This window comes from Pituophis catenifer, unplaced genomic scaffold, assembly GCF_029215685.1.
Source record: "Pituophis catenifer annectens isolate HBS135680 unplaced genomic scaffold, rPitCat1.0.hap2 SCAF_5, whole genome shotgun sequence".
Taxonomy (NCBI): Eukaryota; Metazoa; Chordata; class Lepidosauria; order Squamata; family Colubridae; genus Pituophis; species Pituophis catenifer.
This window is the reverse complement of record NW_027256885.1, coordinates 95,691,973-95,764,061: the sequence shown is the minus strand read 5'-3', so window position 1 is coordinate 95,764,061 and position 72,089 is coordinate 95,691,973. Positions and strand designations below refer to the sequence as shown.

The window sequence follows — 72,089 nt, the reverse complement described above, 5'->3', positions numbered from 1 at the left end:
AACCTGAAATGTCAATAGGAAATACCTGGTTGAACATGGTTGGCCAGATGATGTTTTTTTCAGAAATCATGAAATACTCTTCTGGAGAAGCCAATGGGTCTATCTTTCCAACTTTGGTTTTAAGGAAAGTTTGGTTTGGGAATGTGATCCAGTTGATGATATCGAATCCAGTTCCCAATTCCCCCTTTTCATTAAAGAAAACTTTTTCTCCAACACTGTTGTTAAATAAGACTGTTTTCAGGTAAGGATGGAGCTAAATGGAAGCAGATCAAACACAAATGTTTTGTGTTTGAAGTATATTGATTCTTTAGCTTTGTGTTTTAATTGTGCATCAGCAGTGGGTTTCCAATATTCTTACTACTGGTTCACCATGTGCATGCCTTCTGCTCATGCACCTGGCCCTAAAAACGTGGCTAAATAGGATGGCATTATACTGGGACAGGGCGGGGCCCACAGTCACCGCTACCGGTTCGCCAGAACCAGTCTGAACCATCTGAATACCACCTCTGTTATGCATGGTATCCAGGGTTACTTGTCTGAGATGGGCGGCTATATAAATTCAACAAATTTATTTATTTATTTTATTTCAAATTTATATACCGCACCTTCTCCCAAGGGACTCAGGGCGGTGTACAGCCAGATAAAAACATAGAATACAAACATTAAGAACAATTAAAATATATATATTAATTTGGCCCCAGTTTAAAATGACAAGCCAATTAAAAATTTAAAAATATGTTAAGTCAGCCCGGCTTGATGAAAAAAGAAAGTTTTAAGGGCACGGCGGAAGGCACCGAGGTCTTGGATTCTCCTTATCTCAGGGGGCAGCTGGTTCCATAGGGTAGGTGCCCCTACAGAGAAGGCCCTCCCCCTGGGGGTCACCAGCCTAAATTGTTTGACTGATGGCACCCCGAGGAGGCCCTCTCTTTGGGAGTGCACGGGTCGATGGGAGGTTGTCGGTAGCAGCAGGCGGTCTTGAAGATAACTAGGTCCTATGCCATGGAGCGCTTTAAAGGTGGTAACCAACACCTTGAAGTGCACCCGGAAGACCACTGGGAGCCAGTGCAGCTCGTGCAGGAGCGGTGTTATGTGGGAGCGCCATGCAGCTCCCGTAATTACCCGTGTGGCCACATTCTGGACCAGTTGGAGCCTCCGGGTGCTCTTCAAGGGAAGCCCCATGTAGAGAGCGTTGCAGTAGTCCAGGCGAGAGGTGACGAGGGCATGAGTGACTGTGTACATGGAATCCCGATCAAGAAAGGGTCGCAGCTGGCGAATCAGGTGAACCTGACAAAAGGTCCCCCTGGCTACAGCCGTCAGATGTTCCTCCAAGGACAGCTGCGTATCCAGGAGTACTCCCAGATTGCGCGCCCTCTCCAAGGGGGCCAAAGACTCGCCCCCAATAGTCAGCGATGGAGTCAGCTGACTATATCGGGATGCCGGGAACCACAGCCACTCAGTCTTGGAAGGGTTGAGCTTGAGCCTGTTCCTCCCCATCCAGATCCGCGCAGCCTCCAGGCACTGAGACATCACTTCAAGGGCATTGTTGGGGTGCCCTGGGGTGGAGATGTACAGCTGGGTGTCATCAGCGTACTGGTGGTACTTCACCCCAAAGCCACGGATGATCTCACCCAGCGGCTTCACATAAATGTTGAACAAAAGGGGCGAGAGGACCAACCCCTGAGGCACTCCACAAATGAGAGTCCTCGAGGTCAACCTCTGCCCCCCTGCCAACACAAACTGCGACCGGTCAGAGAGAAAGGAGGAGAACCACCGTAACACGGTGCCCCCCATCCCCAACTCTTCCAACCGGTGCAGCATGATACCATGGTCGATGGTATCAAAAGCCGCTGAGAGATCTAACAGGGCCAGAACAGAGGAGCAACCCCTGTCCCGGGCCCTCCAGAGATCATCTACCAACACGACCAATGCCATTTCCGTGCTGTGCCCAGGCCTGAAACCCGACTGGAATGGATCTAGATAAGATGTTTCCTCCAGGAATTGTGGAAACTGTCGCGCGACCACACTCTCAACAACCTTCGCCACGAAGCGAAGGTTGGAGACAGGACGGTAGTTGGCCAATACTGCCGGGTCCAGGGAGGGCTTCTTGAGGAGAGGCCTCACCACCGCCTCTTTCAAGGCTGTGGGGAAGTAACCATCACTCAACGAAGCATTAATAATTCCCTGGAGCCAGCCTCATGTAACCTCCCGGGAAGCCAGTACTAACCAGGAGGGACACGGATCCAGTAAACATGTGGCCGCACTAAGTCTCCCCAAGATCCTGTCCACGTCATCAGGGGTCACAGAGTCAAACTCTTCCCAGATAACATTCTCAAGACTATTCCTCGCCACCCTGCCCGAATCTACCCAGTCAGAGTCCAAATCCCCCCGGATCTGAGCGATTTTGTCATACAGATATTGTCCGAAATCCTCAGCCCTGCCTTCCAGGGGGTCCTCCCACGCTCCCAGTTGAAGCAGGGAGTGGGTCACCCTGAACAGGGTGGCCGGACGATTCTCTGATGACACAATAAGAGCAGAAAAGTAATTAAACTTTGCCGCTTTTATCGCCACTAAGTAGGTCTTAATATGTGACCTTACCAGTGTTCGGTCAGATTCAGCGAGACTGGCCCTCCAACCACTCTCCAGGCATCTTTTCTGGCACTTCATCTCCCTCAGCTCCTCGGTAAACCAAGGATCCACGAGGGATCGGCACCAGGTCAGAGGCCGCAGAGGCACGACTCGATCCAAGGCCCCACCAGCCGCCCGATCCCAGGCAGCCACCAGGTCCTCGGCTGAGTCATGTGCCAGGAGGTGGCCCAAGCTCCATCTGGAACCTCTCAGGATCCATCAGGCGCCTGGGGCGGACCCATCTTATTGGCTCCGCCTCCCTGCGGTGGGGTGTAGTGGTTCGAAGGTCCAGGCGAAGGAGCGAGTGATCTGACCATGACAAGGGTTCCATGTCTATATCCCCTATAACAAGACCACTCAACCACTGGCCAGAGACAAAAATCAAGTCCAGAGTGTGTCCCCCCCCCTGTGTGTGGGGCCATGAACTAGCTGGGTCAGGTCCATGGCCGTCATGGAAGCCATGAACTCCCGAGCCATCTCGGACGTTTCACCAATGGACGGCAAGTTGAAATCACCCATGACCATAAGCCTGGGTGTATCAACTGCCACCATGGCTATCACATCGAGGAGCTCGGGCAGGGCCGTTGCCACGCTGCAGGGAGCCAGGTACGCAAGCAACAAGCCCATCTGAACCCCATGACCCCATTTCACAAAGAGGGATCACATCCGGCAATCTGTGGCACAGTGGTCTCCCTCGGACCCAGATCCTCATTAATAATAACCGCCACCCCCCCCGCCCTTCCCCTGGGCCCTCGGCTGATGGAATGCTCTGAAGCCTGGTGGGCACATCTCAACCAGGGGGAACCCTCCCTCCGGGCCCAACCAGGTCTCCGTAATACCCAAGTCCGCTCCCCCCTCCTGTATAAGATCGTGGATGAGGGGAGCCTTATTTACCACAGACCTGGCGTTGCACAGCATCAGCCGAAGGCCCAGATCCTGAGTATCTGAGCCACCTAGTATCCGAGGGGAGCCTTGGAGACCGGGGCGCGCAATAGCTCTCAAACAGCGAGTGCGCTCCCCGACACGTGATATGGTCTCCTGCTCCCGCCATATCTGCCCCTCCCATCCACCGTGCTAATGGTCCATCCCTCATTGGTATAGCCCTCCATCCCCTCCCCAATCCCTCGTCCAGCACCCTCCAAACCGTTGCCCCGTGCCAGGCTCGGCTCCGACCTTAGTGGATTTCCGCCCCCATCCCCTTTGGTCGTTCTCTCAGTTCCCCTTAAAAGATTGTTAAAAACCCCCCTCCCTGAACCCTTTAAAATCTTATTTAAAAACTTCCCCAAAAAACCCCACAAGCCCTTCCTCGTGCCATGCCATCTCTCAGCATTCCAAAATCCGTCATCGAGATAGGCCCTCGATAAAGTGGAGGGCCAAACCTGCGAGAGGGGGGAATCTCGCAGGGCAAGGAGTTCAGACACTGAATACATCAAATCGTTAGGGGTGAGAAAAGTCCATGGTCAGGAGACCACCATGATGTTATAGTACAGGGGAAAGAGTTCCAGTCCATGGCACAAGCAACCGGGCTCCATTGCCCTCTCACAGCAGTGGAGGGGGTGATATATGCCATCCGATCCCCGGAAGTTTCTTGGCCAACCGTCCTCTCACAAAGGCCAACCAATAAAACTTTGATGGACACCGGGAGTGAAGGCAGCCATACACCGACTCCCACCGGCCTCGAGTCCATAGATCCAGTTCCCCATATGGGTTAGGCGAAGTCAGAAAGCCCAATCCTCCAGCTCATGAGCAGGATTTAGTTCGAAATTTAGTTCAGGAGAAATCTTGCAAAGGCAGGAGATTCAGAGATGGCTTGATGGAAATGGGGGAAAGTAGGAACAGCTCAGCAGGCCAGGATAGGTTGGGTAGTTATAACCATAATAAGGCCAAAAAGGTCTCAACTCGGTAGAAAAAGGAGGGAGGGGAGGGGGGAAGTATAGGCAGCAAGTGCCAATAGCCATTTTCCAGCCCCCTCAATCTCTCACAACTTCCAATTGATGAAACATAGCGCTCCCCAGTTTTGCCCCCTCCAGCTCACCATGGAGGTCTCCGGGTCTGCATGGGGGGGCCCTGCCCCCAAGGGCCAAACACCCTCCAGCCACCAGGGAAATCCAATTTTACGGCTGCTGCCAAGAGTCCCACGCCATCTCAGTTGGTCTGCAGTGTTGGTGAGGACTTGGCGGCTCATCATGAATGGTCCAGATTAGAGAATACACAAACGCAGGTGCTTCTCGGGATGATGGCGCAGCGAACAAAAGCCTGCCATCTCTTTTATTAGTTATCAAAATACAGCGTCATCAGAAGGCGTTATTATGGCTACACATCTCATATTACATACAAGAGATAGAAAAACATCCATAAGTTTCACATTCTTACCTATTACAGTAAATCACGTGATTTCTAGGAAAGCGATACTTAAGGTGTGAAAAACAAAACTTAACTCTGGTTATATGGTACCAGTTACTACCAGGCGAGAGGCCCATCTCCTGCTATCTGATTACCTCACTTTTTCAGGAATGTTCCGCCAAGAGATGTCTCGTATCTTTTCAAATACAGTCTATGTTCTTAACAAAGAGAGAACAAAATAGGGCCCTTCAGAGAGTATCCATATGAACCCGCTTTTCATAGTCAGATTATTTCGGTGCTAAGCTCCATACAAGTGTCCAACCAGTTAAACTGGTCTATACATGTACTATGGCCACTGCATTCCCACATTTCCTCTGTTTTTTTTTTTTTTTTTGCAACAGGGTTCAGCTGTGTTGTTATTATGATGTTCTCTTTATGCCTGGGAAACATACCTATCATCATAGCAAACAAAGCAGGAATATATTGAATACTACAACATACAGAAATAAGCAAAGCAATGATCATGAGTACAGTAGACAATATGTTCTTCAGCCATCTGGTTTCTGCAAATGTTTTTAGCTCACCCATCCTTTTATTATGGTGAACAAAGTTAGTGGAAAAGTGGCCAGGAGATGTCAAGCGAGTAGGCCATCAAGTTTCTGAGTTGTACATTTCCACAAATCACTCACACAAATTGTAAATCCATCCGAATCCAGACACCCAAGAAAACCACATGTCAGGAGTTTGTAACCTCTGAGTTATCTTGGAAGCCCTATCTTGCAAGTCCCGAGCACCTTCTCTGACCACACCTGATTTGTTCCTCCAGTTCCAGAAGGGCTTTGGTTTCACTTATCAGGACGTCCTTCCTATTGGAGGGAATAAAACCTTTGCACATTTGCAGAAGGGAGGGGAGACATTGGATACAGCAACAAAGCAAAACAAGCAGTACAATTATAGATACAATAGTTGGCATAATTGATTTCAACCAAGAACCATCCGGGAGCCATGACCAAAGAGCAGCCCAGATGTCAATGGCGTCAGATCCATTGGATGATAAGGGATTGTTTTTTGATCAAGTTTTCCATATGTTCTATGGTGTGAGTGATGTTATACTGATAATCAGATACATAGGTACAACAATGTGAATGTATAAGGGCACAATTGCCTCCTTTAGCTAAGGCATATCGGTTTTGTAAGACTACCTCTCTGATTTCAGCCAGTTCTTTATTCATCAGCTTCAGCACCTTGATAGTCTCGTTGAACATATGTACTGTCCAGTTATTTAATAAATGAAGATCCCGATAGTTCATTGCCACCCGAGATTGGGCAAGATGCCTCTGGATATCTGAGTTTTTAATGAGCCACCCAGTGTCAGTGGTGGGTGTGGTTTGAAAAATAGGAGTAGTGGAGTTTGTCTGATTAGCAGCTATTTGAATGTCTTTTATTACTGTCCCATCATGATTGAATGTAGAGGCTGCTGACATGAAGGATCATGAGATGTAGGGGCAATAGATGCAAGATCGTGACTTAATTCCAGAATCCATGATATATAGTCTCCTCTATGTAATTGTTACAGAGGCTCATTGTTCTTATTCACTCCCCCCTCAGCTGGAAATGTCAATATGGGAACCTTAGGTGTTGGAGTAGACTTAGGTAGAAAGTAAGGACCTTGTGCATAGACAATGCATTTGTGGTGGGAGCGTACTTACATGGTCACTTGAGAGTCCCAAAGCCAACAATGTCCAAGGCCATAAACAAATCATAGTCACTTATACGTGTGAAACAAAATTACTAGCAAAATTAGAAAAACAATTCTACTAACATTAGTATGTGTAAGAAAGTGTTAAAATGTATATGTACAATGTGAAGGTAGTTTCCTCCTGATGAATCTTCCGCTGTGCGCAGGGGACTAGCTTCCGGTGTAGTCCTGCAAAGCTGATGGTCACCACCTTGCGTTAAGAGTCTGTTGCCAGGAGGACTCAGCAAGATGTTTTTTCTCTTAAATCTCAGCACCAGGGGTTTCTCCTTCTTTTTGTTGTAAATGAAATGGTCTTACGTGTCTTTTGGGGATCCAAATGATGCAATCGTTATCCTGGACAGCAGCATATCCATGGCCCCAGGTAATAAGGTCAGCAGGCCCTCTCCATGCAGGATCAGGTAGTTGGTGGAAATAGACCTTCGGTTTTAGGGCAGCTGATGGATAAGCAGAAAAATGACGGGTCGCAGCCGATGTGGGAGGCTGTCCAGTCAGGTTAAGAAAGTTCAAAGTATATAAACAAAGATTGAGTTTGTTTTGCATGGCTGGGAGGCCGAGGCATTTTTCCTCTTTCAATTTTATAAGCCAAATTTATGTGTGATGGACCACTTGTTACAAATGTCTGCAAAGGCAGTACTGGTGCATGCAGGTCCATTGTCAGTTTTAAGTTCAATTGGGCGTCCCATCGATGCAAAAGTCCGAATACAATGATTTATTACATGTTTGGTTGCTTCTCCCCTTTTTGGGAATGCCAATAATAAGTCCTGAATAAGTATCGAAGGAAACATGCAAATATTTCCATGGGGCAAAGGATGGATACTGAGTTACATCCATTTGCCAAATTTCACAAGCTTTGAGACCTCCAGGGTTTTACACCCATAGGGATAGAATGAGCTTGTTGACTACAGGTAGGACATTGTTGTATGATGGCAGTCACTTCATCTGCCATGAGACCAAATTGTTTCGCTAATGCTTTTTATTTTGATGAAAATAGGCATGACTGTCCCATGGTGTGATGGAAGATATAACCATGAGCGCAGTTGCAGCTTTGTCATTTCCCTCTTCCAATCTCTGTCTCCGCTACCCACAATATCTATAACCTTCCAATAAACAAATCTCCTTATAACACTAAACATTCAAGTCCTTCTCCCATTGCCATTCTGACTTCCAAGCCAGCCCAAGTCTGCGCAAACCAACTTTCTCTTAAACAATTCAACTCCTTCTCTGTACCAATATCTGATCGTCCTTCTAAATCTCCTTGTAGACAAGCATACAGGTGAAACTCGAAAAATTAGAATATCGTGCAAAAGTTCATTTATTTCAGTAATGCAACTTAAAAGGTGAAACTAATATATGAGATAGACTCATTACATGCAAAGCGAGATAGTTCAAGCCTTGATTTGTCATACTTTTGATGATTATGGTTTACAGCTCATGAAAACCCCAAATTCACAATCTCAGAAAATTAGAATATTACATGAAATCAATAAAACAAGGATTGTACATAGAACAATATCTGACCTCTGAAAAGTATAAGCATGCATATGTACTCAGTACTTGGTTTGGGCCCCTTTTGCATCAATTACTGCCTCAATGCGGCGTGGCATGGATGCTATCAGCCTGTGGCACTGCTGAGGTGTTATGGAAGACCAGGATGCTTCAATAGCGGCCTTCAGCTCTTCTGCATTGTTCGGTCTCATGTCTCTCATCTTTCTCTTGGCAATGCCCCATAGCTTCTCTATGGGGTTCAGGTCAGGTGAGTTTGCTGGCCAATCAAGCACAGTAATCCCATGGTCATTGAACCAGGTTTTGGTACTTTTGGCAGTGTGGGCAGGTGCCAAGTCCTGCTGGAAAATGAAGTCAGCATCCACATAAAGCTCGTCTGCGGAAGGAAGCATGAAGTGCTCCAAAATCTCCTGGTAGACGGCTGCGTTGACCCTGGACTTAATGAAGCACAGTGGACCAACACCAGCAGATGACATGGCTCCCCAAATCAACACAGACTGTGGAAACTTCACACTGGACTTCAAGCATCTTGCAGTGTGTGCCTCTCCATTCTTCCTCCAGACGCTGGGTCCTTGGTTTCCAAATGAGATGTAAAAGTTGCTCTCATCAGAAAAGAGGACTTTGGACCACTGAGCAACAGACCAGTTCTTTTTTTCTTTAGCCCAGGTAAGATGCTTCTGACGTTGTTTGTTGTTCAGGAGCAGCTTGACGAAGAATACGACATTTGAAGCCCATGTCCAGGATCCGTCTGTGTGTGGTGGCTCTTGATGCACTGACTCCAGCCTCTGTCCACTCCTTGTGAAAGTCCCCAACACTTTTGAATGGCCTTTTCCTGACACTCCTCTCCAGGCTGCGGTCATCCCTGCTGCTTGTGCACCTTTTTCTTCCACACTTTTCCCTTCCACATAACTTTCTATTAATGTGCTTTGATACAGCACTTTGGGAACATCCAACTTCTTTTGCAATTACCTTTTGCGGCTTTCCCTCCTTATGGAGGGTGTCAATGATGGTTTTCTGCACAACTGTCAGGTCAGCAGTCTTTCCCATGATTGTGATTCCTACTGAACCAGACTGAGAGACCATTTAAAGGCTCAGGAACCCTTTGCAGGTGTTATGGCTTAATTAGCTGATTAGAGTGGGACACTTTGAGCCTAGAATATGGAACCGTTTCACAATATTCTAATTTTCTGAGATTGTGAATTTGGGGTTTTCATGAGCTGTAAGCCATAATCATCAAAAGTATGACAAATCAAGGCTTGAACTATCTCGCTTTGCATGTAATGAGTCTATCTCATATATTAGTTTCACCTTTTAAGTTGCATTACTGAAATAAATGAACTTTTGCACGATATTCTAATTTTTCGAGTTTCACCTGTACTTCCAAAAGTCAACTTTCCGCTTTCCTTCATTAACTCTCTCTTACATTCCCTGTAACACTGGATTCTTTGCATACCAGTCTTTATTCAAAATAGCACAATTATCTATTCACAGCCTACAATATCCAGTCAATCCTAAAAATTTCCTCAACTCTTCAGGTGTTATTTTCTTTCATTAATTAAATGTCCTATGTATTTTATCTCTCTTTCTACATATTGTAACTTCTAACTCATCTCTGTGATAATTCCAAACAAACAAACAAATAGACAAACAACAGACAAACAAAGAACAAACATGCCATCTGTTAAGTATGCAAAATGCACGTAGACATAAAAACATTAAGGAGTATTTTGAGTCAATGCTCTGAAATAGAATTGGGTATGAAAGTATTTGAAACGTCAAAAATTTCCAGAAGGAAAAAGAAGGTATTTCATTCTGAGCCAAGACAGTGCTTTGCAAAGGCAGGTATCAGATATCACCCTTCACCCCCGCCTTTCTCTGGCTCGTTCTCTGAGAGAAAAAAAAAATGGTTAAAAGTACAAAGAAACAGTAGCCCCCCCCCCCCCTTTCGTGCCTCTCATCTCCCAGGGAAAAAAAGGAGGGGGTGAGGGAAAGGAAAATTTTTTTAAAACAGACCAAGCCTCCCTTCTCCTCGGAGGGCAGGGAGAGAAAAGAAAAAAAAGTGCTTATACACAAAATTACATTTCATGCAATCCAATACACACCCATCCACATCTGTACTGCAATCAGACCTTTTGTATAATACATCCTTCATGCGAATCAGTCATTCAAATTATTTCAATGAACTAGTTTATTCCCAAAACAGTGAAAAAATTCAGGCAACAGTCATAATCACAAAAAGTGATATGGGCCCATAACCATTGCCCGGTTTTCCACAGCTTCAAGTTCAAACCCAGTCAATTTTTGCTGGCCAGCCAAGCATATCAATTCCACACACTATCATTATAGATGTACATCAACAAAATATTTTTAAACAGAAATCACTTCAAGTTGATTAGTTCAAATTATCTGAGTCTTCCCATTTAGACAGGCTCTAATTTTATTTCCTGCTAAACCCCAGGTGGGAAGAACAATAAACAATTTATTTATTTATTTATTTATTTATTTATTTTTTCAGCCTAAGAAACATACTGAGAGTCAGAGATCAAATTAAAAGCTTGTTGAGAAAAAGTGTGAAAGCTAAGATAGTCGCAGACAATTAGTGTAAGATTCTTTCCAGATGTCGTCATGAGTATCCTTGTAAGAAATGGCTCCTCTGGAGAAAATCATTAAGCAAGTAAACCTAGGATCTTTAGGCAAATGATATGAAATACAGTTTACATAGTCAGTTAGAGCACACTGAAGAGATGAATTATTCTGAAGATAAAGGTGAAAGTCAGATTTTGAGATAGAAAGAATAATATTTATTAGATCAGTTCCATTTCTTCGACAGTCTGGCGTACGCCCCAAGGTTATAATTTCAACAATAGCTTAAATAAAGGGTAAAACATTTTTAGATGGTAATGAGACAAATAAAGCAATGTACCTTTTGCTGTTCTAAAACAGAATTAAATCTCCTGGCTTTTTTCTTTTAGTCAATAACTCAAATAATGGGCTAAGTAAATGCATGGGTAAAGAGAAATATGAGCAGTCCCAATTAATAGTATCCAGTAATTGTTGCAAATTTTACTTTGGGTAACTTTAAAAGCCGGAGCAGAAAGAGATTGCACATAGTTTATGCCCTATACAGATAAGAAGCGTACAGCTGTATTTTTTCTGGGGCAATGTGCAATTCATTTACACATAAATCATTTTGTATTTTCAAAAAGCCAATTAGGTTGTATTTTTTGTGCTCCAATTAAAATGTCATCTATACGATGATAACCAGGGTTTTGAGGGCTAGATGTTACAGACATGCCCCCACTTTTTGGATTTTTACACTTTTCCTTGAGGTTTGCTGCCTGGTGATGAAGCAGTCTTTCAACAAAGTCTGAAAAGGAACCATTAACAGTGTCCTGAAGGTTTTTTCTTTTTCTTTTTTTGCATCATTAAACACTCTATAACTAATCTCCAGAGTGCAAAAAATTTTTCAGGGCTGGGGAGGTTTGTGGAGGCATGTTCCCATCTGCTTCCACATATTCACTTTTAAAGAGCCCTTTTATTGCCAAAAGTATTTTAGAAGGTAGATCAAATTCTTTTTTTATCACGGGCAGGACTTTCCCGTTATCTTTTTAAAAACAATAATTGAGGACTTGGCCAATTCTCTAAGTTCGGGGAGGTACGTAACCTGAGGCTTAGAGAATTATGCCCCCATACTCACGATTTATGGGAGGGTGCTTCGTTCGCAGACGACCTGCCCTGGTTTGCAGAGGCTTTTTTTTTCCAGCCGAATGAGTATGAGGGTGCCAAGAGACGTGCTCGATCCATGAATCACGTCGGGGTCACCATATGTTGGTGAGGACTTGGCGGCTCATCATGAATGGTCCAGATTAGAGAATACACAAACGCAGGTGCTTCTCGGGATGATGGCGCAGCGAACAAAAGCCTGCCATCTCTTTTATTAGTTATCAAAATACAGCGTCATCAGAAGGTGTTATTATGGCTACACATCTCATATTACATACAAGAGATAGAAAAACATCCATAAGTTTCACATTCTTACCTATTACAGTAAATCACGTGATTTCTAGGAAAGCGATATTTAAGGTGTGAAAAACAAAACTTAACTCTGGTTATATGGTACCAGTTACTACCAGGCGAGAGGCCCATCTCCTGCTATCTGATTACCTCACTTTTTCAGGAATGTTCCGCCAAGAGATGTCTCGTATCTTTTCAAATACAGTCTATGTTCTTAACAAAGAGAGAACAAAATAGGGCCCTTCAGAGAGTATCCATATGAACCCGCTTTTCATAGTCAGATTATTTCGGTGCTAAGCTCCATACAAGTGTCCAACCAGTTAAACTGGTCTATACATGTACTATGGCCACTGCATTCCCACATTGCAGGCCTTTAGGAAGCCGCCCTGGCACCAGCCACCATCCTCGCCGACCGCCGTTGCAGACGCCATTGCCGCCGCCGACACCGTCACCATTGGCCCTCCCGCGGCCACCCCCAACCGCCCCTAGCCTCCACAGATCTTTCTCGAGGCATCTGGGGGCATGGGAAGGCTCCGCAGGGGGCCTCAGCGTCGCCATCGTCGGATGTCGCTGCCACCGCCCCGCCAACTGCCAGGTAGCCGCTGGGACAGCCACAGCCGCCCCACAAGGCCGCGCCCATCATCTCGCGCTGTCTCCCACTGTTTTCCCTGAACGCCATCCTTCTCAGCGCTGGGATGACCCGGAGAGCTAGCGAAGCTCTCAAAATGCTCTGTAGACCCTCCTTTACCCAGGCGGGGGGTTATAGATGATCAAACTGACCCCCCCCGAAGCCCCCTTAAACCAGGACATTGCCCCCGAGGATCGGAGCTCTAGCGTCGAACCACCATCTTGGACATGCGCAGAAGATACTTCTCAGAAGTATCATCAGAAATAAATAAATAAATGCAATTGATTTGTAAAAAATAAATATCCCTACACTAAAGGCACAGTACTACCTCTTAAAAGTTAAAAGGGGTACTATTGTGCAGGTGAATTATAGTATTAATAAATATAATTTCACCAAAGTGAAATGGCTTGCTTGACAAAGCTTCAAACTGAACAGAACAGAATAAGAGTTGGAAGGGACCTTGGAGGTCTTCTAATCCAATCCCCTACTTAGGCAGAAAACCCTACACCACTTCAGACAAATGGTAATCAGTGGTGGGTTGCCCCTGGTTCGGACCAGTTCTATTGAACCGGTAGTAAAACTAGAGGGAGGCTCAGCCCACCGACCCCGATGTCATCAGAATGCTTCTGCGCATGTGCAGAAAAGCCCATATGTGTGCATGCAAAGCAAGCATGCATGCACAGCCATGTTGCAAACCGGTAATAAAGGTAAGTAGAACCCACCCCTGATGGTAATTCAATATCTTCTTAAAAACTTCCAGTGTTGGAGCATTTACAACTTCTGGAGGCAAGTTGTTCCACTGATTAATTGTTCTAACTGTCAGGAAATTTCTCTTTAGTTCTAGGTTGTTTCTATTCTTGATTAGTTTCCACCCATTGCTTCTTGTCCTACCCTCAGGTGCTTTGGAGAATAGCTTGACTCCCTCTTCTTTGTGGCAGCCCCTGAGATATTGAAACACTGCTATCATGTTACCCCTAGTCCTTCTTTTCTTTAAACTAGACATATCCAGTTCAAGCAACCGCTCTTCATATGTTTTAGCCTCCAGACCCCTAATCATCTTTATTGCTCTTTTCTGCATTCTTTCTAGAGTCTCCACACCTTTTTTACATCGTGGTGACCAAAACTGTATGCAGTATTCCAAGTGTGGCCTTACCAAGGCATTATAAAGTTGTCTTAACATTTCACGTGATCTTGATTCTATCCCTCTGTTTATGCAGCTAAGAACTGTGTAGGCTTTTTTGCCAGCTGTTGCACACTGCTGGCTCATATTTAAATGGTTGTCTGCTAGGACTCCAAGATCCCTCTCACAGTTACTACTATTGAGTGAGGTACCACATATTTTGTACCTGTGTATTTTGTTTTTCTGGCCTAAATGTAGAACCTTACTTATTTCACTATTGAACTTCATTTTGTTAGTCAGAACTGAATTATGAAACTGTGACTTAGTCAAATGCCTTTTTCAAATTGGATCCTTCTTACATGGCTCCTCCACATTGCTGTCATAAAACATGAACCAGGGCAGAGATTTGTGTAATTTCTAAACTTTGTGGATACTGAACCTGAAATGTATAGTTTTGCGGTCAGAAAATCACCTGATCTCATCAGGAAAGCTTGATCAATGTAGCATTGTAATTTATTCTACTATTACCTGCCATGTTTCTTCCTTGAGAATTATCAGGCTTCCATGGTCCACCCTTGCGCTGTGTTTGTATTTGGATAAAAGCATGGCTTTCAAAGCATGTGCCACATCATAGATTGCATTGTAGATGCTGTAACTCTGCCCAGTCATGGTGGTCTCGAACATAGAATTAGGAAGAGTCTCCAGCTTCTCTTCTCCAGTGCACAGCACTCCAGCGCCCTCGCCTAACTTATCTTTCAAGAAAGAACATTCAAATGCCTGTTCCCAGAACAATCTTGTTATATGGTCTTCTTCTTCTGAAGTAGGGCTTCTCATCTGCAAGAATGCTTTGCACTCATTCACCTCCTTGGAAGAAACTGCAAAAGATATAGCACCATGGATAAAGTCCAAAGGCCGAATTTTTTGAAAAGGGACCGATGTGAACTCCATTTGAGCTGGCATGATCCAAACTTTGTCTTTTCTCCTTACCGGTATATACTCATATTCTGAAAGATAGGGGAATATTCTGAAAATGGCAAGGACCTGGTTTTCACAGTAGAGGATCACAACATTGGCAGTGCTGTTCATGACAACCTTGTACAAGGCGATAAAATCTTGAAATACAATGTCAAGGTCATTAGAAAAAGTTTCTTTGGACAACTCTTGCATGAAGTCAAAGCAAATACCTTTCTGGGCAAACAGTGTAAGGGCATTCCGTACAAACCTCTGTCCGCTCTCATCACATTGGGAAATCAACCCTACCCATATCCACTTTAAATGCAACAGCAGCTGGAGAATCCCCTTGGTCTGCAGCTCCTCATTTGGGAAAAACCGGTGAAAGAAAACTGTGTGTTCCCTGTTGTCTATCATTGGAGCTGATCCATATATGAGCTAAGAAAAATAGTTTAAAATAGTTGGGTTTTAGGGTCTATAAATTCAGACAGTGTTGGTCTCAAACTTCAAGAGAAATACAGTCCAGAAAGAAACTAGTTTTTTTTCCTTTAATAAGTATAAATGAATAATAAATGAATAAATATATAATATTTGAATGCCAGAGATTTGACAATCTATTGATTCAGTAATTCCTGAACTTTAACAGGATAACAAAATAACAGAAGTTTGGAAAGGACCTTGGAGGCTTTCTAATCCAACCTCTGCTCAAGCAGGAAACTCTATACAAGTTCAGACAAATGATTGTCCAATCTCTTCTTAAAATCCTCCAGTGTTGGAGCATCTACAACTTCTGAAGGCAAGTTGTTCCACTGATGAATTGTTCTAACTGTCAAGAAATTTCTCCTTCATTCTAATAATTGCTTCTCTCCTTGATTAGTTCACATCCATTGCTTCTTGTTCTGCCTTCAGGTGCTTTAGAAGATAGGTTGACATCTCCACTTCTTCATGGCAGCCCCTTAGATATTGGGACACTACTATCATGTCACCCTAGTCCTTCTTTTCATGAAACCAGACACACCCAATTCCTGTAACTGTTCTTCATATATTTTAGCCTCCAGTCCCCTAAAAGCAATATTTTTGCTGCTGTTATCTGCAATCTTTCTAGATTTATTTTAATTCACAAAATCTTCTCACCTTCCATATGATGATCTGCTGTGATATATGATAATATGACATGTGACCTATGATAGAGTGAAGACTCTAGAAAGAGTGCAGAGAAGAGCAACAAAGATGACTAAGGCCTGGAGGCTAAAACATATGAAGAACGGTTGCAGGAACTGGGTATGTCTAGTTTAATGAAAAGAAAAACTAGGGGTGACATGATAGCAGTGTTCCAATATCTCAGTGACTGCCACAAAGAAGAGGGAGTCAAGCTGTTCTCCAAAGCACCAGCGGGTCGGACAAAAAGCAATGGGTGGAAACTAATCAAGGAGAGAAGCAACTTAGAACTAAGGAGAAATTTCCTGACAGTTAGATCAATTAATCAATGGAACAACTTGCCTCCAGAAATTGTGAATGCTCCAATGCTGGAAGTTTTTAAGAAGATGTTGGATAACCATTTGTCTGAAGTGGTGTAGGGTTTCCTGCCTAAGCAGGGGGTTGGACTAGAAGACCTCCAAGGTCCCTTCCAACTCTGTAATTATATGATATTATGATATGATACAATATGATATGATATGATATGATATATTGCCTTCCATATAAGAGACAGTGGCAGAATTATTAGGAAGTTGTGTCTCCTTGCCCTATCCTTTAGAACAGGAGTGGGAAATACAAATGTTAACTTGAAGACATTGATTCCAGTTGTACAATAGTCAGGCTACTGCAATGTGCTCTATGTAGAGCTGTCTTGGAAGAAAGTTTGGAGAGTAGAAGAGTTATGAATGTGGTTGCTAGGTTACTAGTTAAGTACATTTGTCAGTGTCACACTTGCACTGTGATCACTGCCTTGATTGCCAGCACTCTTTCTGCACTCAAATGAAAATAAAGGAGGATATCTCAATAAAGGACAGTAGCTCAAGTTATTTTTTTGCAGACATTTCATTACCCAAACTAGGTAACATCATCAGTGCTAGAATATGACATATGTTCCAACTGCACAAATCCTGATGGGCCATCTGAAGGACCCAGAAGAGTCATGGATCTAGCCCACAGGTGATAAAACCTATACTGCTGAACACCTTATCCATGTCCTCAGATTCCAGAAAGTCAAATGAATCTCAAGCTGATTTCAAGATTTCACCTTGTTCATTTTGTTTCTTTCTGCCCAACTGGCACCCAAGTCAGAAAAGTTTTTTTATTAGTTTGTTTGTTATATTTAGATATTACACATCTCACTGACAGAGTAATTCTGGACAGTGTACAATTTAAAAAAAAATACTCTGAAAACTATAAGTTCATAAAGTTTGCCATTTACTTCTTTAGCCTCTTTCTATATTAATCACACACCTCCGATCCCATTGTCACCTCTCTACAAAACACTACAGTAGAACCAACATCTTCTCTCTCTAAAAGTCCTTTGAGTTTCTTCTTTTACCCACTTTACACTTTAATGTGACTCTGCAAAAATAATCATCAAATCAACCAAGCACGTAGCTAATCATACCCAATGCACTGTCATACATGGTGACAATTTTTGAAAAAAATACAAAAAAAATTCTTGGTGGCAAAGACAAAAATCACTTCTGTGGAATGGAAGGAAAAAGTTTTCTATGTATAAAGTCCAACAAGTAGGTTTTGTATAGATTAAATTGAATATCAGTACAGATATAGGGTGCGTTGTTTTAACATAGCTCAAACTATTTCACAGCCAAGGTAGTGAAGCAGTAGCAATATATAATATTGATCGAGGTCCAATATGTGGACACTGGGATGACATGTTTAGTCTTCCGAGCTTTCATCTCGTGCCAGAGCCTCAAGGAATGCCTCTCTACTAGAATGTGTATTAATCAAGTTTCAGATTTATGCACATAAAGGTAAAGATTCAGCCGCACATGCGTGCTAGTCGTTTCCAGCTCTAGGGGGCGGTGCTCATCTCCATTTCTAAGCCAAAGAGCCAGTGCTGTCCGAAGACATCTCCATGGTCATGTGGCCGGCATGACTAAATGCTGAAGGCACATGAAGCGCTGTTACCTTCCCATCAAAGGTGGTCCCTATTTTTCTACTTGCATTTTTTACATGCTTTTGAACTGCTAGATTGGCAGAAGCTGGGACAACTAATGGGAGCTCACTCCATTACGCAGTGCTAGGGATTCGAACTGCTGAACTGCGACCTTCTGATCGACAAGCTCAGCATCTTAGCCACTGAGCCACCACATCCCTTTTATGCACATATCGCATAACTAATCCCTACTCTTTAGGGGTTTCGCCTTTTTATTTTACTCAGGTGGTCAATTTGCATGCAAATCTCAAATTTTAAATAAAAGCATTAAAAACTGAATAAAATGCTACCCAACCATGGATATTAGACATTGCGGAAAAAAGATAGTTATTCGTAAGTCATTCTTACTTGCAGCATCTTGTATATATTCAGAACATTTGGCATAAATGGACAGATGTGTGCATTAGGTCCTGCAATAACAGATACTGTCTTCTCCTGGATATTACACTTATAATTAGGGATGAATTTGCCCTGTGTGGACAGCAGCTCCAGTGAAGCAAAATAGGTCCATTTTGCCATGAAATTGCTGTTAGTGATGCAAATGCCCAGGGTCATGTTAGGTAAGAGTTGAGGGTTTTCATTGATCTCCTTTACAGCGAAAATCAAAGCCAGGATGTGTTGGTAGTTTTGAAGAAAAAACCTGCAACGAGAATTATGGGTGCATAGAGTTCTAGAGTGAAAACCAATGTGATCTTCTGGCAGCATCTAGAATTGGGTTTTCTGCTTTCAAATCTATTTTAAAGCTAGTCTAAAGCATGAAATATATTTTTATATGAGAAAGAGAACAAACATCTTTCACGAAAGAATGGATGAATGACCAAATGGAATATTCATGAATTATATTACATTTTACTTATCTTATTATTTCTAATCCTGCTTTCGACATCTTCTTCCTTCACTTTTTTAAAATTCTGTAAAAGGTTAAGCTATGCAAGAGTGTCATTGTTTTAATTCTTGGCAACTCTTTAAAGAAACCATGCTGTTTGCCAGGATCACGCAGCAACTGCAGAAAGCAGATATGCAACCCTGGAGAAAAAGATAGCTTACTTTAAACAGATTCAAGATACAGTAGTGGCTAAAATCATGGAAACCTTTTGGGAAAAGTGTATTTTCTAAAACTAGCTAATAATACCACTTTTTTTTTTTTTTGGAGTAGTAGCATAAATTTATATACCAATGAAAAGATAATTTAATCAAGAATGTAATGCAATTACGTTGTATTACATTCTTGATTAAATTATCTTATGAAGGATTTGCTATTAAAATAACAGTTATAAAGAAGAAAAGTGAAACAAGATATACAAAAATTATCACCATAGAAAAAACGAGATATACAAAAATTATCACCATGTCAGTTAATACTTAATTGGGTAACCTTTAGCATGAATTACAGCCTTACAACGTCTTCCCATGGAGTGAACCAAGCCTTTTAGTTCTACAGCTGTTATAATGTGAAACCAAGATTGAATGATTGCTTCTATTAGCTGGTTTTTATTGCTGGGTCGCTTCTGACTAACACGTTTCTTTAGTCAGCTCCATAGATTTTCAGTTGGGTTAAGGTCTGGGCTATTCCCAGGCCATTCCAGCAGTGGAATACGATTATCTTGAAACTCCAAAAAAAAAAAAAGTGGTTTTATTAGCCATCAAAGCACAAAAATGCACTTTTCCCAAAAGGTTTCCACAATTTTGGCCACTACTGTATACTGTCTAAAGGACCTTCTAAGACTTGAACTCAAAATGCACATGGACCTACATTTTCCTTAATATCCATGAAAATAATTCAAATCCTAAATATTGATGTCTGATTAATTGCAAAGAGTGATCAGGTACATATTATTGGTTATTCATTCTACAGTGTAGAATGGTTCACTTAAAAAGTGAACCATAGATTTTCACCATTTCTAGAAACAAAAGGAATGACTGCACATTTTATTTAGTCATTTAATATTATAGGTTTTGTTTTATTTTACTTTTAAGGCAGGAAGTATATATGGCCATTGAAATATATACAAGAAACTTGGATCAATCAACTAGAAATACTGACTATGATTGGCATGGTTGATAATGATGATACTATGCTATAATGCAATTATTATCTGATAATTATTACTATAAAGTAGTTGGAAGGTAGGATTTCCATCAGTTCGACATTTCCTCTTTAAATATAGTTAAACACTCAAGTCATCATAGTAAAGAAAGATATTTATTTTATTATATGTTACGCTTAATAGCAATATACATGAGGTCATCAACCAGTTCTTCAGATGGATGCCTTCTAAAATTCACTACATCAGAAATCATGTAGAACTGAGAAATAATGCCAGCAATGATGAGATCTCCTCTATGATAATAATTATGCTTAAGAAGATTAGGGTTGCCCAACACACAGCTAGCAGTAGCAGGAATATGGTATACCATATCTGGCAGTAATATCATCAATGACATGAACAGTAACATATTGTGCAAGAAATCTGAATTTCCTTCTGAAAAGTAAAAGCCTCATTAAAGTGTAATCCCCTCCATATATGTTCTTTTACTCGCTTGATTGGAACTTGGAAATGTACAGTTTGAAGAAGTGGATTGTCACAGTTCTGTCTTTTGCATCTCACGCTTGAATGGACAAGAAATGTTATTTGCTCCCTTTCATCACATTTCATTGTTATGCTATGTTCCCTGAAGCTCCGTAGAGATTTCAAAAGGAATTTAATTAATACAGTGTCTTTTGGTAATTATAGGAGAGGTAACTACGACTCCTTCTAGAGACACGGAATGGAAAATAACTTATTTTTTTTCTGAAATAGCAAGAGAGTCTTATGTCTGTCATTTTCCCAGAAAAGTTTGTAAAATACTATTAAAGCTTAATCCCCAATTGATCCCAGGTTAGAAAGTGAGGAAGGAAAGATTTTGTAATAAGGGAGGCCTACTTTTTCGACACTTTTTTAAAAAGCAGAATAAAAAGAATGGCTTGTTTCCCTATATTCGTTTACTGCAGGGGTCCTCAAACTTTTTTTTTATAAAAAGTTTTTTTTTAACACACAAACAAACACACATACAATGTATTTTTTCTGAACAGAGTATTGACCAGTTCACAAATTTAAACAATTTTTCAATACAATTTATATATTCTCTTTTGCTATAGTATTTTTCTTTCTTTTCCCTTTTTTTTGAATCTGTATTGCCCATTCATCCTAACTCTAATCTTAACCAAGTTTCCTTTTTCCCTTCATCTCTATATGAAAACCCTTAAATTTAAGATATCATTTAACATAATTCCTAATATTACAATCATTCGTTTAATATCAAGATAATAAACCAAAACATTTTATACCATGCATTTTCTTAAATCTTATTCCAATTAATACACTCCAACATCTTAATAAAAATCAATTACTTATATAACAGTTTTTTCCTCTTTACATAATAATAATAAATCAAATTGCTTCCTTAGATTTCATCTCTCATTTTCAAATACTTTGTCAAAGATATATATTTCAAACTATACCTTAATCATTTCTACTTTTACCACAATCTAATTAATTCATAATACAATATCATTTCACCTTATTTTGTTTTTTAATTGAATTTCAAATAAGTAATTAAAAATATTCCAATTATTGTAATTTCCCTGATTAATCTTATTTATATTTTTGGAACTTGTCTTTTTATAGACTCCAACCATATAATTATAAATATTCCAATTGTTACAATTTCTCTAATTTTAGGTAAAACATATTTCTAAAGCTTATTTCCTTTTAATCATACATCCATATAGTTTTCCATTATTTTATAATATTTAAAGTATCATAATTACATCTTATCTCTAACATTCCTTTCATCATATTCCTCTTTTTTCTTTCTCCCTTTCTATTTTTCTTTTTTTTCTTTTTCTTTCCCCTTCTTTTTTTTAATTTTACCATTGTTAAACCCAATGTAATCATTTTGTATTTTAAGAACATAAGCTCTTCTATTTTGCCCTACATTTCCTGTTATTTCCCATCCTTTCCCTCTTTCTTGTATTTTCACTGTTAATCCCAGTGTAATCATTTAAGTTTTTTATATTCTTTCCATTCCACCCTCCTTTCCTTCTTTGTCTTTTTCCCCCTTTTCTCTTTTTTCCATTGTTAATCCCAATGTAATCTTTAAACTTGTCTTTTTTATTGTTGCTACCCACATAATCATTTAATTTTCCGTAGTCATTCTCTCTGTCTTTATCTTCTTTGTTAACAATCTCTTTTTCTTGTTTCCCATTTGTTGTTTCCTTGTCAACTTGGATGTACTCTAACTCAGTTTTTGAATCATCAGATTTCAATTTTCTCTGCAATATTGTAGTCATTTCCCTTATTTCTATTTTCAGTGAAAAGTACATCATATTCATCATTTCCTTAAATTCCTGCACCATTTTGTTCTTTCTGTTAATGTTTAATCCAATTTAAAATTACATTGTAATCCTCCTTTTTTAATCATCGAAGTCAAATCACTTACAAACAGGCAAGCCTTCCTTAGTCCTCACAGCTGTTATTCCTTGCAAAGTTCAAGGTTTCTTCTCACAGTTATTATCTCTTTCAACAAAAACAAAAAAATCAATGTTGTAGTGATCTTGTTTCTCCTGAAGATGTCTCTCTACAAGCCACAATTCCAGTCAGCAACTTGAAAAAGTATCCCTTTTGTTTGCAATCCGCTTTAACAAACTTTACTAATTTAATTTTGTTTTGTTTTGTATACACCAAATCAGTTTATAGTCCAATCCAAATTTACAAAGTCCAAATTCCAATTCTATTCAATCTAATTTAAAATCTTTAGCCGGGTTTTTCTATTATGGGCTTTTCTTCCTCCTTTAATCTTCTTTTAAAGTTCAAGAATTTATAAACAATTTATATCCTATTCTGTTCCAAAGATATTTTGGGGGGGGGGGGTTCTTTTTCTTGTAATCGATTTAGTCTCTCCAAGTTCAATATCCACAGTTAAAATTTAAGTATAAAGTTCCTTTTTGGGCTTTAATGTTTTTCACTTCCACTTTCTCTCTTCTCCATGAATTATCTCCCCTTGATGCTATTTAGCTGCTGTTTCCACACCGGGGTAATTTTAAAAATTCCAATCTTTTCCTTTTATACCTGTGAGTTAGCCAATCACTCACCCAGTACCAGTACTCCGTCCAAATCTTTGCTCCTGCACGATTCTTATTCCGGAGGCCCCAGCTTCATGGCAGTTCGCAATGACCGCCGCACCCCCGCTGCTGGATTGAAGAGTTTTCTCTGGCTTTCAGAGGAAGTTGCCTGTTACTGTTTAGCCTATGAGATGTCTCTCCTTCTTCACTATCCCTACATGACAGTTCTGGTCTGAAGACCCCCCGACAGCAATTTGTCTGGCTGGGTTTTCGCCAGGCTCATTAGAGCCTGGTATTTTCCCAACCAGTCTTGCCACTACGCTTCTGGGTTCTGGTCCTCAAACTTTTTAAACAGGGGGCGACTTCCGGTGGCACCACAGGCGCTGGCAGACGTTCCTTTCAGACCGTCAGCCCCTCAATCTCATTAAAACGCTAAGACAGTGCAAAACAGCTGTCTGGTGGTTTGGAAACCTTCCCCTCGGGAGAAGAGAGGAAGGCGAGCAGCTGGACGAAGGTAGAGCTCCCCAAAAGCCCTAGGAGTAATTATGGGGCTTGGAGGGTGAGAGCTCCCTGGCAGCCCAACTGAGCTCCGGATCCGGGACTTTTCTGCTTTAAGCAGAACAAGATGCCACGACCACCCCTGCAATCAACAAAGCTTTTTTCAAGAAGCCAACAAGCTTCAAAATAATCTCAAAGCAGGCAGAACAGAAACAGGAGTCCTAGCAACTGCAAGTACTGAACTTTAACTCTGTGTCTATATTTCTTCCTTCGAAGATTTTTAAAAAGGAAAGGAAACATGGCGCCTGAACTGTAACAGGGCATGGAAAAAGTGAAAGTTATAGTGAAAGTTATAGTGAAAGTGTTTGTTAACAGCGTTAGTGCTTTAAAGGCTGTTTAAGTGTATTGGATTCTACACTAAAGAAAGAAAGATTTAAAGTGGAAAGACTACAGTTTGGACTCTAAATAAACTATAATACTTATAAAAGACTTAAAAATAATTGGACTTACTGATTTGGTTGCTGTAAGAAGTACAAACTAAAAGTTAAAAATGGCTTCTAAGCAAATAAAATCTGGCTTTAAAAGTGCTGGAGGATCGCCAGCACAACCATCAAAGCTACAGTCTTTGTCTACTTCAAACCCACAAATATTGACTTTGGAAGCTCTACAGGAATCTTTACAGGAGGCTTTTAAGCAACAAACCTCTGTTTTAGAGGGGAAAATTAAGGGAGTGTCTGATGAGATGGCTGAAATTAAGGAAGTTATTCAAACTCGAAATAAGGAAATAAGAGAAGATATAGTACTGGCATTTCAGGGTTTGGCAAAACATATTGAATTGTTGGATGAAAGAGTAGAAGAAATTAATTAGTCTAATGTGAATTTGGAAAATAAAATGGATGAAGTCCAGACCAAGGTGGATAGGGCAGACGATGAAGTGGTGATGTTACAATATAGAGCGATGGAGTTTGCCCTGAGAGTAAGAGGTTTGAGAGAGTTTACTCCACAGTTGTTTTTGCTGGGTATAATCACAGATTGTACAGTTATAGAGACTAAATTGATCTTAAATTTAATAACTGCAGCTATACTCTTGGTGGCGCAATATTGGAAGAAGGAAGATTTGCCTACTATTGAAGAATGGACATTAAAAGTAACGAATTTAGCAGAAATGGCGAAAATTTCAGCTTATTTGAAAGATCACTCACACGAAAGATATATATCGGAATGCAGAAGATGGATCGATTATATTCAAAACAAATATCGACTAAAAAGTATCAAATAGCTTATGAATGAATAGAAAAATTAAGAGTATTTATATTTAGTTAAGTAAAAGGGGAGTTAAAGTGTCAAGGGGGGGATAGGAATCCATAGATAGTTAGACTAGTTTAGTATATGATTGTCAATTGTTATACCCTGTATTTTGTTCTGGGAAGTTCGGGGTGGGGTAGGGGGGGTAAGGAAGGGAGGGGGTGAAGGGGAAATATTTGTAATTTTTTTTTCTTTTTGTAAAACTTTTTAATAAAAAAAACTTTTTAAACAGGGGGCCAATTCACAGTCCCTCAGACTGTTTGGGGGCCGGACCAGCTGGGTGGGTGCAGCTAGGCGATCATGTGACTGGGTGGGCATAGCCAATTTAGCAGTCCAAACAATACACAGAAACTAAACTTTAATTTGCTATCCTCCTGAGGGTGGAAAGCAGGTTAGTGAAGGGATGTGTTGTTGTGGCCCCGCCCTCCGAGCCTATCTCATTGGAGGAAGAAGGCTCCGAACATGAAGAAGAGGAGTTGGCCAGGCCTCCCTCTCCAGGCCCCTCCCCTCTGGCACTGCCTCAAGTGCCGGCCGAGGAAGAGGAGATTAGCCAGGAGCCAGGTGTCTCCGATGAGAGCGAGGGAGGTGATCTGTCGTTCCTGGATCCACGCCAACGAAGGCGTGATAAATGGTTGCAGCAGTTAAGGAGGCATGCCAGGGATTATAACTGAGTCACTGGACCACACCCCAGAGACTATATAAGAGAGTGTGGTGGCCATTTAAGACTCTGTGACGAACAAAAACTAACTCTGGCTAGTCACTTGAACAACGCCTTAATCTGCCGAAGGTTCCTTGTTTTGAACTGGATTATTTGCAATTTGCATGTATTTTTCTGTTTATCTGATGAAGTAAAGCCCTTGGCAGTCGATGCTCGTATAGCTGCCAAGTTTTAGATAACAACCTGTGTGCGTGCCAAGTGCTTTCTTAACCCTTGGCTGGCTGTGTTTGTGTGTGTGTGGAGACGGGGACAGAACATGTGTCTACCTTGGTGTGTGTATGAGGGACTTCTGTTTCTCTCTCTCTCTCTCTCTCTCTCTCTCTCTCTCTCTCTCTCTCTCTCTCTCCGTGTGTGTGTGTGTGTGTGTGTGTGTGTGTGTGTGTGTGTGTGTCTCTCTCTGGAGGCCGGGGAGGCCAAAAACTGCCCCATTTTTGGCCTCCCTGGCCTCCAGAAGGTGGGTGTGGGCTGGCAGGTAGGTGGGGCAATGTGGGCAGGGTAGCCTTGTGGTCCCATGCGGGCTGGATTAATAGCTTTGGTGAGCCATATCTGGCCCGCAGGCTGTAGTTTGAGGACCCCTGATTTACTGCATATAATTATTAATTCATAATTAAAAGATGTGTGCCATAATGTAGCAGGTTTGATGAGAACACAGAGCTGCAATTGTGTCCATTTATCTCTTGATATTTTAACAGCTGCAAGATCAATCAATATTTCATTGTTTATAGGTTATCTCATTTTAATGTCCACTCTCTAAATGATCCTTTGAAGTTACGATGGTAATGAATGACAGGTTCATCTGACAGGTCATTGTAGTTCCACGCATTATCTCCATTGTCATATGATCACAATACGAGTGTTTGGAATTTAAATCACAATTACTGATTTATCAAATTTTAAAGCCACTTATTTCCCTAACTGAGGGTCTCTGGGTGGTGGGTGAATAAAATATTAAAAACTTAAAAACAATATATAGTTGCTAAGACTCTGAACTTGTTGATTGAAAGGTTGGCAGTTCAGTGGTTTGAATCCCTAGTGCCGTGTAATGGGGTTAGCTCCCATTACTTGTCCCAGCTTCAGCCAACCTAGCAGTTTGAAAGCATGTAAAAAATGCAAGTAGACAAATAGGGATCACCTTTGATGGGAAGGTAACAGTGTTCTATGTGCCTTTGTCATTTAGTCATGCCGGCCACATGACCACAGAGATGTCTTTGGACAGTGCAGTCAAAGCTTTGGCTTTGAAACAGAGATGAACACCACCTCCTAGAGTTGGGAACGACTAGCACATATGTGCGAGGGGAACCTTTACATATGTGTGTGTGTGTGAGGAGCAATATTAAAAATTAATTAAAAGGTGAGGAAAGAGCTTTCAGCGCACTATCCCATAGCTACGTGCTTCTGGATAAATCTTAAGCTAGACCACTGAACTATGTTTTCATGCCTTTCTGGAAAGTCAGGCGAGTGGAGCCCTGCCTCACTTATAGGGGGAAAGTGTTTCAGAAGGCAGAGGCAATGGCACAGAAAGCTATCTTCCTGAACCCTGCCAGTCAACATACAGAATATAACCAGGTTAGTGTAGTGGTTAGAATGCAGTATTGCAGGCTATCTCTGCCAACTGCCAGGAGTTTGATCCTGACCGGTTGAAGGTTGACTCAGCCTTCCATCCTTCCAAGGTTTTTAAAATGACGATTCAGATTATTGGGGACAATATGCTGACCTTTGTAACTCACTCAGAGAGTACTGTAAAGCACTATGGAGTGGTATACAAGTCTAAATGCTATTGTTATTTGGCTAATGAGGTTTGCAATATACCTTCACTATACCTGACCTGGTGGGACAGGCTAATGTAGTGACTGAAAGATGATTCCATAGGTAACCTGGTTGAAGGTCTGTCCCCATGCCAATTAAAACAAGCAATGCCCCACAGTTGTAACCTTCACTTCCAAAAAGCAAAATCAATAGGGAAGCCAGTAGGAGGTTGGCAATGGTGATTACATGACCACAACATGACCACTGATTCCTATGATTGCATAGGATTTATCTAACAATGGCAACTGGGACTGCTGGATCTGTTGTGATAGGACATCAAGAACTTAGCAATAAAGTCCCTCATCCCAATTACCCAATTATCCCAATTATCAGTGAGCAAGGACTACCCACATTTTCTTTCCCAAACTCATATATGAACAAATGGAAGTCAGGGAGGGGAAAAAAAATATTATGGGGCTTTTTTACAAGCTCATGAAGTTTGCAACTCTATACTTTGATGAAACAGAAGATCCCAGGTTAGAAATAATGATTACATCGAGGACCTAGGCCATCTTAATTGTCTAGGTCAACAAATTACTTGGAGAGAATCTGCCAATTCAGAAGAACAAAGGGGAAAAAATGTGAATTTTGGCTCTTCAAAATGTAATGTTGTAGGCAATCAAAATGTGTATGTTAGGATTTCTGTCAGCACAAAGATCTCAAACCAACCACGTCATTTATGAAAATCTTTATCAGCCCCTCTTAGTAGTAATTGTCCCTAAGGAAATCAGAATTAGTGTCACTTGATAGAACATGTTAGACCTTTCCTGGTTAAAGACCTGAATATTCCTCCTTGCTATATGTCAGATATATTTAATAAAAGATGGTATAGAGACAATATGTTTAGATTTATTGTACAGATTCCAGTTTCAACAAGCTCCAGCATGTAACAATACTTGAATGTTGTGCTTAAAATGAATAATGAGCAGATTAAACTCCATATTCAGAATTCTTTCTTTATTAAACATCCCTTTGTGTTTAAATCAGGTCTCAAAATAATGATGTAGCATTTGGGGGAAAATATGCAGCCCAGTAATCCAGCTGCAGAAGCCAAAATGGAGAAAATCTCCACAGCCACCATATATTTGCCCTTCGTACTCAAGTAGGTTGGAACAAATGATAACCAGACACTACAAAAGACCAACATGCTAAAGGTGATAAATTTGGCTTCATTAAAGCTGTCAGGTAACTTCCTGGCAAAAAAGGTCACTGTGAAGCTAATAGAAGCCAAGAACCCCATAAAGCCAAGAACAAGGTAAAACATGGTGGCTGAACCTTCATTACATTCTAGGACAATTTCTTCAGCCATGGAATGCAAGTCTGAATCTGGGAATGGGGGAGAAATTGCTAGCCACACTAAACAGATCAAGAGTTGAGTCAAGGAGCAAGAAAGGACAATAAAAATAGCCATCCTTCTCCCCACCCATTTCCACATTTTGGAGCCAGGCTTAGTAGCCATGAAAGCAAGAACAACTATGGTTGTTTTACCCAAAATACAAGAAAGGGCTATGGAGAAAATGATGCCGAAAGCAGTTTGTCTCATGAGACATTTCACTTGGTCAGGTTGCCCAATGAAGAGGAAAGCGCAAAGGAAGGAGAGCAGAAGGGCAATGAGAAGGGTGTAAGTGAGGTTCCTGTTGTTGGCTTTGACAATGGGGGTGTCCTGCTTTTTAATGAAGATTCCCAGCACCACAATGGTGATGACAGAAAAGAAAAGACTAACAGTGGTCAAGGTGAGTCCCAGTGGCTCATTGTAAGACAAGAAGGTTATTTCTTTTAGAATGCAAAGAGTTTGAGCCTTGTTTGGATATTGATCTTCTGGACATTGGAAGCAATCAACTGCATCTGGAAAAAGAAAAGTTGATGGCCAATTTCTCGAAACACTCTGATAGTGGGATTGAGAGTTAATTAATAGGGTTCATTTATTTATTTAGAAAATTTATATGGCTACCCATTCATTTTCAGTGATTCTGGGCAGCTTATAAACAACTTTAAAAATCCAATATAAATGAAGTATAAACAGTAACCCACATCCCCTTGGCAACAACACACATCAAACGAGCCTCTTAAAAGGCTGCATACCACTCTAGTTCCCTAGATCTGTTGGCGGAACCATGTCTTTAGGGCCTTGCAAAAGAGTGTCAATTTGGGGACAAGTCTAATCTCTGTGTGGATGATCTTTCAAAGGGCCCTTCTTCTAGGTCCCACCAGATGTACTTCCTTAGTACATGGATTCATTTATTCCTAATTAAGTAATGCCTGTTTATATTTAGTGCCTTTTTGTAAACATGCCAGATCTTCTGAAATTTATTTCTGGTTGGTTGTACGGACTCTCTTATTGTAAAATCTAATAATGAATTGAATGAACAATATTTTTATCATTAAGGTATTTCCTAAACAAAGTGAAAAAACATGTTTAGTTTTTGGAGGAGGGGAGAAATATATATTTCATGGTATTTTATTTTAGGAATTAAGCTCCTAAAATCAGCAAATGGATACCAGTTTTATCTTTTTCCACTTTTACACACAGACATCAACGGAAGATATGTCATCTTACAAAATAAGCATTAATCAGAAGTCATAATTTGGAGAAAAAATTAGAACAAATCAAATTGGATATTTATTTTTGGATGCTCTGAAATATCTTTTCACTTTTTGTATTTATGTAGCAATATCATTGACTTGGTCACCAGATTAGACAGTTACAGGAGGTTTTAAATATTAGCATTTTGTATCACAGTTAAGAAGACTGAATAACCCGAGAAGTGCGCGTTTATCTCGTTGATCCCAAAAGAAGGGCAAGACGATACAGACCCTAAAAATTATAGGCCGATTTCATTATTGAACACAGACTATAAGATTTTTGCTAAAATTTTAGCAAATAGATTAATGACAGTTATGCAGCAAATGATTAACCATGATCAAACTGGATTTATAAATGGCAGACAAATGAAGAGTAATGTAAGGCAAATTGTTAACTTATTAGAGTATCTGGGAAGGAACAACCAGGTCCCCGCAGTGCTAGTTTTTTTGGATGCTGAAAAAGCCTTTGACAGATTGAATTGGCAATTTTTATTAAAATTAATAGAAAGGATGCAATTTGGAGAACAATTTGTACAATCTATCAAGGCAATATATCAAAAACAATCAGCACAAATAATAGTTAATGGTGGCTTAACAGATTCTTTTAATATAGAGAAAGGAACAAGACAAGGTTGTCCCCTGTCTCCATTATTGTTTGTGTTGACGCTGGAAGTTTTAATAAATAAAATACGTGAGATGGATACAGTAAAGGGAATTAAAATTAGACAGCATGAGTATAAGTTACGAGCATTTGCGGATGACCTGGTTGTTACCTTAACCCAACCGGTACAATCGATAACAGCCTTGATGGACATAACCTGCCTATATGGACAAGTATCTGGTTTTAAAATAAATGCAGCAAAAACGAAAATAATAGCTAAATGCCCCAAGATGGCGACGCCCGTTTAGATCGCATCTAGGCATCTAGAGATGGGTGGCTCGTGGACTGGCAGGGGTCTTTTGGGGCTGCCATGAACATCGGCAACCCCTTTCCCAGTTGGAGGAGTCTCTCCCCAGCCTGACGAGGGCTTTTTCGCCCTCCGGAACCTCGTGGCTGGGGAGAAGTGAGCGGAAGACGGCGTGGGCGGAAGAACGCCGAGGCTGAACGCCGACAGCCCGGCCGCATCGGCTCCGCCATTTTTTCTTCCTGTTTGGCCGAGGCGGCGGCGGCCGGAGCGTTGGCGGCGGCGGCGGTGATGCCCAGCGAACTCCCCCCTGACCCTGGATGCCCCTGGGGGTTTCTTTGGATGTTCTTTGGATGTTCTTTGGATGTTCCGGGGGCGCGAGGGAACGCTGGGAGCTCGGGTGTGGCCGGCGCCGAGGACGACGCTGTGGCAATGGCGGCTGCTGCATGGCAACCAGGTCGAGGGCGGTGGTGGCTGATGATGGTGCTGGAGAGCTGTTGGCGTTGGAGGAGAGGAGAGAAACATCAAGCCTCGGCATTGAAATGGGGGAGTTGAACCCCATTGTGCTCAGGGGTTGTAGGATACATGGCTGACATTAAGGGCTTGTGTGGAAAGACCTGGGGTTGGAGAGGCTGGTGGACGGCTCAAGTATTGGGTCGCTATGGATGGCCTCCCCCCCCTCCCTTTTTCTGGCCCTGTTATCGGCCTATCGGCCAATGTGGACTTTCCTACCCCAGAGCTTGGGACCTGGCTCTGTCTTTCGTCCTGTCTCCTGGCTGTATGGAGGACAAGGCAGTTGCGGGAGGATGGATGGAGCCAGCTTCAGACTACGTTCGCTGCGGATGGGATTCATCTTTCCAGGGCCAGGAGGGCCAAACCACCGTGAGAGGGTGGCTTTGGACTTTTTCTGACTTTTTCCATCTTGCCTTGATTAGGATGGCCAACCACCGTGAGAGGGTGGTTGGATAGTTCCCTCAGCTGGACTGAACGTGAGGACTCCTACCCATTACCGTGAGAGGGTAATGGTGACTCTTCCGATTAACTTAGTCTTGCTTCCTGGACATTTGAAACCATCATTATAGACCCCTAGGCCATGTCTAGGCCAAACTTGTATTATCACTCTAGTGTTAAAACGTATTCTAGGGCAAAGCTTCTTGTGCTGCGAGATTCCCCCCTGTCGCAGGCCTGGCCCTCTATGTTATCGAGGGCCCACCTTAATGACGGATCTTGGGACCCCGAGAGGTGGCATGTTGCAAAAAGGGGATTGAGGGGTTTTTTAAAGACTTTTTAAAATAGACTTTTAAGGGGTTCTGAGGGGGGGGAGGTTATGTGGGTTTGGGGGGAAAACCCACGGGGGTTGGAGACCAGTCCGGCTGCTATTAATGGTGCCATAGGGGGTGCAGACTCTGGGGGAAAGGGGACTGTTAGAATGCCCTCTAGTGAGGGCTTCTCTATTAATACGCTGAGTGGGAGGGGCAGGTATGGCGGGAGCAGGGGGCCATATCATGTGGTGGGGGCACGTGCTCGCTATCTCCGAGCGATTGCGTGCCCCGGTCCCCTTAGCTCTTCCCGTTCCCCAGGCTGCTCAGAGTCTCAGGGCCCGAGTTTCCGGCTGATGTTGTGTAATGCCAGGTCCGTAGTAAATAAAGCCCCCCTCATTTGTGATCTTATTCAGGAGGGGGTAGCGGACCTGGCAGGTATCACGGAGACCTGGCTGGGCCATGAGGGGGGAGTTCCCCTCGTGGAGATGTGCCCATCAGGCTTCCGTGCATTTCATCAGCCGAGAGCTCAGGGCAGGGGCGGGGGGGGTGGCGGTCATTCTAAGAGAAGGTCTTGATCCGAGGGAGACCACTGTACCTCAGATAGCCGGATGTGAGTCCCTTTTCGTGAAGTGGGGTCGCGGGGTGCAGATGGGTCTGTTGATCACATACCTGGCTCCCTGCCACGTGGCAACGACCCTGCCCGAACTCCTCAATGTTATAGCCGAGGTGGCGGCTGATACCCCCAGACTTGTGGTCATGGGGGATTTCAACCTGCCATCCATCGGTGAAACATCTGAGGTAGCTCGGGAGTTCATGGCTTCCATGACGGCCATGGACCTGACCCAAGTAATTCACGGCCCTACTCATATGGGGGGACACACTCTGGACTTAGTTTTTATCTCTGGTCAGTGGTTGAGTGGCCTTGATATAGGGGATGTAGATATTGAACCCTTGTCATGGTCTGACCACTCGCTCCTTCGACTTGAATTTCTGACCGCCGTACCCCGTCGCAGGGAGGCGGAGCCGACCAGGTGGTTCCGCCCCAGGCACCTGATGGACCCCGATAGGTTCCAAATGGAGCTTGGGCCATTTCCTGAGACTCTAGCTCATGACTCGGCTGATGACCTGGTGGCCGCCTGGGATAGGGCGGCCGCCGGGGCCTTGGACCAGGTCGTGCCTTTGCGGCCTCTGACCCGGCACCGAACTCACTTAGCTCCTTGGTTCTCCGAGGAGCTGAGGGAGATGAAGCGCTGGAAAAGACGCCTAGAGAGCGGTTGGGGAGCCAGTCGTTCTGAGTCTGATTTGACACTGGTAAGGTCTCATATTAAGACCTACCTAGTGGCGATAAAAGCGGCGAAATCTAGTTATTTTGCCGCTCTTATTGCATCATCAGATAACCGCCCAGCCGCCCTGTTTAGGGTGACCCACTCCCTCCTCCATCTGGGAGCGCGGGAGGACCCCTTGCAGGGCCGAGCTGAGGATTTTGTACAGTATCTGGATGATAAAATAACTCAGATTCGGGAAGACTTGGCCGCCGACTGGGTTAGTTCAGACGAGATGACTGAGGCAGGCCTTGAGAGTGTTATCTGGGAGGAGTTTGATCCTGTGGCTCCCGAGGATGTGGACAGGATCTTGGGACGGCTGAACGCAACCACATGTTTATTGGACCCATGTCCCTCCTGGTTGGTGCTGGCTTCCCGGGAGGTTACACGAGGCTGGCTCCAGGGGATTATCAACGCTTCTTTGAGCGAGGGTGTCCTGCCGACCGCCTTGAAAGAGGTGGTGGTGAGGCCTCTCCTCAAGAAGCCATCCCTGGATCCGGCTGTTTTGGCTAACTATCGTCCAGTCTCCAACCTTCGCTTTATTGCGAAGGTTGTTGAGAGTGTGGTGGTGCGACAGCTTCCCCAGTACCTGGATGAAGCTGTCTATCTGGATCCGCTCCAGTCCGGCTTCAGACCTGGGTACAGCACGGAAACGGCATTGGTCGTGTTGGTGGATGATCTCTAGAGGGCCCGGGATAGGGGTTATTCCTCTATCCTGGTCCTATTAGACCTCTCAGTGGCTTTTGATACCATCGACCATGGTATCTTGTTGCGCCGGCTGGAGGGACTGGGAGTGGGGGGCACCGTTTTGCGGTGGTTCTCCTCCTATCTCTCCGACTGGTCGCAATCCGTGTTGACAGGGGGGCAGCGGTCGACCCTGAGGCGCCTTGTTTGTGCGGTGCCACAAGGGTCGGTCCTCTCGCCCCTCCTGTTCAACATTTATGTGAAGCTGCTGGGTGAGATCATCCGTGGTTTTGGGGTGGAGTTCCATCAGTACGCTGATGATACTCAGCTGTACATTTCCACCCCAGACCATCCCAATGATGCCTTGGAAGTGATGTCCCAGTGCCTGGAGGCCGTGCGGGTCTGGATGGGGAGAAACAGGCTTCGACTCAACCCTTCCAAGACCGAGTGGCTGTGGCTGCCAGCGTCCCGGTATAGCCAGCTGACGCCATCGCTGGTTATTGGGGGCGAATCATTGGCCCCCAAGGAGAGGGCCCGCAACTTGGGTGTCCTCCTGGATGCGCGGCTGTCTTTAGAAGGGCATATGACAGCCGTGGCCAGGGGGGCTTTTTGTCAGGTTCATCTGATACACTAGTTGCGCCCCTTTCTGGACCGGGACTCCCTATGCACGGTCACTCAAGCACTCGTCACTTCTCGTCTGGACTATTGTAACGCTCTCTACATGGGGCTCCCCTTGGGGTACACCCGGAGGCTCCAACTGGTGCAGAATGCGGCCGCGCGGGGGATTATGGGAGCGACGGAGCGCTCCCATGTGACTCCTCTCCTGCGCGAGCTGCATTGGCTTCCGGTGGACTTCCGGGTGCGCTTCAAGGTGTTGGTGATCACCTTTAAAGCGCTCCATGGCTTAGGGCCAGGGTACTTACGGGACCGCCTTCTGCCACCAATAGCCTCCCACCGGCCAGTTCGCTCCCACAGAGAGGGCCTCCTCAGGGTGCCGTCGGCCAGACAATGCCGGCTGGCGACCCCCAGGAGGAGAGCCTTCTCTGTGGTGGCACCTACCCTATGGAACAATCTACCCCCAGAGATGCGAGTGATCTCCGACCTCCGGACTTTTCGTCGGGCCCTAAAAACTTATTTTTTTCAGTTAGCCGGTCTGTCTTGATTTTAGGGTTAGTTTTAAAATTTTAATATTGATTTTAAATTGACAAGTTTTAAATTACGGGCCAAATTTATAAATTATTTTAACTTTATTTTTAACTGTGGTGTTATGTATAGATGTTTTTATTTTGGCTGTTCACCGCCCTGAGTCCGAAAGGAGAAGGGCGGTATAGAAATTTTAATAATAATAATAATAATAATAATAATAATAATAATAATAATAATAATAATAATAATAATAATAATAATAATATGGTGAGAAGCCAGAAAGAAGAGATAGAAAGGTTAACAGGATTTGAAGTAGTTAAGAAGGTTAAATACTTGGGGGTTTATATTATGACTGCAAATATTAAATTATATCAGCATAATTATGAACCATTATGGCACAAAATACAAAAAGAGATGGAAAATTGGAAAAAACTACAATTGTCCTTGCTGGGAAGGATAGCCGCTGTAAAAATGAATATTTTACCAAAATTTTTATTTCTCTTTCAAATGATACCTATATTAAAAAAAGATGAAAATTTGAAGGAATGGCAGAAGGGCATAAATAAGTTTGTGTGGGCAGGGAAGAAACCTCGAGTTAAACAAAAGATAATGCAAGATATCCGAGAAAGAGGTGGTCTTAAAATGCCCAACTTAAGACTGTACTATGAAGCCGCTGCCCTCTCAGCAATTACAGACTGGATAAATTTAACGGAGGAGAAGATAATGAATATTGAAGGATATGGTTTGGTCTACGGCTGGCATGCTTATTTAGTCTATGACAAGAAAGTGGATAAGGCTTTTAAAAGTCATATATTAAGAAATTCGCTATTGCGTGTCTGGAAAAAGTATAAATATAAATTAAGTGACAAGTTACCAATATGGACAGTACCCAGACACGCGATAGAGAATATAAAATTAGAGCAAAAGCAAGATAAGGTTACATATAAGGAACTTCTTTATAAGGAAGGAGTCAGATTACAATTAAAATCAATGGAGCAATTAAGAGAAGAAGGAATTATTAGGACATGGTTTCAGTATGGACAGCTGCAGGCCAGATGGAGAGAAGATCAAAAAATTGGTATTTTGCAGCAGGATGAGAATTTGATAAAGCAAACAAGAGATAAAGGTCAAATGCATATAAAAAGGTTGTATAATGCATTAGTGGAAATAGATTCAGAAACAGAGTTAGTCAAGGACTGTATGATAAAATGGGCACAAAACGTAGGTGAACCAATAATGATGGAAACATGGGAAAAGATATGGGTTAGAAATGTAAGATTTACACAAGCACAAAATTTAAGGGAGAATTTTTATAAAATGTTTTATAGATGGCATTTAGACCCAAAAAAATTAGCATGTATGTACCCAAACTTACAACCTAAGTGTTGGTGATGTGAGTGTAAAGATGCTACATATTTTCATATATGGTGGACATGTAAAAAAATTAAGGCTTTTTGGATAAAAATATGGTAGATTATTCAAAACATTTTAAAGAAAAAAATTAAATTTACACCACAGTTTTTTCTGCTGGGAATAGTCATGGATTGTACTGTAATAGAGACCAAGTTGGTTTTGAACTTAATAACGGCTGCCAGGTTACTGGTGGCACAGTACTGGAAGAAGGAAGATCCACCCACCATTGAGGAATGGACATTAAAAGTTGTGCATTTGGCAAAAATGGCGAAAATTTCATCATATCTTAAAGACCATTCAAATGAAAGATACATATTGGAATGGAGAAGATGGATCGATTACAGAAGAAGTATCCGAATAAGAAGATTCATATAGCATATGAATGAAGTAATCCTAAGTAATTTATGTTTGTTTTTTGAATTATAAGGAGTTAAGGATCGAGGGAGAATATGAAATGTAACAATTTGTTAGCATATTTTAGCTTTTGATTTGTGAATGCTATACCCTGTGCTTGTTCTGGGAAGTCTAGGGAGGGGGGTGGGGGGAAGGAGGGGAAGGGAGGGTGGGGAAGGGAGGGGGAGTTGAGGGGGGAAGGGTGGGGGGGTGAAAATGTTTGTACTTTCTATAAAACTTTTCAATAATAAAAAAAGAAGACTGAATAACTTAGTCTTGCACAAGACAACTCTTACCCATCTGCTTTGAAATTTTCCCTTTTGCACATGGAAGGCAATTGTAACAGCAAAATGGCTTCCCTTCTATTTTCACCTTCCTATAGCCTGGACAGCAAATGTCATTGCACAAAGAAAGAGGTTGAACCTATCAAGAAATGAAAGCAACATTTACTGTAACTTGTAATTTTTCTTTCAAAAAAATCTATTTAGGTGAGGAATTTACTTTTAAATAATTATAGTAAATGAATGGAAATATTACAGGGAAGGAGAGTTAGAATCAAAACCAAAGGCAGAAAAACTAAGAATTGGGCACAGGAAGATAGCATCATTTGACTAGGAGAAAGTCAAGATCTAGACAAACTGTTCCTCATATGCATCCATTAGCTGGAAATAGAGATGAATATTTTCCCCCTGAGTTTCAATTCCTTTCTTTTCTTTGGTCACAGCACTGGTCAGGTGTTCTATCTGAACCAGGGTTAACATGATCATTGACATGGAATTCCCCATTTCTTTTTTCCCATGCATGCCAGTCAATAAGCACTTTCTTTTGTCTTTTAAAGACTGATAGAAAAAAGAATTAAAATAGAAGCAACAGTTTTAAAATCTTCACTCTATTTTGAGCATAAAGGGGAACTTGGCAGAATCTCCATCCATCCATCCATCCATCCATCCATCCATCCATCCATCCATCCATCCACCCACCACCTATCCATCTACCCACCCACCACCTATCCATCCACTGACCCATCTATCCATCCACCAACCCACCAACCCATCTACCCCACCCACCCACCCACTTATCCATCTACCCACCCACCCACCCATCCATCTACCCACCCACCTACCTATCCATCCACCCACCCACCCACCCAACCATCCATCCACTGACCAATCCATCCATTCATCCATCCATCCATCCATCCACCCACCCATACGTCCATTGACCCATCCACCCACCCAACCATGCACTGACCCACCCACCCATCCAACCATCCATCTACCCACCCACCCACCTATCCATCCACCCACCCATCTACCTATCCACCCACTGACCAATCCATCTATTCATCCATCACCCACACAACAATCCACTGACCCACCCACCCACCCACTTATCCATCTATCCACCCACCCACCCACCCATCCATCTACCCACCCACCTACCTATCCATCCATCCAACCAACCAACCATCCATCCACTGACCAATCCACCCATTCATCCATCCATCCACCCAACATCCATTGACCCACCCACCCAACCATCCATCTACCCACTGACCCACCTATCCATCCATCCACCCACCCACCCATCTACCTATCCACCCACTGACCAATCCATCTATTCATCCATCACCTACCCAACCATCCACTGACCCATCCATCCATTCATCCATCCACCCACCCAACCATCCATGGACCCATCCACCCACCCAACCATCCACTGACCCATCCACCCACCCACCCACCTATCCATCTACCCAACCACCCATCCATCCATCGACCCACCCAACCATCCACTGACCCATCCACCCACCCACCCACCCACCCACCTACATCTACCCACCTACCCACCCACCCTCCCATCCATCCACCCACCCACCCAACAATCATCCATCCATCCATCCAGTACAGTTTTGATTTTTGTATTCAGCATTTCATTATTCCTTGATTGATTCATTTTATTTTAAAGCATCATTTCATCTTTCTACTCCTGAATCCTACCCACCCCATTGTTTCTTCATCTTTGCAGTTTTCAATCTGATAAATTGAAGGACAAGAGTGATTCAAATTTATGATATCAAAAACAAGAAGGGAAGGGAAACAATGTACAGATAGTCCTCAACTTACAATAGTTCATTTAATGACCAAAGTTACATTGGCACTGAAAAAAGAGACTTATTACCATTTTTCACAGTTACAACCTTTGTAGCATCCCATGACCATGTGATAAAAATTTAGATGCTTCACAACTGGTTTGTACTTATGACTATTGCTGTGTCTCAAGGTCATGTGATTACCTTTTAAAATCTTTTGGCAAGCAAAATCAATGGAGAAGCCAGGTTTGCTTAACAACCAGGTTAGTAACTTATCAATTGCTATGATACACTTAACAACTGTGGCAAGAAAGGTCATAAAATGGGGCAAAGCTCACTTAAAAATGTCTCACCTAACCACAGAAATTTTGGGCTCAATTATGGTCGTAAGTTGAGGACTACTTGTCCACAGGTTGACATCTGAGCAGGAAATACCTGGTTAAACATGGCAGGCCAGATGATGTCTTGTGCAGAAATGGAAAACAATTTATCTGGAGAAGCTGTTGGATCAATTTTTCCAACTTTGACTTTAGCAAAGGTCTGGTTTGGGAGTGTGACCCAGTTGATAATGTCAAATCCTGTCTCTAGATCCCCATTTTCATTGAAGGAGAGTTTCTGTCCTACTGTGTTATTAAATGAGATGGTTCTCAAATAGTGATGGAGCTAAACAGAAGCAGAGGTAGACAATTAATGAAAAAAGAAAGAAACAGAAAAAGCAAAGAAGAAAGGAAGGAAGGAAGGAAGGAAGGAAGGAAGGAAGGAAGGAAGGAAGGAAGGAAAGAAAGATAAAGGAAGAAAGAAAGAAGGAAAGAAAACAAAAAAGAAAGAGAAAAGGAAAGAGAAAAGGAGAAAGAGGGAGGAAAGAAAGAGGGGGAAGAAAAAAATGAATGAAAGAAAGAAAGAAAGGAAGGAAGGAAGGAAGGAAGGAAGGAAGGAAGAAAGAAAGAAAGAAAGAAAGAAAGAAAGAAAGAAAGAAAGAAAGAAAGAAAGAAAGAAAGAAAGAAAGAAAGAAAGAAAGATAGATTGTATTCAGTTCAGGATATTGATTTCATATGATGTGGTTCATTATTACAATTATTGTTCCTTTACCCCATCCATATTTCTTCTCTACTGCAGACATTTTGAACCTCTGCCAATCATGCTAGTGCTGCTGAATCTCAACTTTTCTTCCCTATTGTGGTAGCATTTTTATCTATTCACAACAGGGGTGAAATCTAAAATTTGTTACTATTGGTTCTGTGGGCGTGGTTTGGTGGGGGGGGTTGGTCTGGGTGGGCATGGCCAACTTTTTTTTTTTACTTTTAAAAGCATTTTTTCTACAACCTTAAGAGGTTGCAGAAAAAAATGCTTTTAGAAGCCTCTGACGATCAGGCAACTCAGCTGGGATCGCCAGAGACTTTTAGAGGCATTTTTTTTTCAACCTCTTCAGCTGAAGAGGTTGTAGAAAAAATGCTTTTAAACGCCTCTGACAATCCCAGCTGAGCCGCGCAATCATCAGAGGCTTTATTTTTTTACTTTTAAAAGCATTTTTTTGGCCGAAGAGGTTGTAAAAACAATGCTTTTAAAAGTAAAAAAACCCCAGCCTCTGATGATTGCGCAGCTCAGCTGGGCATGGGGAGGAGGGTGCAGGGATTTTTGCTACCGGTTCTCCGAACCACCCGCTGCCATCGCTACCGGATCGGGCGATCCAGTCTGAACCGGGAGCATTTCACCCCGATTCACAATCACAAACGTTTCTCTAAGTCACTAAATGATGGGGAAAATGTTTTGACAGGAGACTGAAAATTATCCCCAATGCAGTAAATGAAAGACTCCAGTGTTCTCATCAACTGCATTACATAACGGCTCATTGCATCAGACAGAAGAGCAGTGGGAGATGTTCATTTATTTATTTTTTTACCTGCCATGCTTTTTGAATCAACAATGTTTCTCTCCCAATTTCTGTCCTTGTTCTGTGTTTGGACTTGGGGGAAAGCATGGCTTGTAAAGCATGTGCCACACCATAGACTGCATTATAGATGCTGTAACTCTGCCCAGTCAGGATGGTGTCAAATACAGACCTAGGTAGATTCTCCAACTTCTCTTCTCCAGTGCACAGCATTCCAGCATCTTCTTCATCTAACTTATCTTTAGGAAAAGAACATTCAAAAGCCTGTTCCCAGAACACTCTCATTAAATGGTGTTTCACTTCTGACTTTGGGTTTCTCATCCGAAGGAATTTATTGAATCCAGAAATCTCCTTGGAAGAAATTGCAAAAGTTATAACACCATGGAAAAAGTCCATACCCCTGGTTTTTTGAAAGGAAAGAGATGTAAACTCCATCTGGGCTGGCATTATCCAAACTTTATCTTTTCTCTCAATGGGCATATCTTCAAATTCTGTCAAATAGGGCAACATTCTAAAAATGACAGTGACCTGGTTTTCACAATAGAGGATAATGACGTTGGCAGTGCTCTTCATGATAATAATGTACATTTTACCAAAGTCTTGAAATGTTCCTGCAATATCATTAGCAAATGTTTCCTTGGCCATCTCTTCCATGAAGTCAAAGCAGATACCTTTCTGGGAATACAAAGGAATAGCATTTTGTATGAATCTCTCTCCACTCTTATCAGGTTGGGAAATCAGTCCAATCCATATCCACCTAAAATATAATAGCAACTGGAGAATACCCATAATCTGTTGGTCAACATTTGGGAAAAAACGATGAGAGAAAGCACCTTGTATCTTGCCATCTATCAATGGGGAAGATCCGTATGTGAGCTAGACATAGGAGAAAAAAAGAACATGGTTTCCCAACATGAATTATTATTATTATTATTATTATTATTATTATTATTATTATTATTAATAATAATTTTGTCCTTAATTTATGGTCTTTGTTACAAATATTAATATAAATGTAATCATGTTCAGAAACAATTTCACAATTTTCATTCAACAGCTATTATTGTAGTAGAAGTACAAAGTTAGAGCCCTCAGAAATGCATTAATTCAAGTAACGTTATATGGAAAATTGACTACAAATTTTAAGGATTAAATGTGTTTGGTCCTGATTAAGAAAGGAAAGCCACATTTCCCTAGTCTTTTCCTCTTTGGAAATAGAAGAAAAATTTGAACAATGAAGTCATGATGGTATGAAGATAAGATAGGATGAGCAATGTAAGAACATGGTTTTGCTTCAATATGCACCATAACCCTCCTCTAGATTTGCATAGTTCATATCTCATAATCTTTATTATTTATTGGCCAAGCGTGATTGAACACAGAAGGAATTTGTCTTGGATGCATACACTCTCAATGTACATACAAACATCAAACAATAACATAAATCATATGGTACAATCATAAGATATAAACAAGTGATAAATCATAAGAGACCAATAGAAGAAGGTAGTAGGAAAGATGAGAGGATAAGAAAGATGAGAAAGATAATAGCAATACAGCCCTACTACATGGGTAAATATCTTTACACATAAACAGTGCTGTGGGCATTAAGTGTTTAACAAAGTGATGGCAAGGGGGAAAAGACTATCTTTGTGTCTGGTTGTTTTGGCAGGCAGTGCCCTATAGCAGTGTTCTGAGGATAGAAGTTGAAACAGTTTATGTCCAGAATGTGAGAGGTCTGTAGATATTTTCTCAGCCCATCCTCCTGACCTGTGCAGTATACAGGTATTCAATGGAAAGCAGGCTGGTTGCAATTGGTTTTTCCTGCAGTCTTAACTATCCATTGAAGTCTGTACCTGTACTATTTGGTTGCTGTGACAACCAAATGAATGGGCATCCTTATATTGATATATACCAATATGCATACCAATATGAATATACAGTCAGTTGCAATCCAACAAATACTGGAAGGGTACAGGGAATTAGTTTCCCCCTTTTCATTTCAGTTATTTCATATTTTGGTAACGTATCTTCTTACTTTCCATTGTGTTTTATCTGAATTCCAGAAACAAGTATGCTACAAGTCAAGTACTTTACCTTCTTACTTTCAGAAAGGAGTAAAAAAATATCCAACTCCTGAGCAACCAACATGGTGTGATCTGAAAAGCAACTATTGCTAAATCTTTAGGAAGTCAATTTGAGAGAAGCAAAAGTACTGGCTTTTGTTTAAAGAGACATAAGTCAATAACTTTGGGCATCAACCATCTACAGTCCCACCACATTCAATTTGCCGCAGAAAACCTGCTAACACATTCTATCTGATGGAATTGACCATGCCTACTTAGGGGTTATTAATCCATTGATTATTCTGATTTTAGGAGGAGGAGGAGAAATTCTTATAATATCACAGTATTCTGTGTTTACCAAATGTTAATAAATATCAACAAGAATATGTAATAAGTATTATAGTAAGTCAGCTATTTCGCTTTTAGTTCTGGTCTTTTTCTTAAATACCAGCATGCTTTTGACAGTCCATTAAAGCAGGATCTGTTTGGATGTGATATAAGGGAATTCACTTTAACTCAGTGTTTCTCAATCTTTGCAACTTTCAGATGAGGGGGACTTCAACTCCCAGAATTCCCAGTGCTGCTGGCTGGGGAATTCTGGGAGTTGAAGTCTCCCCATCTTAAAGTTGCAGAGGTTGAGAAACACTGCTTTAACTCATGCATAGAGCATTTTAATTAATTTTATGTGTAGTTTTCATTCCTTTGTACTACATCACTTCATTTTTTAATTATTCAAATTTCCATGAATAACATTCATTAAGAGGAAGGAAGGAAGGAAGGAAGGAAGGAAGGAAGGAAGGAAGGAAGGAAGGAAGGAAGGAAGGAAGGAAGGAAATATAAAAATCATGATAACTATTCCATTACTTAATCAGGTCCATGGCTCCTTAATATTATTACTAAAACATGGTGGGAAAATGTATTGATGAAAATGTACTGGTGTTTCTATTCATCGCATTTGTAAATAAGTCAAGAAAACCTGGTACATTAATTGGTGTGAATTCAGATTGGGGAACCCACCAAGCACAGTGTCTAAAATTATTCATCTCTTCTGCAAACACATGGTTTGCTGTTCCTCATTCTTTGGATTGCCACTTTATTTCCAAACCACAGAAAAATAATAAAAAGAAAAGTTAGTTTACAGTATTTGTTTTATTTTTAGAAACATAAATTTGTAAAAGAAAGTAGTTTAAGACCTCTTACTGTAACCTTACAATAAAAGAATTATCAGCATGCATGATTTTGATTTTCTACCCTGGACAATTTGGAAGGGTTAACATTAATCTTGCAAGTCTGAAACACTTTTCCCTCCCCTGTCTTAACTTTCCAGATAATGGGGAGGGGGTCAATTCAGAGATGCTTTCTCAAATAATACTTCTGGTTTAGGCTCAAATTTCCTATATCAGACTTTTTTTTTATAGGACTGCAGTTGTTCCTCCTGTCTTTCATGGTTATTCTTACAGTGTATACTTAGTCCAAGAAAAACAGAAATCTCACCTGGGGCATCTTGTAGACATTCAAGATGTTGGCCATGTAGGGACAGATGTGAGAGTTAGGTCCTGCAATGACAGATAGTACCCAGTCCTTGGCATCACACTTATAGTTGGGGATGAATCTGCCCCGTGTTGAGAGGAGCTCCATTGAAGCCAAGTAGGTCCAACTCGCCATGAAATAACTGTTAGAGATATCAGTACCTAGACTCCTGTTGGATAATATATGATTATTTTCATTGATCTCCTTGACAGCGAAAACCAAGGGCAGGGTATGTTGGTAGTTCTGCAGGAAAAATCTGCAATGGAAGATATATTGAGTGGATCTAGGCAGGTTGTTATGATTCCTTTAATTCACTAGGAAACAATTTTCACTAGGAAACAGATAGCTTGCTTGAAGGAAAATAATCATATTAAAACCTATATGTAATTCTTATTACATATTATGTAATTTCTAGTTTTTTATTTTTATCTTCTACTGGGGGGTGCAGGCATGAAATATGCGTTTGAAGTAAATGTGAGGACAAATGTTATATATAACTCTTTTTTCTAGGATCATGATAGACCTTCAGTGGACTTCCTCATCCCAATAAAAGTTATAGGTGTTTCTTTAGGGCCAAGAGGCTCTTAATCTGGGTTCCATACCTGCTCAACAGCTGTTTGGAAAATAATGTCAAGCGCTACACAACAACAACTGTTCCCTAATATTAAGTGAAAGGATTAAAACGTTTGACATAGATTTAGCTACAAATAGTGATTTGATAGTACAGCACTAACAAAACATTGAACAGTAACAAAACAAGAAAATTTCAATATGGATTTTGAATAAAAACACAAGTGTGACAGTCATCACAAGTGTGTTTGTGTATTTATTTGCCAGGTAAGAAATATCAGTCTGATCAATCTATACTGACTTCAGAATGAAGGAACTAAAAGGCAAGAGATAGAGCAAAGAATCTGTGCCACAAATAATAACAATAATTAATTAAATATGGGCAACTCGTTAGAGAAAGATATATGGCTAAAGACATGCTACACTTAAGAAGAGAAATCTTTACATGAGCTCATCAACCAGTTCTTCAGATGGATGTCTTCTGAAATCAACTGAATCAGATATCATGTAGAACTGAGATAGTATCCCAGCCATTATGAAATCTCCTGGCAGAAAATACTTGTGCTGAATAAGAGGAGTTTTCCCCACAGAACATGCTTTAGTACGCAGAAAAAGGCATGTAATTCCTGACAGTGACTTTGACAATATTGCCATCACCACCATTTCTTCAAGAAAACATTTCTCCCTACATATGAACCAGTTCCATCTGCAAGAATGAAACATAAGAGGGAATAAAACCTCTCACCAATTAGAATAGCCTGCATAAATATTCTTTCTAAAGAGAAGATTGTTACATCTCTAGCATTATAGTCCCACAATTAACAGACCCTTTCAAGCTTGAGCTATTTTTTTCGTGCTGTGCCTGAGAATTCCTAAAAGAGTTGAGAAGAAGCCATATTAATTATAGGGGAAATGAATGTTTAGTGAAACTCCTGGGAGATTTTGTGGAGAAAGTAGAATAATGATATTTATTTATCTTTAGCTCATAAGTGAAAGCTATAAAAGAGATAGAGAAAAAGAATGAAAATTCAAATGAACAAATGCTAGTTCTGTAGCTGTAAAGTTTTAATCCTCTGGAACAATAGAACTATCTGATTTTGACCTGTTAGGGAGTACATTAAAACATGATTTTTTTTTTCACAAAGAGCCAAAGGGAAATTGGCCCATCATGTTATAGGATCCCACCCACCTTTATTTATTCTTTTGAGAGGTCTTTAAGCACTTTGGTTATCGTATTTGTAATGCAATTAAATCATGACATTTCTTTTTAACCTTCCTAATGGAAGGAGGTCTATAAGCCATCATAACGAAGACAATTGGATTGTCAGGGGCAAGAAGTCAGTAACAAAGGTGGGGTTCAAAAGTACTAAAAAAAGTGTTTAATGCTATCTATGAACAAGAATGTGATCTTGTTACTGGCAAGGCAATTTGGCCCAAGAAAAGAGTCAATGGGTCTTCAGTTTGAGGTTGAAATCCTGCTTTCACTTCTTGATAGGTTCAACCGCTTTCTGTATGCAATGACAATTGCTATCTGGGATACAGAAAGATGAAAATAGAAGGGAAGCCATTTTGCTGTTATGAGAGAAATAAGGATTATTCCTGTAAAAAGTATACCCTGAGTTACGCCTGTCAGCCTCCGACTTTCTGCTTTGGCTGCCATAAGAAACAGGGGAGGGAAGAGCGTGGGGGAGGGAAGCAAGCTGGTGGATTTTGAAGAAACGAAACCTAAGCACCGAAGTGGCTATTGGATCAACCGTCATCGTGTTCCTGATTGATGACGATGCCAGACGTGCTTCCACCTGACCTCTGGGAGACCTTTGGATTGGGTGGTTGATGATGGACAGTGGGAGGGGATGCTTTCTATATGCAACTTTCGCGCCTATTGCTTTAGTTTCAGCTTTCCTTTGGTTGCGTTCATTTCATCTTCCAGTAAAAGTACATTACTCTATAAATATGGAGTTTGGCTCATTCTTTCCTGGACTTTGAAGGAAGCACACCTGACAACGCCATTTTAAGTGCCTTATTTTACCTTGTATAACCTGATTATATAACTAAAGGAACATAATAAGAACATGAGAAGAGGAACTCTGTAGTTCCTAAGATGCTTGTTTTGCAGGATGGATATTTTTGAGGAAACCAATGTTCTGGGTCACTCTGCCCCTTTAAGAAGGGGAAGTACGCACATAATTATACCACGTACATAAGTGATATTTTTTGTAGTGTATTTCTACTGAAAAGAAAGGGAATTTCCAGGGCAGAACATGTGCCAAATATGTTATATAAGATCTGAAACTGATGCTCTAGGGACTGCTTGTATCCTGTTGTATTGAACTCCTGTATCCTGAAAATTGTATTTAAGATCCGTGAGTAGAGGACCTAATTGCTCCCTTTTCCTTTGGAGGGGAGACACTTTGCAAAGTTACAATAAACTGTCTTTGGCCTGTTCATAGTCTCTGTTTTTATTCCTAAAAAGGTAAAGGCTGGTTTCCTGAATACCACATGTTATGATTGCTGATTGCCTTCCATGTGCAAAAGGGAAAATTTCAAACCAGATGGGTAAGAGTGGTCCTGCGCAAGACTATTCAGTCTTTTTTTTTTTTTTTGGGGGGGGGGTAAAGTTTTTTTTATTTTTTTTTAAACACACAAACAAACATACAATACATCTTTTCTGAACAGAATATTGGCCCGGTTTTAAATTTGTACAGATTTTTGTTCATCTTTAACACAATTTTATATGTTCAATTTTTCTCACAGCATTTATTCTATTACTTCATCAATTATTTATATTCTTCTCTCTTAGTTTAAAAATAATCCATTTATCATAATTTCACTAATTAGTTAAACATATTCAATAAAAAATCAATTAAGTGTCAATCTTACTCCAATATCCCTAAATTTAAATTCATACAACATAATACAATTCCCAATTATTTTCTTAAATTCTCTTGTTCCAATCTCAAATATTTTTTCTTTATCAACTGTTCCAAATAGTACACTTCAACATTTTTATAAAAACCAGTTAAATATATCTAATTAACTCATAATCCAATATCATTTCAGCTTTCTTTTCTTTCTTTTTTTCATCTTCTTTTTCTTTTTTTATAAAAAGTTTTTTATTTTAAAAACATTAAAAACACATTAAAAATCAAACATATACATACAACAAAAAATAACACAAAAAAGAAAAATATCACTTTTCTTTTCAGCTATACACAGCGGTCTGCTCTTTCTATACATCAATATTTACAATTCAGCTTTCTTTTCTTATTCAGTTAATTTCCAAATATGTAATTAAAAGTATTCAGTTATTACAGTCCCCTTCATTAATTAAAGATATTCCAATTATTACATTCATAATACATCCATATAGTGTAAAATCACTTCATTAAAAATACAATTTCATCTTTTCTCTAGTATTCATTTCATTTACCCCATATTCCTCTTCCATTTCTTTCTCCCTTTTTATCTTTTATTTTATTTTTATTTCCCCTTCTTTTCTTTTGTACTTTAAAATCCTGAACTCTCTTTTCCTTCTTTCTTATCTTTCCACTGTTAATCCCAGTATAATCATTTTGTTTTTTAGGGTCATAAACTCTTCTATTTTGCTGTGTCTTTCCCTTTATTTTCCATCCCTTTTCCCTTTTTCTTATTTTTGTTGCGTATTTTTAAGGATCAGACTCAATAATAATTCAGGATCAAAGTATTTAAACAAAGCACTATTTATTTACATTAGGCATTCTATATTCTCTGAATGATTGTAGATAGAAGCAAGGAAGGAGGTGCATACATCCCCTTTTATATCAATGAGGCGGAGTAAAGGATGGGAGTGGTTACATATGAATATATTAAGGAAGGAAGAATAAATTAACCCCTGATACCCTGTGTATGTACATTTTCCCCATTTGAGAATAAGGCATTTACTTGTGACAAATCCCCCTCTAAATGCCGATTCGATATACAACAATAATTACATTCAGATTCGGAACAATATAAGACTTGTAGTTTTGAAGTTAAATATTTATGTTGTTTAGATTGCAAAGGCTTAGTCAATATATCAGCTATTTGTTCTGAAGTTTCGCAATGAATGGCCTTAATGAAACCATCTTGAGATAATTGCCTTACATGTTGGAATTTGATATCTATATGTCTGGACCTTTGACCAATGGCATCAGATCTAGATATCTCAATAGCAGCTTTGTTATCTTCATGTATGATAAATGGTAATGAAGGATTTTTCCAAACATCTGATAATAAATCATTAAACCATACTAGATTATTGGAGGCTTTAGATAAACAAACATATTCTGCCTCGGTTGTTGATGTGGCTACTAGATCTTGTTTTCCAGTATACCAGTAGACAGGACAATTATTAAGGAAGAATATATAACCTGAGGTACTTTTTCTGCATTTAGTATCACCTGCCCAATCCGCATCAGCGTAACAAGTGAGGATGGGCTCTTTAATATTATTGGGTTCTAGTAGTAGGCAGAAGTCTAAGGTGTGCTTCAAATACCTTAATATTCGTTTAATGGCTTCCCAGTGATACATTAAAGGTTTACCAACATATCTGGATAACAGATTGAGGGGTAAAGCAATATCAGGTCTAGTCCAATTAGATATATACAAAAGGGAACCAATAACTGATCTGTAAAGTGTATTATCTTTAAATTCAGGGGATGATTCATCCATGTTTCTTAAGAAATCGGCTTGCATTGGAGTATCACAAGTTTTGGCATCATTCAAATTACATTTGTTCAGGAGTTCTATAATTTTATCTTTTTGAGAAAGTTTAAATCCTTTTTTAGTTTTATTGATTTGAACTCCAAGATATTTGTTTACTTTTCCTAATGTTTTTAAAGAAAAATGTTCATTTAGTTTTGTTACAAATGTATCTCTTTTCTCTTTATGTTTACCGATATATAAAATGTCATCCACATAAATTAACACAAATTCCAATGAGTCACCTTCCTTTTTAACAAAGAAACAATTGTCAGCAGTTGTGGCATTGAAATTCATAGTTTTGAGTACGTTGACTAAACATTCATACCAACGTTTGCCAGATTGTTTTAGTCCGTACAAACTTTTATTCAATAACCAAGTTTCATTTTTGTTTGTGTATTGGCTATGAGGTGCTCTTACATATATCTCTTTATCGAGCTTTGCGTGTAAATACGCTGTCTGTATGTCATATTGAAAGACATCAAGATTAAGTGCAGATGCTATGACTAAAGCTGTTTTAACACTCTCAGTCCTTACTGTGGGAGAGTATGTGTCTGTGTAATCCTCAGGATATTTTTGGGTATAACCTTGTGCAACTAATCTAGCTTTATATAATGTGTTGCCTTCTTCCAGATTTTTAATTTTGAATATCCACCTGGTGCCTATAATAGTTTTGTCCTTAGGTGCAGGAGTAGGTGTAAATACATTTAACTTTCGCAAACTGTCCATCTCTTTGGCCATAGCTGATTCCCATTTTTTTCTTTCTTCAATGGGGAGCTTTAATACTTCCTCGTATGTGTTAGGTGTTGATGTTTCATTATTCAAGTGCATTATGTAATCCTTATATTTACTTGGCACCTGATTTCTGTTACATCTGATTGTTTTTTCTGGTTTGCTATCGTTATCGTGTAGATATCTTGCTTCCTTTTTTGTTAATGAATCTGTTTTTATTCTGGGGTGACTATTTGTCCATGTTTTATTTTTGTTTTCATGTGCATTGTGATTGAGTTCTTCTCTATCTATTTTGTTTTGATGTTCAGCGTCTGTTTTTGTAGTTGGGAATATCTCATTAAGATGTATTTTAGACCAATTGGCCTGTTCATGAAATACAGCTGTTCTAGAAATTATGAATCTGTTGTTATTATCAATAAATCTGTACCCTTTTGTGCCTGTTTCGTATCCCATGAATCTAAGTCTTCTGGATACGTTTTCTCCTTTATGCCTCAGTTGTTTTGGTATGTGTACATCCGCTGTGACTCCAAAAATGTGCATGTGTGTTATTTTGGGTTTTCTATTATACATTAGTTCATATGGCGTTTTGTTTACGATGCTGGACCAAGTTCTGTTTTGAGTATAATTGGAATATAGTAATGCTTCTGACCAGAATTGTTTTCCTAAGCCAGCATCTTCTAATGTGCATCTAATCATGGTTTATAGTGTCGAATTCTTTCTTTCTACCACTCCATTTTGGAATGCAGAGAAAGGGCTAGATGTGAAGTGTAGCATTCCTTTGTTTTTTAGCCATTGGGAGAATTCTTTTGACATGAATTCAGATCCCCTGTCTGTCATGATTTGTTTTATTTTAATATTATGTTGTGTTTCTACACGTTTGTAAAACTCTTTAAATTTTTGAAATGTTTCATCTTTATGTTTCAAAGTATAGACAAATCCATAACGACTATAGTCATCTACAATAGTTAGAAAATATCGTTTTCTATATGTGATTGATGGGGTTAATGGACCAACTAGATCCATATGTACCAGATCAAAAATTTGATTAGTTGATCTTGTTGCCTTTTTTGGCTTGGGATTAGTTCTGAGTTTTGAGGACTTACATACTGAGCATTCCAAATAATTTTTACAATTTTTTATTTTAACACCTTCAGCATATTCAATCATTTTTTGTACTACAGGAAAACTAGCATGTCCCAACTTTCTATGTAATATGTGTGCACATTCATCGTGGATTGGTTTTCCAATCGTAGGTTTTTTGTTATTGAGTGTGTCATTAATAGATGTGTTTCTGTGATTGTGATTTGTTTCATGTTCCTCATTATCACTATTGCTATTGTCTTCATTTTCTATGTTAGTGTCATCTTCCATGTTTGAATCAATATTGTGTAGCCATTTTTCTTCTGTGACTAAATATGGTAGACCCCCTTTGATAACCACACTACCCAAATTTGCTTTGTTTTTCTCTAGTGTTGCTTTTCCTTTTGAGAATACTATATTTATGTCAGAATCTCTACTTAGTTTTATTGCACTAAGTATGTTATGAGGTATTTCTGGTATTAATAGTACCCCCTCTATTTTCCCTAGACCGGGTAAGTTTACATTTCCTCTTCCAATAACTTGGACCTTTTCTTGATTGGCTACCTTAATTACAAATTTATCTTCTATAAAGGAAGATAGTATTTTTTTGTCATGTGTTGTGTGATTAGTTGCCCCAGAATCAATGAGCCAAGAATTATCCCTTGAATCCTGTGTGTTAGTTATATTATGTTTATCTAATCCATTTAATGATCCAGACTTTCTATCTTTTGAATTATCTCTGCCCCCTCTATGCTCTCTAAAATTAGGTGAGTTTCTATATCTATGTCTATCAATAGACGATTGTCTGTTATGATATCTGCTTCTATAGTCATGTTTTTGTCTTTCTCTAAGAAATTTAGGACAATCTCTTCTACAATGTTCTTTGGATCCACAATTATAACATTCAATTGATTCTCGATATTTTTCTTGAAATACCACTCTCTTACTTTGTCTATGTTCTATGTGTGTATTACAGCGGCTTCTTCTTAAATTATCTTCAGCTATTAGCTTATTCGATAAATTTTCTATGGATAAGTATCCCAAATTAATTGTGTCTAAATGTGATATGTAATTATCCCACGATGGGTCTAATGAATTAATGATGACACTTTTCATTGTTTGATCTGAAATTATCTCTCCCCTTAAATGTAGTTCTGCTCTGATTTTGTTTAGAGATATTAAATGTTCACTTACAGTAACCCCAGATTTTATCCTAGCTGAGAAGAAATCTTTAGACATTCTTGTAGTGGTTGTTACACTTTCACTATGAAACAATTTAAACATGCAGTGAATAATCTCTGAGACAGTCAAGTTATGCTTATGATACATAGCAGGAGATATACTAGATATTAATAAGTAGAATACTCTGTGGTGCAGACAGTCCAATTTTAGAGTCCAAGGCCTTTTGGGGGGGTTAGTTATAAAAAATAATAAGTTCTCTTTTAGAAAAACAACCTGAAGTTGTTGACACCATTCCTGTAAATTAATACCATCTATTCTCAGTTTTGGGAAATCATTGGGCAAGTTCCCAATATTATTTGTTCCATTACTTACAACTAGAGGTTGTCCATGATCTTGTAAATGTTGATAGTTGCAGAATGGTGTAGGTATGCTTGCAACGAGTCTGAATGGTTCTCTCTGTTCTTCATGTCCTCCGTAGTTGTCTGCATGTGTTTGCGCATGCGCGTTGCTCATTTCGCTTCTGAAGCTGTCGGGAGAGGTTCTCGTTGCTGTAGCTCCCTCGTAGTGTTCTTCCTCCGATGACTCGGTCTCCGGCTCGATCTTGGGTGTCCAGGTGACGACTGGCGCTTGCTTCTTTTCGCTGAAGTTGTTCTTGTTGAGGTCTCTGGTCCCTGGAATCGTCTGCGGCGTGGGGGAGTATTTACAGGGTTCTCTGGGCTCAGGCGTAGGTGCTCTCGCCGTTTGGATAGAAGCGGGTAGATTCCGAGACGTTTGCTTGCTTGCTTGCTTTTTCTTTATTCTTTGATCGCCAGCTTTCGTTGGTTCTTTTGTGATTTTTAAATTTGGGCCGAATGTTGCAAATAGAGTTCTCATTGCTGATTCTATTTGTAGTTCGATTGAAGTTTCTTCGATGTCTGTATCAGATTCTTCTGAAGAGTAGATTTTTCCTTTTTTACTTTTTACACTATGTAGGGCTTTTGGCGCCAGACATTTTGAATTCTGTTTTCTGATTGGCTCTGCTTCGCTCATCTTAGTGGTCTGTTGAAACCAAGATGGCTGCCATTCAAAATTTTGTGCTGGACCGTTAGTCTTCCTTTTCATTATATTCTTATCTATAGGCAATTCGCTCACCATTTTTAGTTCTTTAGAGTCATCTGTTACGATGTGTTTTTCTCTCGCTGCTCCGCTGTTTTTTATGATGTCTTGGAGGTTCGCGATGAGATTTTCGTCATCTTTTTGGCTTTTCAATAGTCTCAGTATCTCTGATCTGAGTTCGTTGTTTTCTATCTCGTTTTCTTCTTGGTCATCAGTTTCATCGATTATCTCTTCGTTGTCTGTAGCGCAGTCTTCAGATTCTTTTGTTATTATAGTTGTGGATTCATCGATCATTTCTTGATCCGTTTCCATCTCTTTATTATGTGCCCTGGTGTTGGGTCTTTCTCTTTTGTTTCTGGAGTTTTCTCTCTTAGGCATATCTAATTTTTATTGAGTCAGTCCAACCATCCTCTGCTACCAGATTGTTGCGTATTTTTAAGGATCAGACTCAATAATAATTCAGGATCAAAGTATTTAAACAAAGCACTATTTATTTACATTAGGCATTCTATATTCTCTGAATGATTGTAGATAGAAGCAAGGAAGGAGGTGCATACATCCCCTTTTATATCAATGAGGCGGAGTAAAGGATGGGAGTGGTTACATATGAATATATTAAGGAAGGAAGAATAAATTAACCCCTGATACCCTGTGTATGTACATTTTCCCCATTTGAGAATAAGGCATTTACTTGTGACAATTTTCTCACTGATAATCCTAGTGCAATCATTTAAATTTTTTATATCCTTTCTATTCCACCCTCTTTTCTTTGTTTGTTTCTTTCCCCTTTTTCTATTTCTTCCATTGTTAATCCCAATGTAATTTTTAAAGTTCTCCTTTTTATTATTACTACCCACATAATCATTTAATTTTCCATAATCAATCTCCTTGTCTTTGTCTTCTTCTTTATTGTCAGTCTCCTTTTCTTGCTTCTCATTAGTTGTTTCTTTGTCATCTTGAATGTTTTCTAACCTGGGACCTGATGTTTCATCCTAGCACAGGATTGCAGAGTGCATGACCTGCAGAGGTTTTTATCTCAGTGATAAATATTTAGGTTCAATCTGAATCAGAAGTTGACAAAGTTTGAAAAATGGCCTCTAATATTTTCCTTCATGTCTTATTTCTGTTCAAGCATGTGCTTGAGGAAGAAAATCTAGGTAATCTCACTCACTGAAATTAATTGGGACCAAGATCTAAGAGATGCGCTCAATTTACGTCACAGTATTTCTGGCACTCCCAGTTACCATTGTTAGAACAATCCTGAGAAGTGGCAGCATTCTGTGGTCTTGTGATTTCAATTTGTAACTTCCCACTCACTTCCCCATTGATTTTGCTTCTCGAAGGTTGCAGATGACAATCGTATGATTGTGGGACATTGCAGTGTGTAACTTGGCATAGAGCATGGTTACCTAAGATTACCTAAGGTTACCATCCCATTGCCTCTCCCTGTCAGCATTCCAGAACAACCCAACTCCAATTAAAAACTCTGAGACAGGCATTTTCTCAAAGTTCCTATTTATTAGAGTGGGTATACTGGCACATCTGGGAAAACCCAAATCTGTGAGTTCCAGGTTTTCCCTCAGTAAATCAAAACCCCAAATCCAGCCCCTGCACCCATCAGTCCATCACATGGCCCAATCACCATCCGTCCCAACTTGAGCCAACACTTCAACCACTCCTCCTACAGATGCAGGAACACCATGACCTTGACCAAAAAGAAGAATGCTATTATGTCTAACTACATTCCCTCTACTAAATCCCCCTCCTACTTTCCCAAGCACAAGAAGGTGGCAGTGTGGAAGCTTCTGGTGTTAATATGCCTTCCAAAGCTGACAGTCCCATCATATCAGGCAGGGAAATTGTTGTTGGGGATTCTTTCAGCCAAAAGATTAATACTGGTGGAATCCAGGAATAGAGCCTTCTCTATTGTTGCTCCAAGCCCATAAGTGAGGTGGACCCTCCTGATCTCTGGAAAGGCATGAAAAGAAGGCTCAGCAGCCTTGCTTGTGGGCATAAAGGAGCACACAGCTATGGGACTGGCTAGTGCTCTGAAAACCCTTTCCCCTCATTTAATGATTTACTAAGAGCAACTTCTATCTCTGATTAGTTGAATCCATTTCACGTCTCCATGAGAGACTTCAATCAGCCTTCTTTAAGAGTGGGGTACAATGAGGGTCAGAAGTCAAAAGACATCATGACAGTCATAGGTCTAATCCAGGTCATCCAGAGCCTGAATAGGGTAATAGCCACACACTGGATCTGGTATTCCTGTAGCTCTCTGATCTGAAATTGAGGGCTATCTTTGTGATTCCCTTATCATAATCAGCTCATGCCCTTATTACTATGAGATTCTCTACTACCATTATCCACTTCAGGGAGAATGTGCCCATTAGATTGTTCTACCCCATGTTTACTGATCTGGATATGGATGGGTTTCAGGGGGACATGGGGGTTGTTCCTGCTGCATGGTTCATCTGAAGCACTGTTCACTATTTGGAATAAGATTCAAAGATGAGACTTCAAATCAAATTTGCATCTTGCTGAAATATGTTCACGGCTGCAGTCAGCCTTATTTCAGGTCCAGGTGGTGGTGGTGGGTGATGCCTTTGGAGGAGTCTTGCCCCAATAACTGGGAATCCTTTGAACCCATGGAACCTGAAGAAATGGATAGATCCTTAGGTCTTTGAGGTCAGCCCCCCGTTTTTTTGATCAATGTGCTTTTCAAAACAAGCAACCATTCTACCCTTCTGTATCAACTCACATGATTAGAATGGGCAGCATTGTTATGCTGCTTTGCCACCTTTTCCCTCGGGTACATTCCAGTCAGTGGTGATTTGGGGAGAGATCCTGCCCTGGGTTCCTGTGATGTGATGTTCTGCAGTATTCATACTGTCTTGGTTCCTCTTCAACAGTTAGATGAGTCTGCTAGGTGGGCTCTTTGGTTGCCATGTGATGAAGTATAACCAATATACTTCACAAAACAGCTGGACCCAGCTGTTTTAGCAAACTATCGTCCAGTTTCCAACCTTTGCTTCTTGGCGAAGGTTGTTGAGAGTGTGGTTGCGCGACAGCTCCCGCAGTACCTGGATGAAACCGTCTATCTAGATCCATTCCAGTCTGGCTTCAGGCCCGGGTACAGCACGGAAACGGCATTGGTCGCGTTGGTTGATGATCTCTGGAGGGCTCGGGACAGAGGTTGCTCCTCTGTTCTGGTCCTATTAGACCTCTCAGCGGCTTTTGATACCATCGACCATGATATCATGCTGTGCCGGTTGGAAGGGTTGGGAGTGGGAGGCACTGTCTTACGGTGGTTCTCCTCCTATCACTCCGACCGGTCGCAGTCTGTGTTGGCTGGAGGGCAGAGGTCGACCTCAAGGCACTTGGTTTGTGGGGTGCCACAAGGGTCGGTCCTCTCGCCTCTCCTGTTCAACATTTATGTGAAGCCGCTGGGCGAGATCATCTGTGGTTTTGGGGTGCAATGCCATCTGTACGCTGATGACACCCAGATGTACATCTCCACCCCAGACCACCCCAACGATGCCCTTGAAGTGATGTCCCGGTGCCTGGAGGCTGTACGGGTCTGGATGGGGAGGAACAGGCTCCGACTGAATCCCTCCAAGACTGAGTGGCTGTGGCTGCCGGCGTCCCGATATAGTCAGCTGGTGCCATCGCTGACTATTGGGGGCAAGACATTGGCCCCCACAGAGAGGGCGCGCAACTTGGGTGTCCTTCTGGATGCACGGCTGTCTTTAGAAGAGCATATGACGGCCGTGGCCAGGGGGGCTTTCTATCAGGTTCGCCTGATACGCCAGTTGCGCCCCTTTCTGGATCGTGACTCCCTATGCACGGTCACTCATGCCCTCGTCACTTCCTGCCTCGACTACTGCAACGCTCTCTACATGGGGCTCCCCTTGAGGAGCACTCAGAGGCTCCAACTGGTGCAGAATGTGGCCACGCGGGTACTTATGGGGGCGACATGGCGCTCCCACGTGACACCTCTCCTGCGCGAGCTGCATTGGCTTCCAGTGGTCTTCCAAGTGCGCTTCAAGGTGTTGGTTCTCATCTTCAAAGCGCTCCATGGCTTAGGACCTGGTTACTTACGAGACCACCTTCTGCCTCCGATAACCTCCCACCGGCCAACACGCTCCCACAGAGAGGGCCTCCTCAGGGTGCCGTCTGTCAGGCAATGTCGGCTGGCAACCCCCCGGGGAAGAGCCTTCTCTGTGGGGGCACCCGCCCTCTGGAACGAGCTACCCCCAGGGATACGACTAATCCCGGACCTCCGGACCTTCCGCCGGGTCCTGAAGACTTTTTTATTTCAGCAAGCCGGGCTGGGTTAAAAAAATTTTTAATTGGGGAATTTTATGGGTAAGGGGTTTTAAATTGGAGAAGCCAAAGATAATTTAATTTCATTTTAATGTATTTTAATATTTGTATTGTGTGTTTTTAATTCTGGCTGTTCACCGCCCCGAGTCCTTCGGGAGAGGGGGTGGTATAAAAATTTAATAAATAAAATAAATAAAATAAATATACAGAAGTGGCATTCTATAGAATAGCATAGCATAGCATAGCATAGCATAGCATAGCACAGCACAGCACAGCACAGCACAGCACAGCACAGCACAGCACAGCACAGCACAGCACAGCACAGAACAGAACAGAACAGAACAGAACAGAACAGAACAGAACAGAATAGAATAGAATAGAATAGAATAGAATAGAATAGAATAGAATAGAATAGAATAACAGAGTTGGAAGGGACCTTGGAAGTCTTCTAGTCCAACCCCCTGCTTAGGCAGGAAACCCTACACCACTTCAGACAAATGGTTATCCAACATCTTCTTAAAAACTTCCAGTGTTGGAGCATTCACAACTTCTTCTTTTTTTTTTTTTTTTGCTTTAATTTATATGCCGCCCTTCTTCGGAGACTCAGGGCGGCTTACAATGCGTTAAGCAATAGCCTTCATACTTTTGTATATTTATACAAAGTCAACTTATTGCCCCCACAATCTGGTCCTCATTTCACCTACCTTTGAAAGGATGGAAGGCTGAGTCAACCTTGAGCCTGGTGAGATTTGAATTTGCAGTAATTGCAAGCAGCAGATGTTAATAACAGTGCTTTAGTCCACTGTACTACAGGCTCTCTGAAGGCAAGTTGTTCCATTGATTAATTGTTCTAACTGTCAGGAAATTTCTCCTTGGTTCTAAATTGCTTCTCTCCTTGATTAGTTTCCATCCATTGTTTCTTGTCCTGCCTTCTGATGCTTTAGAAAATAAATTGACACCCCCCCTCCCTTTGTGGCAACCTCTCAAATACTGGAATACTGCTACCATGTCCTCCCTAATCGTTTTCTCTAGATGAGCCAAACCCAAGTCCTGCAACCAATTTTATGCTTCTTTATACAACAAACATTTAGCTTTTTAAACAACGAACAATTTCTTTGCCTGCTGCCGCACACTGCTAGCTCATATTTAAGTGATCATCCATTAGGACTCTAAGGTCATTCTCACAGTTACTGTTTTCAGATTCACCCAACCTATTTTAAGAGTTGACAAGGAAAGGAGGAGGAGGAGGAGGAGGAGGAGGAGGAGGAGGAGGAGGAGGAGGAGGAGGAGGAGGAGGAGGAGGAGGAGGAGGAGTTTAATTAATCATGATTGAAATTTACATTTGAATTCAGCTGTTTTCTCATTTGGAAGCCAACTGCAGATACTGGAGAACAAAACTTTTTACTTTAATTTTTCTTTTTAATATTTTGACTTAAACATTCCATCTTCCATTAAACAGAATGTCATCTGGGTAAAAAAATCTCTCTGCAATAACAATCAAAATTTACAACAGTATTCATTACATTGATACTGATTCTGTAATCTTACAAAAATAATGCACATAATATATCTATTCATTTCTCTGTATTAACATATCTTCTAATAAGAATATAATAATATTAAATATAATAATCTTAATAGTTATTTTAGTAAGAATCATCATATTGTTTGCTTCTCTATCTTAACATGTTTTCTATATTTCACTGATCTCCATTTATGTCTAACTTCTATTTTTGTTTTCCAAACATTCATAAAATAACTCCCATGTCATATAATATTCAGTTTGTTCTTTCTCCTTTAGAGCAAGTGTTAATCTATTCATTTCTGCACATTTCTGTGAATACCGTGCCATGTGGATCCCTTGATCACTCAGCTCTTGTTTAGTTTTAAGTTCCCCCTTTTCATTCAAAATATCTGTCAGCCTCAGCTTTTCTGCTTTAGCTGCCATAAGAAACGAGGAGGGATTAGGTATGGAGCAAAGGGGGGGAAGAGAGCAGGAGGGGGTTTGTCTTTGTAGGAGGGGACTTCGTGGGAATCGAAACTGGATTTCAGAAGGGGATGGCTGACCAACTGTCTCGACATTCCTGATGGATGACGCTGCCAGACGTGTTGCCACCTGACCTTTGGAAGACCTTTAGATTGGCTGAGAAAATATAAACACGAGGGGGGGAAGAAGCTTAGTAGATGCATTTCGCGCGTTTTGCTCACTTCCAGCTTTTCCTGGGTTGTTAATCTTTTCATATTCAGTAAAAGTACCAAATTCTTCAAAATGCTTGAGTTTGGGGTTTTCTTTCCTGGATACTGAAGGAAGCATACCTGACATTAAGCTGGAAGTCATCCCAGTCATCCCGGACAAAACCCGAGGGGACTGAAAATCCAAAGTATGTCAGATCGAGGGAGTGATGAAGAAGGGAAGATGGGGGCAGCGAGTTCAACCGCCCTCCAGTCGGAAAGAGAAACTGCAGAATGGCTGGAAAAACTCCGTTTGGAACCGGAGGAAGCTAGATGGTCCAAAGGAGTGGGGAGACTGCCGGACTGGGGGGAGAATCCCCGGGGAGTGACGACTTCCAGACCCCGAAAAAGGGAGGCAGTGTGGATGCAACAGCAGAAGGAACGTCTCATGATAGATCAAGCCTTGCAGCTTATCCGTGATGTGGAAGAAAGCAGAAAAAACCGTGAGTCTTTTGAAACTCCTGTGGAGAAGGGGAAAGCAGACCCCAGGGGGGAGGCCGAAGAGACAGCCTGCGGGGGAGAGGAAGAGTTTGAGGAGGGAACATCCCAGGCTTCGGCAGCTCGAGGAAGAGATGCAGCCGGCCAGAGAACCCCAGCCCTGCAGGCCCCCCCCGCAGACGTAAAAAGCCAAAAATCCCCCCCCCCTTCCTGGGAAGTTTGATGGAAATCCTAAAACCTTGGGATTTTTCCTGACCCAAGTGTGGAACCACATGCAGGATTGGGGGGAGGACTACGAAACGGAGGCGGCTAAAGTCAGAAGCGTTGCGAATGCCCTAGAGGGAGTGGCGGCTGAGTGGATGGTGGTTCTCCACAATAACAACTCCCTCCTGCTGAGAAATTACAACCAGTTCATGAGGGCCCTTAGAAGGCGTTTTGAAGACCATTTAGCTGAACGAAAGGCGAGACTCAGAATGAAGAGCATTCAGCAGGGCCGGAGGCCGGTGGCAGAGTATATCCAAGAGTTTCGTGAACTGGCACCTTATATGACAGGCTGGTCAGAAATGGCTCTTTGGGAGAGTTTCAAGGATGGATTGAATGAAGAGATATATCGAGATTGCAGGAGCATGGGGGTCCCCGATGATTTGGATAGATGGTACATAGTAGCTGAGGATGTGGAGATCGAGCTGAAACGGAGCGAACTCCGAGGAAGGCGGATGGGGGACCAGTCATCCTCTTTCTACCGTAAGGGGGCGGCCAAGATGACTGGCGGGAAGACCGAATTCAAACCCAAGTCAAAGCCCTTCACCTGTTTCAAATGTGGGAAGGAGGGTCACCGGGCGGCCGAATGTTTCTCCAAACCACTGCCAAAAGCCACCGGGGCCAGCCAAAAGAAAAGCGATAAAATACCCGCCAAAACCCGCGGCACCGCCCTGAAAGGAGAAGTCGTTGAGTTCACTCCCCGGAACCAGCGTGAGTTGGGAACTCCGACCAACGATGACGACAGCGAGACGGACTCCGACTCGGACACCGACGAACGGGTGAGTCACACGGAAGAACCCTTACTCATCCCCGTAGAAGTAAGGGTGCCCTCCACAGGAACTCACGCGCAATTGTTAGCCCTGTTGGACTCGGGGTGCACTAGGTGCATAATTAGCCCCAAAGTAGTGGAGGAAATGGGACTGAGACTGAAAACTTTAAAAAGACCCATTGCATTTTGTCAATTAGATGGGTCGATTGCAGGAGGGGGCCCAGCTAATTTTATGACCGAACCCCTTGAACTACAGTTGGGGAATCATATAGAGAAGCTCAGTTTTATCGTAGCACCTGGCATGGAAAGGCCCCTGATTCTAGGACTGCCCTGGCTTCGTAAATGGAACCCACGAGTAAATTGGAAAACGGGGGTCCTGCGCATCCGTACGGCAGAACCAACTCCGGAAAAGGAAGGCCCCTCCCTAAGGGACGACATAAGACCAGAAGGGGCCGCAGTAGCCATTAACTATATTGAGGGAGAAGAGAAAATTCCGAAGGAATATTGGGACCTCAAGGAAGTGTTTAGTGAAAAAGCATCTGATGCTCTGCCTCCCCACAGGGCCACTGACTGCACCATTGAAATACTCCCAGGGGTGAAGCTTCCCAAACCAAAAATATACCCCATGACACCTCGAGAATTGGAGGAATTGCGAAATTTTATTGACAAAAACTTAGAACGGGGATTTATCGAACGAGCCAAACCCAAGGTAGCAGCGCCAGTAATGTTCCGCGAAAAGAAAGATGGATCCTTCAGATTAGTTGTTGATTATAGAAACATGAACGCCATTTGCGTGGAAAATGTCTATCCCCTCCCACTTATGAAGGACATGTTGGCCCATTTAGGAAAGGGAAATTTTTTTACCAAACTTGATTTAAGAGAGGCATACTACCGAGTGAGAATAAAAGAGGGAGATGAATGGAAGACAGCATTTAATTGCCCACTGGGGTGTTTCCAATTTAGAGTACTCCCTTTTGGACTACAGGGGCCCCCGGCCGTATTCATGCAGTTGATCAACGAAGTGTTGCATGAGCATCTATATAAGGGGGTGTTGGTCTATTTGGACGATATTCTAATTTATTCTGACAACATGGCCGACCATATAAGATTGGTTTGAGCGGTCTTGAATAAACTCAGAGCAGCTGAACTCTATGCCAAACTTTCTAAATGTGAATTCCATCAAGACAAAATCGACTATCTTGGATATCGTATATCGCATGAGGGAATAGAGATGGACCCGGAAAAGGTCCGGGCAGTAATGGAATGGGCCGCACCATGCACCCGTAAACAGTTACAGAGTTTCTTAGGGTTTGCTAATTTTTATAGACAATTTATCCCCTCTTTCGCAAAAATCGCACTGCCAATTACAAACTTGCTCAAAACCAAAGGGGAAGTAAAACCCAAACCCTCGAAACCACTAGAATGGACTATGGACTGTCAGGCCGCTTTCGAAAAACTGAAACGGTTGTTTGCAGCTGAACCTGTGCTCAAACACCCCGACATAGAACAACCTTTTGTAGTACAAGCGGATGCTAGCGACGTTGCCGTAGGAGCAATACTCTTGCAAAAGAATGAGAATGGAATATTACAACCCTGTGCTTACACATCCCGTAAACTATCTGAGACAGAAAGGAGATGGGCCATATAGGAGAAGGAAGCGTTTGCAGTTAGATGGGCGCTGTTAACATGGAGACAATTTTTAGAAGGGGCGAAACACCCTTTCGAGGTGTGGACTGACCATAAGAATCTAGAAGCATTAAAAACACCACGCAAATTGTCACCCAAACAGGCACGCTGGGCCCAACATTTCAAGCGTTTCAATTTCACTTTACGTTACCTTCCTGGGGGGAAAAATTTCATGGCGGACGCACTTTCCAGATTACCACAGTACAACAGCATAAAGAAGGAAGTGGTTCAACCAATGATCCCCTTAACGCAATTGGCAACACCTGTCACTACCAGAGCGCAGAGTAAAACCGATCCAGAACTTTCAGGGGATTTACTCGAAAAGTTACGAGAAGCGCTAAAAGCTGACGAGTGGTTTAAAATCCACTCGAATGAATGCACACTTCGCGACGGACTAGCTTGGGTTGGATCAAAATTGTATGTTCCGACCACATTAAGACCAACCGTATTGAAATATGCGCATGATGCCAAAGCCGCAGGACACTTTGCGTTTGTCAAAACTTTACATCTTGTTAAGAGACAGTTTTGGTGGCCTGCACTAAAAAAGGACATACAGGCATATGTGGCTAGCTGTCCAGTATGTGCCTCGGCTAAAAGACCTCCAGGAAAATCCCCTGGATTACTGCAAAGTGTGGCTAGACCGAACGCCCCATGGAAGGAAATATCTATGGATTTTATTGTGGACTTACCCGACAGTGAGGGCTGCACTGTCATTTGGGTAGTAACTGATTTGTTTTCCAAACAAGTACATTTCATACCTTGCTCAAAGATCCCTTCAGCAAAAACCCTCGCAAAATTATTTATTCGGCAGATTTACCGACTACATGGGTCTCCGAAAAGAATAATTTCTGACAGGGGTGTGCAATTTACTTCCAGTTTCTGGAGAGAATTTTTAAGATTGATAGGCTCCGCACAGGGGTTGAGTTCCAGTCACCACCCTCAGACAAATGGCGCTTGTGAAAGAACCAATGGGGTGCTCGAACAATACCTTAGGTGTTACGTGAATTACCAACAGGACAATTGGGTAGACTTGTTGCCATTTGCAGAAGTGGCGTATAACAATTCTGTACACAGTAGCACCGGATTCACCCCTTTTAAGGTTGCATCGGGCCAGGATTTTGTACCCATTCCCGAGTTACCTCAAGATGATCCCCAAAATCCCTCCTTGATAGATTGGATGGAACAACTAAGGAGCACCTGGACAGTGACTCGGAAGGCATTAGATGAGGCACACCGAGCTCATAAGGCACAAGCCGATAAGAAAAGGTCCCCAGCTCACATTTATAAAGTGGGGGATAAAGTCTATTTGTCTACCAAATACTTACAAACCACCCAGAGATCTAAAAAGCTGGGGCCTAAGTATGTAGGACCATTCCGTGTGATTAGACTGATAAATCCAGTGACAGTTGAATTGGAATTACCAAAAACATTGAGACGGATACATCCTGTATTTCATGTTAGTTTATTGAAACCTGAACACTCATCTCCCCTAAGGGTTGATCATAGCAACCCTCCAATTCCCATCCTCATAGAAGGGGAGCAACATTTTGAGGTTAAGGAAATCTTGGACTCTAGAAAACACCATGGTAAAGTCCAATATCTGATTGCCTGGAAACATTTTCCACTATCTCAGGCTGAATGGGTAAATAAACGGGATGTCCGAGCTCCCAAGAAAGTACAACAGTTCTATGCCAAATACCCTGATAAACCCTAATCATTGTATGTATTCTGTTTCTCTTTCTCTTCTTTCTTTTTATTTAGGACTAACGTCTCTTCTGCAAGAGGGGCCGAATGTCAGCCTCAGCTTTTCTGCTTTAGCTGCCATAAGAAATGGGGAGGGATTAGGTATGGAGCAAAGGGGGGGAAGAGAGCAGGAGGGGGTTTGTCTTTGTAGGAGGGGACTTCGTGGGAATCGAAACTGGATTTCAGAAGGGGATGGCTGACCAACTGTCTCGACATTCCTGATGGATGACGCTGCCAGACATGTTGCCACCTGACCTTTGGAAGACCTTTAGATTGGCTGAGAAAATATAAACACGAGGGGGGGAAGAAGCTTAGTAGATGCATTTCGCGCGTTTTGCTCACTTCCAGCTTTTCCTGGGTTGTTAATCTTTTCATATTCAGTAAAAGTACCAAATTCTTCAAAATGCTTGAGTTTGGGGTTTTCTTTCCTGGATACTGAAGGAAGCATACCTGACAATATCTTTATATCTAACAATATTTCCCATGTTAATGACATTTGGGTCGATTGAAAGCCAAACTGGTATCCTCAAATAATGTTCTCTAATTTTCTCCCATAATAACAATACTGCATTCTTTATGTAATGTCTTTGAAAGTAACCATGGGTCTTGCTTTTCTCATGCCACAAGAAGGCATGTCAACCCAGTTGTAAATCATGGCCCTCCAGAGTCAATAGTCTGAGAACAAAACTTTTTACATTTCTCATTTAGTTCTTTCTGTCCCCCCGTCACTATTGTTTTGTCTTTAATTCCAGGTTACAATACCCTGTAAATCACAAGTTGCTTTGAGCATGTCTAGATCTGTATAATCATTATCAATTATACATTTTTATTTTCAATCTCTAAGGAGTTAGAGAAAAAAATAGAAGTAATGTACAGTATTTCAACAGCAATAAAGATGCAATATTCTTTTTTCTCCAAGGGTACAGCTAGAGGACAAACTCCTGTCATTCTGATTTTTAAAAAAGTAAACCTCTACTTTAAAGCAGCCTCATGGAACACTGTATCTCAGGCTGTCCTATTTCAAATGCCTAATTCTAAGGGATTGAACAGACAGCTGAGACATGAATTGGTCTGCAAAATGATATTATTCTTTGCATCTGTAGCAATATTGTCCTTCTATGTAGAAGCTGATACAACCCTTGGTAAATGTTCTGTAGGAAATCAGCCTTTTATTAAGCAAAAGCAATATCATTCAGAAGATTTGGTCATTGCGGGCATTTCGTCTCAAATTTACATGATGTCTGATGAAGTAACATTCAGAAGAAGTCCATCTGATGAACTGGTTGATGATTTCATGTATGGAATTCCTGTTTTTAAGTAATGCAAATACAGAAAATAGTTAAAGTCTATGACATGACTGAATTAGGATGGAGGGCGAATGTTAAATTGCCTATCCTGCACTAATATTTCTCAATAATATTGCTTCAATTTCCATCTCTTACGCAAGTTATTTTCCAATGTGTTTTTATTTGTATGGCTTTGGTACCATTCTAGCAGGTATCAGTTTAATTTTAATACACCTTTTTCATATGGCTATAACTCGATGAAGTTCAAATGAAATAAATGCCTGCAAAGCATTGCTTCATACAAGCGATATGTTAAGGTGTGCATGATTGCAGTTAGTCCTACATGCAGATATTATATCCAAAATTCCACAGAAATTTCTAGTGTATTGAATAAGTGAAGTAGAATATTAGGGTAGGAAGTAAAATTAAATATAGACCTTCAAATTAAGAAAAAAACCCACTAATTATTGATGTTTATTGCATTTTGCAATTGGGCTGCCTGAATGCATATGGATTGTTATACTGCTTTGACCTCTTTCTTGAATATTTTAAACAAATTGTTTCTGTGATGCTAGTGCATCCACCTGTATCAGTGCTTGTGGCCTGCAGAATCTAAACTTGTGTGATACAATTAGAATGCAGCCAATCCCAGATTTGGCTACAGTTGTTCTAAAACTCATTTCAGATTTTATATGCAAAACTACCAGCACATCTTGGCTTTGGAATTTGCAATCAAAGAAATCAATGAGAATTCCAGGATCTTGCCAAACATCACCCTCGGTATCCATATGTCCAATAACTATATTCTGGCAAGATGGATTTATCTGGCTACCTTGGAGCTTCTCTCTACAAAGGGAAGATTCAATCCAAACTACAAATGTGACCTCAAGGACAATGTAATATCTGTGATTGCAGGACATAATGCTTACATTGGTCAGTTCATGTCAAACATTCTGAATATATATAAGATCCCACAGGTAAGAGCCATCCCATAAAGAAAGGACTCAAATCTAAATACAGTATTTCTTGCTTGATTTAGTTTAATTTCTATTCCAAATTTTATCTTTATGAATCTATTAGTGTCAAAAACATTCAAAACAAAGGGATAACCAACTTCGCCTCATATAGTTAAAATCACAATCAAGCTAAACATCAAAATATATTTCATCCAGGGTGGGAAAGAGAGGAATGATTTAAAATGCTAGAAAGTTATGTATATCTAATCTATAGGGTAAATTATGTCATTGAAACATGTTTCAAGATAGCATAATCCAGAAGTTCATATCCATCCTTGCAGTTGGATATGAAGCAGTTGGAGCTTTGTTTATTAAAACAAAAAGTAACAATTATCATAGAAATTGTACTGGAATAAATAATAATCAACTCTGCCCTTGTCTGGAGAACATTAATATGTTGTGATCTAGGCCCAAGTAGTGATTACCAGACACAATCAGTCCTAAACCAACATATTTTATAAGAACAGCTGAGAATTACTTCATTCTCAGCTTACTCCAAATTAAGTCCAAAACAAATTCTTCATAAACAGTCCTTTGGCCTTATCACCAACCTTTGCCTACTTTGGCACTCTAACAAAGGCTTTTCTTGGCAAAAGTTCAGAAGCAAGAGACACTAACAAGAAGCAAATGTAGCAACGTTGCTTTCCTACAAAGATCCCAAGAGCTGTTGCTCCTCTTTTAAGCATTCTGGGAGGGCTCCCGAGTCTTCATTTTTGCTTTAGTGTCTCTTGCCTTCTGGCAGCTCTTTGCACACGTGCACTAGGAACAGGCTCCTCCTGTTCCTCTGCCTCTCTGCTATCCGCCTCTGGAGGGTCTGGAGTCCGTGCATTGCTCCCAGATGGTCCTGGCCCTATCTCTGCCTCCAACGCAAAGCCCTCATCCTGGCCTTCCCCTGACTCCAGGACTGGCCCATTGTCCTCCCCAGCCTCCTCACTGTCCAACTCCGTTGCCAGCTCTGCAGGCTGCTGGCGGACCACAACATAATATTTAAATAAGATCCTTAAAATAGACATAAGTGATTTGGAAGTATATGAGAAGTAAGTTTTCCAAGGATCTTGCCCAATAATCACAGACACGATAGGCTTTGAGTTCAATGTATTTATTTACTCCATTTCTTTCTTTTTAGGTACTCATTTGGAACTGGTCCTGGACTTCTGTGCACAGCCTTATATATGGAGGAGGTGGAGTCAAGGTAAGGAGGGGTCATGGGAAGGGCTAAGTGAGGGAGGAGGGGTCAGTGGGTCAGTCTATGCAATGGTGTATACACAGTTAGGCATTTACTCGTAACAAATCCCCCTCTAAATGCCTAACATTTGGGGTTGATTCTGTACCCGGCATGGTCACCCCTAGTTTTGATGTGAGATATGTGTGTTGCTTGTTTGGTAATGGTTTCGTTAGAATGTCTGCGACTTGCTCAGAGGTTTCACAATGTACGGCCCTAATGAAACCTACATTTGATAACTGCCTGACATGCTTATGCTTGATGTCGATATGTCTGGACCTCTGACCCACTGCTTCTGCGTTGGAGATGTCTATGGCTGCTTTATTGTCCTCGTGGATAGTTATAGGGTAAGCCGGTTCGGTCCATATTTCAGAGAGCAGGTCATCAAACCACACTAAATTGTTAGCTGCCTTTGATTGGCAGATGTACTCTGCTTCTGCCGTGGATGTGGCAACCAGGTTCTGTTTGCCGGTATACCAGTGTACCGGGCAGTTATTGATGAGGAACACGTAACCTGATGTGCTTTTCCTGCTCTTGGTATCACCTGCCCAGTCAGCGTCCGCATAGCAGGTCAGCGCCGGTTCTTTGGATTTGGATGGTTCCAGGCATAGGTACACGTCTATGCTATGTTTCAGGTACCTGATTACTCGCTTCACCCCTTCCCAGTGGTATACCTTGGGTTCACTGACATGTCTGGATAATAAATTAACAGCTAAGCTGATATCAGGCCTTGTCCAATTGGCAATATACAGGAGGGATCCAATGACAGATCTATACAAGGTGTTGTCCTTAAATGACTCCCCCTCTTCGTGCATATGTTTCAAGAAGTCTGTTTGCATGGGGGTTTTGCATGGCTTAGCGTCCCTCATGTTGCATCTATGTATAAGTTCTAATATTTTCTCCTTTTGAGAAACCTTGAACCCGTTCTCTGTTTTCTCGATTTGTACTCCTAGATACTTATTGACTTTCCCTAGGGTCTTGAGTGTGAATTGTTTCCCCAGTTCTCTGGCGAATGTATTGCAATTTTGCTTGTGCTGCCCCATGTACAGGATGTCGTCTACGTAAACAAGTGCGTATTCGACCGATGTGCCCTCCCTCTTGGCGAAGAGGCAGAGGTCTGCTGATGTGGCGGTAAAACCCATGTCCCTGAGTGTTTTGGCTAGGCATTCATACCATCTTTTCCCGGACTGTCTTAGACCGTACAAACTTTTGTTTAGTAGCCAAGTGACTCCCTCTTTCGCGCCTTTCCCTGGGGGTGCCCTGACATATATTTCTTTGTCTAACTTCGCATGGAGGTATGCGGTTTGAACGTCAAATTGGTAGACTTCTAGGCCTAAGATAGATGCAACTACTAGGGCGCTTTTGACACTTTCCGCCCTAACTGTGGGTGAGTAGGTATCCATGTAGTCGTCTGGATACCTTTGGGCGAACCCCTGAGCTACGAGTCTAGCCTTGTAGAGGGCCTTGTTGTCTTCGAGTTCCTTGATTTTGAAAACCCACTTCATGCCTATGAGTGTCTTATCGGCTGGGACCTTAGGGGGGGTGTATATGTTCAGTTCGCGCAGGCTAGCCATCTCCCTTTCCATAGCTTGCTCCCACTTATCTCTCTCTACCTGCGGCAGGCTAATGATTTCTTCATATGAGTTGGGTGTTGTTCTATTTGGGTGAATGGACATGACATAATCTTCAAATCTCTTGGGCATTTTGTTTCTGTTGGGTCTGATAGGTCTCATGGGTCTTGTGTCGGTGTCATGCATGTATTTGGCCTCCTTCTCTGTGACCGTGTCTACCTTGATGATGGGGTGGTCTTCCTTCCACCCCTTGGTGGCTACCTCATGGTGTCTTGGTCTTTGTCTGTCTTGTGTATTTGCTTCTAATGTGATGGGTTTGCTTTTGTCCCTTGATTCATTTGTGTCTTCCTGTCTGATGAGTGTCTCGCTGAGGTGTATCTTAGACCAGTTGGCGTTCTCGTGGAACACCGCTGTTCTGGATACGATGAATCTGTTGTCCCTGTCAATGAATCTATAGCCTTTTGTGCCTGATTCATACCCCATGAACCTTAATCTCCTGGAGACCTTGTCTCCTTTTCGCCTCAGTTGCCTGGGGATGTGCACATCCGCCGTGGCTCCAAATATGTGCAGGTGCGCAATCTTTGGTTTTCGGTTGTACATTACCTCATAAGGTGTTTTCCCTATTACGCTAGACCAGAGTCTGTTCAGTGTATAATTTGAGTAGTTGAGAGCTTCCGCCCAGAATGGCTGTCCTAACCCCGCATCCTCTAGGGCGCATCTCATCATTGTTTGTAGGACTCCATTCCTCTTCTCTACGACTCCATTTTGGAACGCGGAAAAGGGAGAAGTCTTGTAGTGTATTATCCCGTGCATCTTTGACCAGTTCGAGAATTCCCTCGATAAGAACTCAGACCCCCTATCTGTCATTATTTGCCTTATCTTTGTGTTGTGTTGCGTTTCCACTCTCTTATAAAACTCTTTAAATTTTTGGAATACCTCGTCTTTATGATTAATGGTATACACAAAGCCATAGCGGCTGTAGTCGTCTACTATTGTCAGAAAATATCTCCTTTTGTATTTTATAGAGGGCTTCATGGGGCCCACAATGTCCATATGTACCAGGTGGAAGATAGAATTGGTGGTACGGGTGGCTTTTCTAGGTCTGGGTTTGGTTTTTAACTTAGATGATTTACATACAGCACACTCTAAGTAGTTTTTGCAGTTTTTTATTTTCAAATCACTGGTACATTCTGTCATTTTTTGGATGACTGGGAAGCTGGCATGGCCCAATTTTCTATGTAGCAAATGTGCACAGTCATCGTGAATGTGTTTGCCTATTAACAATTTCCCTCTGTGTGTCGTGTTGCCTTTGGTGGGGTCATCTTCCCTGCCCCCCTCTGTCT

At 41.4% G+C, this 72,089-nt stretch overlaps 1 protein-coding gene across 1 annotated transcript; it reads right to left on the bottom strand.

Annotated features, from left to right (window-relative positions):
- Positions 1-28,477: 28,477 nt before the first annotated feature.
- LOC139317743 (vomeronasal type-2 receptor 26-like) lies at positions 28,478-71,346 on the bottom strand. Its single transcript, XM_070944811.1, has 8 exons — positions 71,008-71,346; positions 53,651-53,782; positions 45,834-45,952; positions 44,783-45,074; positions 41,235-42,098; positions 39,770-39,997; positions 37,539-37,665; positions 28,478-29,379 (listed from the first exon to the last, which is right to left on the bottom strand). The coding sequence occupies exons 1-8, from the start codon at positions 71,344-71,346 to the stop codon at positions 28,478-28,480; spliced, it is 3,003 nt and encodes a 1,000-aa protein (XP_070800912.1).
- Positions 71,347-72,089: the final 743 nt, after the last annotated feature.

Excerpts from the sequence above, each read along its gene's own strand:
- LOC139317743 (XM_070944811.1), bottom strand. The coding sequence starts at position 71,346 with ATGTACAACCGAAAACCAAAGATTGCGCACCTGCACATATTTGGAGCC. Across the intron at positions 45,953-53,650 it reads AACACTACGAGGGAGCTACA|CACAAGTATTTTCTGCCAGG; the intron begins GCAACGAGAACC and ends CCTCTTATTCAG. Across the intron at positions 37,666-39,769 it reads GGCCTGCCATGTTTAACCAG|GTTCAACCTCTTTCTTTGTG; the intron begins GTATTTCCTGCT and ends ATTTCTTGATAG.